The following is a 70,115-nucleotide window of genomic DNA, read 5'->3' on the forward strand; positions in this document are numbered from 1 at the left end:
ATTTAGTTAGGCAAAATTCATACCTGCTGAAATTGAAACATATGCATAATATTTACACATAATAAAATTTTAATTAGATTTTGGTACTCAAGCATTTGTTTTTTTTTCTTTTACGATGTTTTGGAACACTGGTCCCTCCAACAAAATTCATGAACTTGATTTAATAGCGAGAGTATTTGTGGAACGAAATGATAAAAAAGTTTGATAGTAGCATTTGTGGTTTGAATTTTATAAATAAAAAGCAACACTTTTAACAGTTTTGTAGAATTTCAAATTTAATCGAAATACAGTATAATTATAAAAAAAATTGAGAGATTATATATCGAGAAAATTAAGGGTTAAATTATTTTTTGAGTCTGAATTTAGTAGCTCTTTTTATATTGGGATTTGAATTATTTTGTTTGTCCAAGTTAGGTTGTATTCTTCGTCGAACCTTTTTTTATTCAAGTTTGATACTAAACTTGATAATTGTTCTCATATTAAAGCTTAAAATTTTTTTTATCTAAGTTAGTCATTAATATTTTTTTAAAAAATTTAAAGTTTAAGTCTTAAGCAACAATTGTCAAATTCAGACTTCAATATGTCAAGTTCAAGTCAAAATAGTAATTTGCCACGAAAATAATTATTGAATAGCCGCCCACGTGTACTTTTTTTTGTAATAATTGGTCCTTTGGTTAATGAGAATCTGAAAACTGCCAGCGCCACGTTTTGATACTTCTTAAATATATGACAATAACATATCACACATTTTCAATAAGAGTTAAATTGTGATTTTGAATTATTTTACATAAATAAATGACTAAAAATTTTAAATTTATATCAAATTTGACATGCAATAACTTATGGAATATAACGGTTGAATCATTAAAATATTAATCGTATAAATAATTATGAAAACGTGTAAAATTACTTTAATTTTATACCGTGTAAGTGGATTACTCCCGTAATAGTAAAACAAGAATAACAATGAATAGTGCTTATTTAGATATTTGGGTGTTTCTAACTTTATGATTTATGATTTCAGATATTGGAGGTTTGAATACTATTTTATGTATTATTTGTTGTGGATATAAATCTTCGGTTATTCACTACCTAAATTTGCAAATTAAATATTTAAATTTAAATTATGTTGGGTTAACATGTTATTTTGTATCTAAGTTTAGTTTTAATGTTTAAATTGGTATTCAATTTCTTTGTCTTTTTTGTCCCAATCAAGTATTTATATATTTTTAACTAGAGCTTATAAGTCAAATATTCACAAGGTCACATGATGTCATTTTATCTGTAGATCAAATTAGACATTGAAGTCAGACCCATGCACCAAATTAGAATAAATAAACTCAAATACCAATTTGAACATTAAAACTAAATTTAGATATCGAATGGTATGTTAATCCAAATTTTTATGCATACGCATATAATTAATGAACTCAAATATTCGATGAATAATATAACTAATTCGGATTAATATTCAAATAGCAATACTCAAGTTTAATCCTAATAATAAGTATATTTGGATTTAAAATTAAATTTCCTATGTACCTTATGACAAAGAAAAAAGGTTTTGCCACTTCAAATATGGATTATCACAAAAAGGTTTTATCACGAACTGTTTTCTTAAAGATATGGTAGCAGAAAATGGAGCATGGAATCTGGAGGCTTTTAAGGAATGGTTACTGGAAGAAATTGTCAAAAAGATTACGAGCATTCCACCAATGCATTCTGTAGACACTCAATTTTGCCCGGCCCATTTCAGTAGTTAAAATAATAAACCCCCCAAAAAAAATGAAGTCCAAGTTCAATCCAGAATTACAAATATAATTTGGCCCGATCGGAATGGCCCATTACTTGAAAAGATTTAAGGTCTATCTACAAGCTTGACTCATATGGAAATATAATCTTCTATGATATGTAATCTTAGATATGATACAATCTTAAATATGATTGCAATCTTAGATATGATACAATCTTAGATATGATTGCAATCTTAGATATGATACAATCTTAGATATGATTGCAATCTTAGATATGATATACAATCTTAGAAGATATGATTTTATAATCTTGGAGATTTAATTTGTAGATATCCTTTAATCTTAACCGTTGATGTAATTGATCTGTACCGTTGGATTTGGGGAGGCTCAACTATAAATAGAGGTCTTCCCTTCATTGTAAAGAGACTTGAGTTTTGGGAAGCAATAAGAATTCTTGAGAGCATTCACTCAAATTTCTCTCCCTCTTGCGTTCTTACTCTCTGTGGTTTGTTTTTATTTTATTCTTCGTCTATCTTAGTTTTTCAACCCTTTTTTATTTTAATTTCTCCATTTTTCAAACATGTATATTTTTTCTATCTTTTATACATTTGATCATGTATTTTATATATCATAATATTTAACCTTTTATATAGTTTATTTTCAAATATATATTTTCTATGCATGTATATATATTTCATTATAAATATAAATTCTTTTACACATTTGATATTTTATACATTATTTTTCTAAACCAATATATTTTATATTTTTTATATAATTATTATTCTTATGAATATATTTTTATTATATTTTAAATTTATTATTAAATATCACATTTTTATATGCTCATTCTATTTATCAATTGTTTATATTATACATATATTTTTAAAACTTATGTTTTTTATTATTATACAATATTTGTTTTTACTTTAGAATTAATGTATTATTGTTATGTTATGTATTTCATATGTTATGTAATATCTTAGACTTTTATAATTTACTTTCAAATGCATATTTTATATACATTGATATATTGTATTATATGCATCATTTCATTTATTAATACATTCATGCATACATTAAATTATTGGATTGTATATTTTATATTTTATGTAGATTCTATTTATCTATTTGCTATGCATGTCATCTATTTTTACTCATACATATTTTACACATTAATATTTACCATGTTTTTATATTATTTAATGTTTTATTTATGATATATTGTATATAATTAGTGCATTTATTATGCTTTCTTTTGGGTATATTCCTATTTGCTTGGCATGATTATTTGTATTATTCTATTTTACCCTCTTTATAGTGATTGCATTTATATAAAGTGTTATAATACTTTGTAATATAAGCTATTTGAATATCTATGTTTTGTAATATAGAATTGTCACTCTAAAAGGTCATTTAAAACAATATTTAAAAGTTTTATAAAAATAAAAAGGCAATGCTTAGTATTTGAAAGCTTGAGAAAAGTAGTGCCCTAACTTATTGGGTTGCAACTTTTCTCGTTGAGTTCGAATAGTCAAGTACCCTTCTAAGTTTTTAAGATTTTCAAAATACGAGCAACCTGTCTTGGAATTTCAAAGCGTTGTGTCCTAACTTATTGGATGTGGCGATTTGTCGTTTGAGATAGGGATTTCCAAAAGGTTAACTTAGTGTCAATGTTTTGATACGAGTGAACCCAAATTTTCAAAATCAAAGTATTTTAAAGAGGATTACATCTTAAAATTTTTTAAATTTCCGACATTAAAGACATTTTATAATCAATTAGGTACCAATTTTTGGGCGTTACGAGGGTGCTAATCCTTCCTCGTACGTAACCGACTCCCAAACCCATTCTTTTATTTCGTGGACCAAAACTAATGATTTTAAAACAAAATGTTTTAAAGGTGATCCAATCACACCTAAAAAGATTGGTGGCGACTCCCGTTTTCGTTTTTTAAAATCGATTCCCATTTTCCAAAACTCGATTTGAAAATGGTTTCGACACATTCTCTAGCTGAAAGAATATCTAACGAAGATGAATATTAGAAAGACATATTCTACAGAGAAATGTAAATCAGAAACTGTATCTTGAAAATGGAATCTATAACTAAGATTTACGTTTACAATAGCATGTATTTATACAGTGCTTGAATGAGCTAACAATGCTAACCATACTATAACTACATAACAGTTGGATTGTAACAAACTAACAGACTTATGGATGATTTCCTCATACTCTAACATTCTCTTATCTTCTCCAATGGAAAGATCCGAAGAAAATTTCGAAACAGAACAAAGGAGGAAATAGAGAGTGGCTTGTTGAGAACATCCGCAACCTGGTCACATGCCGGAACCTCACCAACCATAAGCAAGCCAGCAGCCACTTTCTTGCGAACAAAAAACAAGTCTAACTCCACATGTTTGAACTTAGAGTGAAGAACAGGATTAGCAGCAACAACAACTGCACTAGAATTATCACACCAGAGAGTGGAAACATCGACAGAACACAGATGTAATTCTTGCAGAAGAGATAACAACCAGGTAATGTCACTGGCAGTAGCAACCAGACTTCTATAATCAACTTCAGCCGTAGACCAAGACACGACTTGTTACTTTTTAGAGGACCAAGAAACAGGGGTTTGACTATAAAGACACAATACCTGTCGTGAACCTACTATCGTCAACATCAAGTCCCCAATTGGCATCGGCATAACCCACTAAAGACAACCGATCAGAGGGTCGAAAAACTAACCCATAACTAAGTGTGCCATATAAGTATCGTAAAATTCACTTTAATGCTACCAGATGTTCAGAAGTAGAAGCATGCATGAACTGACAAACCCAATTCACGGTATAAGCAATATCAGGACGAGTTAAAACTATATATTGTAAGGCTCCAGCCAGACTTCTATACTCAGTGGGATCACAGAGACGTTCGCTATCATTTTTGGAAAGAACAGATGAGCTAATCATAGGTGTGTTCACACTCTTTGCATTTGCCAGTCCACTGCGATCAAGAAGGTCACGAATGTATTTCTGTTGACACAAATGGAGATTACCAATAGACGTTTGTGTGACTTCAATGCCAAGAAAGTAATGAGGGTCACCCATATCTTTCAGAGAAAACTCGTGATGCAACTGCTAAACAAAGATATCAATGTTATCTGGCAGATTACCAGTAACAATAATGTCATCCACATAAACCAAAACATACAAGGTGGAGGTAGTCATAATACGCACAAATAACGAGGCGTCAGATTTAGACAAAGTAAACCCAGCAGACAGAAAAAAACCTTTTAGTTTGTCGAACTAGGCACGTGGAGCTTGGTGTAAGCCATTCAAAGCTTTGGTCAGACGACACACCAAACGTTCGCCATTAGGACCAGACTGAACAAAACCCGGAGGTGCTGCATAAACACCTCGTCCGTAAGGTCCCCATTTAAAAATGCATTGTTCATATCAACCTGACGAAGTCTCTACCCTTTAGACACAACCACTAATAAGATGACTCTAATAGTAGCAGGTTTGACTACAGGACTAAACATCTCCTTAAAGTCACATCCAGGAGCCTATGAGCAACACTTAGCCACCAGACGGGCCTTTCGACGATCAACTGTCCCATCAGGATTTCTCTTAACCTTAAACAACCACTTACACCCAATAACCTTCCGTCCAAGGAATAAGGGAACCAGAGTCCATGTAGAGTTAGCAGAAAGAGCATCAAAATTAGCTTGAATAGCTAACTTCCACTCTGGATGAGCAAGAGCATCCTCAACAGTGTAAGGTTTAAAATCATCAGCTGCAACATGTAGGACCTTGGGTTTAAAAATCCTACCTTAGATCGAGTTACCATGAGATGAGTATTACCAAGAGGAGGAGTAGAAACCTCAGGCATTAAGGTAGAACATCCTCTAGACGACTCATCAACAGAAACAGATTGTGAAGTACTACAGGCAGCATGAGAGTCAACAGGAACGGATTGATCAGGAGTGGAAGATTGCCGAACAGATGGCTGACCAGCAGAAGGTCAAACAATAGGAACATAAGTAGGAATAGAACCACGGAGAATAGAGTCAGAATTGTCAGTGCTCACGGCAGACGACGAGAAGAGAAACTGTTGTTCATCAAAGACCACATGACGAGAGATAACCAGTTAACCATTCGGTGTGAGACAGTAATACCCCTTATGTTGAGAGCTATAGCCTAATAATGTACATGGTTGTGACTGAAACTCCAACTTATGTCTCAAAAAAGGCACAGAAATAGAAAATAGCATCAACCAAACACACTTAGATGATTATACATAGGTTCTGTCTTATACAAAGCCTGATAAGGAGAGTGACCCTTCAGAATAGGTGTGGGTAGATGATTGACAAGATGAACAGCACTACAGAAAGCATAACCCCAATACATCATAGGAAGATTGACTTGAGCTAAAAGGGTAAGCCCAGTCTCCACAATGTGTCTATGCTTACGCTTAGCAACACCGTTCTGTTCGGAGGTATGTGGACAAGAAAAAAGATGCAGAATGCCTTAATGTGCTAAAATCGATATAAATGCCTGAAACTCACTGCCCGAGTCACTCTGAAACTTATTAATGTGTTTACCGAATTGAGTGAGAACCATTTACTGGAACTGAAGAAAACACTCAAGCTCTAGAGACTTACGCTTAAGAAGATAAACCCAAGTAAAACGGCTGCTTATGTCAATAAAAGAAACATAGTACAGATTACCTTCACATGGAACAGAAGCTGGACCCCATAAATCAAAGACAATCAATTCAAATGAATCCAAATATTCAGTAGTAGAAGATACAAATGGCAATTTATGTGCTTTGCCTTTTTGACAAACTACGCAAATATTTTCTAAACATTTCTTAGTAGCAACAATTTTACATTTATTAAGGACATCAGTAATAACAGCAGTAGACGGATGTCCAAATCGTTTATGCCATAGTGCAAAAACAGTGTAATTTTCAGAACAAGGTAAAACCTTAGTATTATGAATGGACGAAACTTTAGTAGATGAGACAGATTGACCAACGGTGAACTGATAGAGACCATCACGAATTTGGCCCCACAGCAAGACCTCCTGTGTCTGGGCATCCTTAATAATACAATGTGAAGAATGAAATTCAAAAAACATATTATTATCATATGCAAACTGAGAAACCGACATAAGATTCTTACGAATACTCGGTACACAGAGAATATTAGACAGATGCAACAATTTATTCGACGTGGGTAAAACCGCACGGCCAATAGAAGAAATTTGACTAGGGGCTCCATTCCCCATTAGGAGAGAAGATTTACCTGAGTAAGGAGTAGATGCATTTAAACCCGAGGTATTCTGACACACATGATGAGTAGCCCGGAGTCAGGACACCAAGACGTGCTCCCAACCAGCAATGGAACATACGAGTCAGTACCATTAAAATTCGAATCATACGCCGTGGCATGAGAAAAATCTGAAGCATGAAACTCAGGAAGCCGAGGAATCCCAACGAACTGAGATGAGTCGTACAAGGAAGAGTTAACATCAAACACTCGTGCCCGCGATTTTGTTCGCCAAGAAATGGGAGGAGCATTATTCTGTAAGGGCCTATCAAGATTAACACAATTAACATTTGGCCCAGAAGAGCTTGGTCCATCATTTAAACGAGGTCTCACCGAGCCAGTAGGCCCAAAACCCCGGCCTGAATCCGCTTGCCCATTCGGCCTAGTGGGCAGACCAGCAGCATCACCATAAAACTCATCCAAAGAGCGGTGTCCATAAGTCGAAGGAAAACCAACATTAGATGGCCTATGTCCAGGTGGCACAATCGAAGTTGGCCCAAGTGACAAATTCACAGTATGTGGCCCATGTGGATCCACATTTGAAGCCCCCATATTCGGCCTGGGATAAACAATTGGTGGCGTAGACCAATTTTGACCAGCCAACCAATTTTGACCATTTCCTTGTTGGAAACGAGAACCACGCCCCCAATCATCGTGAGGCACACCAAACACCGATCCTCATTGCGGTGCTACCGGAGCTTCAGTCTACGGCGGCTCATCACGATAATAATGATAATAACACCTCTGAGTAAGGTGACCAAAACGACTGCAGATTTGGCACTGTACTCGCGGAAGAAAACCCCGACCACTGCCACAAAAGGGAGGACGTCCACCACGAGAAGCACCATCCGCCTCTTGAATAGATCCTTCCGCAAGATTCACAGACAGCAGCACATCGTGAATAAATCGCTCCTGACGAGCTTTACATTCGAGGAGAGCATCAACTACTCGTTGAAACGGCAATGGCGCTGAGAAGAGGGAAACGAATGACACAACAGCATCAAACTCAGACGACAGACCCGCAAGCAACACCGCTGTGCGTTCAGCCTCTGAAATCTGAGATCCGGATGCTGCAAGAAGAGCAGACAATCCTTTTATTTTATCAACATAAGATCAGATGGAGAGGCTACATTTCTTAAGGGAATGGAGCTTGTGGCGAAGGTGCGACTACTTCACAGTCGTGTCAGCCACAAACAGACTGTTTGTAGATAGCAGCCAAGAGGTAAACAGATTGTCTTGTTGCTCAAAAACAGATGCAGAGAGATTGGCAACCAGCGTGCCATCAGACGATTGAACAAACTTGGATGGAATGGATAAAGAGCCATCAAGAAAGCCAAGCAAACCATAACCAGCAAGAATGAAACGCACCTGCTATTGCCATTGAAGAAACGTTCGCTCATCAAGCTTCACCACCTCATGACAAGGAAAAGAGGTGACAACACGATCACTGAAGAACACAGATCCATGTGGCTCAACAGATTCAGAATCAGCTGGATGCGCAGTAGCCATGCCCAAGGGTTACCAGGCGACTAATACCATGAAAGAATATCTAACGAAGATGAATATTAGAAAGACATATTCTATAGAGAAATGTAAATCAGAAACTGAATCTTAAAAATGGAATCTATAACTAAGATTTACGTTTACAATAGCATGTATTTATACAGTTCTTGAATGAGCTACCAATGCTAACCATACTATAACTGCATAACAGCTAGATTATAACAAACTAACAGACTTATGGATGCGTTCCTCATACTCTAACACTAGCCAACCCTGATAAATTTTTTTAGACACATACAGCAAACGAAGGCTATTCAGTTAAAAAGTGCATATCAAATGTTAAAAGTGGCTAGGTAGAACGAGAGAGATAATAAGTGGAAGGCCGTCTGGAATTATCAAGGCCCACATCGCATTCACTTCTTCTTATGACTCGCTTGCAAACAAAGACTGTTTACTAACGAGATGGTTACACCATACATACCACGTGCACCTCATAAAAATAAAAATGAATAAGATATTTTAAATAAAAAAATAAAATACAAGTTAACTCTATGATAATTTTACCCTCCGATCTTCAATAATGAACATCAATTACATTTTGGCATAGATGTTTTGTCCGTAGATATGCTTTTGTTTGTTGTTTAAGAATAACTAAAATATTTGATGTTTGATACTAAAATTACAAACCACATACAAAAGAATTTACATGCAAAAAGTCAAAATTTATTGAATAACGAGCGAAATATTATTAAAAAATAAAAAAATTGGCGGTCCACGTATGTTAGACGTGTCCAACATTTTTGTAATAATTATTGTCCTATGGTGGATAAGAATCCAAAACCAGCCAGCGCCACGTTCTGATATTTATCGAACATTTTCAATAATATTGGGTTAAATTCCGATATTTATCCATCGTCTAAACAAAACTCTATATATATGTGACCCTATCCTCTCGCATTTCATCACAAATCTACGTACATTTGCAATAATGAGATTACATACGTTGTTATTTTCTTCATTGTTTTTATCCTATGCAGTGGTTCTAGCCACAGCTGTGCAATGTGGCGAGGGAGCCGGTGGTGCTTTATGTCCTGGTGGCATATGTTGTAGCAGATGGGGCTATTGTGGCACCACTGACATCTACTGCCTCGTGGAAAATGGTTGTCAACTTAATTGCACTGATGGTGACTCTGGTGGTGGTGGCGGTGGCGGCGGAGGAGGCGGAGGCGGCGGCGGTGATGGTGGTGCTCTTGGTGACATTATATCGAGGGAAATGTTTGAAGAGATGCTGCCATATAGGAACGATCATCGTTGCCCAGCCGCTAACTTCTACACCTACGATGCTTTCATAGCTGCCGCAAAGTTGTATCCGGAGTTTGCGGCGACTGGCGATAACGACACTCGGAAAAGGGAAGTTGCTGCTTTCTTAGGCCAAACTTCCCACGAAACTAACGGTAATTAATTTGTCTCATACCTTTTCCGAAGTACAGAAATATAAACATTCGTGTATCATATATATATATATATATATTTAACGAGTAAAATGATGATCTGCGTCGGTGGATGGGATGGTGCACCCGGTGGTCGATATGCATGGGGATATTGCTTCAATGAGGAAGTAGGTTGCCCTCCAGGTTATTGCGATAATAACCCAAATTATCCATGTTATGCTGGTGTAAACTATTGTGGCCGCGGTCCCATTCAACTTTCTTGGTAAATTCATACTGCCATCTTTCTACTTTTAAGATATCATATTAGTATAAAATATGTTGTTTAAAATATGTTGGGGAATAAAATAGGTTTTGATTAATCATTTATAAATATAAATAGATTTGAACAAAATTTTAAAATTAAATTTAACTTAAATAAATATAAAATATATTAATTTTAAGCTTAAGTTTCGCCATGAACACCTCTTACATGTTGTAGGGTTGTTTTACCATCTATGGTCATTAGACAAAAACTTATTTTGTTGACACTGCGATAAAATAAAAATGGAATTTGATATGGCAGGAACTATAACTATGGCCAATTTGGAGAATCCATAGGACAGAAGGAGGAGCTTTTACAACGCCCTGAGGTGCTGAAAACCAATGTTACAATGTCCTTCATGTCTGCTCTCTGGTTCTGGATGACTGCACAACCCCCGAAGCCATCGTGCCACAGTGTGATCACCGGAGAGTGGACACCTTCCGCTGGCGACATAGCCGCTGGTCGGCTTCCAGGGTACGGTGTGACCACAAATACTATCAATGGCGGCTTGGAATGTGGTCATGGTCCAGACGATAGGGTAAAGCATCGAATTAATTACTATGAAAGGTACTGTAACATGCTTGGAGTTAGCTATGGCCCCAACCTTGATTGCTACAATCAGAGGCCTTTCAACTGGGGTCTCTTACTGGAGTCTATTTATATAGCTTACGGTGTCTGAATAGTAGATAAGCACTTTCCGCATTGAAATAAAAAAGACATAGAACAGTGTTGTTCTTGATGCTATATATATATAGATATATATATGGACAATGTGTTCTATGCTTAATTATGTGAAAAAAGTTGTGTTTTAAATTTTATGTAAGCTTTAGCAGAAGCATAATAAAATCTATGCTTAATCCTTAATTTATTACATTAATAATGTTTTGCATCATTTTAGCTTAATTTTTTTTCCTTTGACTGAATGATTTATTATCTTCGCCTCTATTTAAAGATTTTATTAAAGTAGAATTTTGTGTGATATTTTTTTTAAATCAATGGTTGAAATAAAAAGGGAGAAAAAGAAAAATCAATCCATAGTTGGTTATGGGATGTAGGATTTGTATTAAGAAACGTGAATTTACGTTTTAACTATGTATTCAACTAATTTCAACATTAAAGGAGAGAAGATTTTCAGAGAAAAACAACATATTTGGTAACCAATTTAACAAGTTCCAAGTAACTAGCATAATTTTTTAGTTTCTAACATGACTTGATCAAATGGCTATAGTTTTCTCATTTTTGTCTTTTAACCACACTTATCCTTGTTTACTCACAAATATCATGTAATAGCATGGGTTCAAATCTCACTAAAATTAAATACTCACACTTTCGAGATGAGTGAGGCGCTCTCTCACTTCGTGAACCTCTTGAGGTACTCTGAGTGATTAGGAGACAAAACGCAGGGATAACTTCGAGATAGACACTTCGGACACAACACCGATCATAGTTGAGAGATCCGCTTAAATACTTTAAAGTAGAGGTGATCATAGGTTGGACTGAGTTCAGGTCAGGCCTAACATGGTAATAACACAATTTATGCTTGCCCAAGTTTGGCCCGACTCAAAATATGGGTCTAAAATTTTGTTTAAGTCTATCTATATTTGTAAATGGCAAACCCAAACCTATTTTAGACCCGCCCATTTTACTTTTTAAAAATTTTTAAAATATATTTATATAATTTATTTAATAATTTAATATATATTTTTTATTTATTAAAGTTCTTTTTTAGAATTATTAAATTTTTCTTAATATTTTTTAGTGTAACGATGAGTCGAACCTAGGCTAATACTGGAGAAGATTAACACTGGACAAATATTTGCACTATAAAAATTTTAAAAATAGATTTTATTTTTATGTGTTATAAATTACGTAATATATAAAACATTAAAAACTTAAAAAAATTTATTGGGATGGGCTCAAGCTTTGAATGTTCAAGCACGAACCCAACCCATATTTTAAATAAGCTTAATTTTTTTTATTCAAACTTAATATTTTTACCTAAACTCTCTCTAATTTTAAACGAGCCTTTAGACTTGATCAAATAACCTAACCCATAAATAAATCTACTTTAAAAACTTATCCTAGAGCGAGTATGACTTCCCCTATCCATATGCAATTATACTTCGCAAGAAATTTTGTCAATCATGCACACTTAAAAACTTGAATTGTGGTTTATATGTATACATAAAACTTTGATTTTGATTTAATTGTACACAATTTAAAAAAATGAATACATACATTTATTTTCATATTAGATTAATATAATTGTTTGTGTATGCAATATATTATGGTGCTAATTCGATAATGTTGTTGTGATTTGTGAAAATTGAATCAAATTAAATTTTCATATATAAAATCACACAAAATCAAAGTCTATGTATGACATTGCACATCGGATCAAAATTCATGTATAGTTTTGATATTTATCCATATTTATAATATATGATAATAAAATTATGGTAAACAACAAAAATAGTCACCCATCTATATCTTTTGTTCTATTTTGGTCACCCAACTTTTAATTTTTAGATTTAGTCACTAAACTTTTTGAAATAAAATATTTTACTCACTCTCCGTTAATTATTATTAAATATTTTACAACACTCCTACTCTCTCCCTAGCTTTCCGAACTCAATAAAATATTTAAATATAAGTATTCAATTAGATTAAATCTTAAAGCTTAAATAAAATGATTCCATAAAAAGGTTAAATAGAACATTATTCTGTAGTTTCAGGTGTTATTTTATAGTGGGTTTGATGTGAATTAAATAATTTTTTTCCAAAATTTTGAAAAAAATGAAAAATGAATAGAAAATTTCTATCTTTTAAATTAAATCATTACATCACATATAAATTAAAAATTGATACAATTAAGAGTAATCGATAAATTGATTGGATTAAAACTCATTAGGCAACTTCATATGATGGATTTAGAGACCTAAATATATAATTGTGTACGGTAAATCTTAAATTTGAATACTCAAGACCCAAATTTTTCATATTTAAAATTATTTATCTATATGTTTATTCTCAAATTGATCTTTTAATATATTTATTTGACTTGTTAGTAAAATTTTTAAAAAATTAAAATTTTTAATTATTCTTTTATTTTTAAATTAAAAGTATTTGTTTTATTTTAAAATTTGTTGTTCTAAGGTGGATTTACTTGTAAACTTATATATTGATTTAAGCATCCTACATAATCTGTTTAAAAAGTATTAATATTTGTTATTAAATTAGGGTAAATTGTAAAAATAGTCACTAAACTATGCCTTTGGTTCTATTTTAGGCACTCAAATATTAAATTTTTCAATTTAGTCACTAAAATTTTTGAAAGTAAAATTTTAATTACTCTCACATCAATTGTAACAGAAAAAATGACGTGGGCTTTTTTATTTGTCTAATATCAAATTTAACCCTTCAATATTTACCCATTCTATTAATTTTATCATAAAGATAAAAAAAATCAACAAATTTGACCCTCAATGATTACAAAATTTATCATTTTAGTTTAAAATTTAAAAAGTGAATATTTTTATTTTTATTTGAAATCTTAGAACTAGAACTAAAGTGAAAATTTTTATAAATATTGAGGGCTTAATTTATTGAATTTTTATAATTCGAACTAAAATGACAAATTTTGTAAAAATTAAGGACTAAATTTGTTGAATTTTTTATATTTAGGATCAAATTGATAGAATGAATAAGCATTAAAGGGCTAAAATTGTTATTAGATCAATAAAAAAAGTCCATGTAAGCTTTTTGCCATCATCTAACGGCAACTAATGGAATAGTGACTAAAATATTTAGTTTTGAAAAGTTTAGTGACTAAATCTGAAGAAATAATAGTTAGGTGATATTTTTGTAATTTACCCTTAAAAATTAAGAAGAATCTAGGAAAAAGGGTAGTAATTATAGTTATATTTATACAGTCCCCTAGTCTTGCCCTTTACTCACACAATTGAGAGAAACCCACTTATATTTTACAAAAAAATGAGAGCTCCAGCCTTGTCATTTTGCTCTAATGCACTCCCAGGATCAGCTATGCAGTGTGATTGTAGTGCCACTGCCATGTTTCCAACAGCCCAATGGTGTTGCCGTGGCGCCAATAATGATTATTACCGCCACAAGAAAATTGGTTTCCGAAGTAACTGCAACAAAGGCGACGCCGGTTGTGGTTGCGGTTGCGGCGGCGGAAGTGACGGTGGAGGTGGACTGAGCAGCATTGTAACAAGAGAAGTGTTTGAAGAGATGCTCCCGTATAGAAACGATCCTCGTTGCCCTGCCGCTGGGTTCTATACCTATGAAGCTTTAATGGCAGCTGCAAAGGCTTACCCTGCTTTTGCTGCAACCGGCGATGATGCTACTCGCAAGAGGGAAGTTGCTGCTTTCTTCGGCCAAACATCACATGAAACTGCTGGTTTGTCCCATTTTTCATATTCTTAATTATTTTAAATTTAACTGACCTACCCTCTGACAGATCCAATTAAATCAAATTTTAGTTTGACCAAGTTGGATTTTTGAATTCAAATATTACTTTAACGATTAACTTAATGATTTTTAGCTGGACGAGGGAGGAACCCACCAGGAGGTCCATTTGTATGGGGATACTGCTATAATAAAGAAGTAAAGCCTCTTTCAGAATATTGCGATGGGACAAACCAACAATTCCCATGTGTTCCTGGTCAAAAATACTATGGTCGAGGCCCCATACAACTTACTTGGTAAACTACACGTCACATTCCACTTGGTTTTGATCTGGAAAACTATTCATAAAGTTACTAAATTGTTAATAAATTTATATTTTGATTGTTTTAAATTTAAAATTTATATAATAGTTATTAAATTATTTAAAATTTTTATTTAAATTATTAGACTGTTAAATCTTTAATACATAGTCTTTTCTATTCACACTATTTGTAAAATTTTTTTTCAATATCTGACATTGACTGTTAGATCGACTTAGATTTAAGATATGTTGTTTTATTTATTGATGGATATTGGTCTTCTTTTTTAGATTAACAAGATTCAATTGAGTGATCAAAACTTAAATTTATTAATAGTTTAATGTCATTGAATGTAGTTTATCATTTTGTTTTTATTATTACAATATACGCAAATTTTAAATCGGTATCATTTGAATGCCAAACAAAAGCTTTAATTATTGATGTAACAATTTTATTTTTTGTTGACGTTGAAATAATGAAACAAAATTTGATAATTTAAGGAACTACAACTATGGTCAATTTGGAGCAGCCATTGGGAAGGAAAAGGAGATGTTAGAGAACCCAGATCTGTTATTAACCGATGCCTCATTGGCCTTCCAATCTGCATTATGGTTTTGGATGACTCCACAAAGGTCAATGCCTTCTTGCCACGATGTGATCGTCGGAGCATGGATGCCTTCAGCTAGGGACAAGGCGGCAGGTCGGTTTCCGGGGTATGGAGTGATCACGAATATCATCAATGGAGGTCAATGCGGTCGGGGTAGGAATGCGACAGGTGAGGACCGCATTGGGTTCTTTAAGAGGTATTGTGACATGTTTGGAGTTAATTACGGCGACTATCTTGATTGCTACAATCAGAAGGATTTTAGAAAGGATTCTTTATATTAAATGATGTGTTATTATCTAATTTACGGAAGACGTATAAAAAAAATTTAATATATGGAGTAATTATTTTTAATCATGTGGCCATCACATGAGGTTGGGTTGACACTTTCCTTTAGGTGTATAATAACTAGAAGTTTATGAGGTTGAATGAAGTTTGGGTTTTAAGTTATTTTTGTGTTTTGTTTTTTGTTTTTGCAATTTTGTAGTTTTTTTTTTTTAGATCTGATGTTTTGAGTTTAAATTATTTTGAATTATTTATTTGAATAATTCTCGATTCATGTTTGTATTTTTTTGGTAAAATAAAATAGTTTTGAACGACATTATTAAAAAAACGCATTAGTTCCTTATATAACCAATATAATCTGCATGAACTAAATCCTGCATTGAACAAGGTGGTTCTTCGAACTCTTGGACCTTTGTGAATCTTGTAGCCATAACCTTAGCCATATGATCAGTGAATGCATTATGAGCTTTCGGAATATGGCGTATACAAACCTTCCAATTTAGAGGTATCATTCGATGAATAAAGTGTAATTCCAACATCTTACTATCAGCTGCTCCACCAGCCACAATTGTCTCCAACAAAAGAGCATTATCACACTCAATCTCTAACTGCCAAATCTCCTTCTTCCATGCTAAGTGTAGACCCTCTATAATAGCTCTTGCTTCGATCTTAAAAATTACGTCTTTACTTAGCAACATTAAGAATCCCCATAACCAATTAACATTAGCATCTCTAATCATTCTCCAATGGCAACATAAGATCCATTTAATGACACTGCCCCATTTGTATTAAGCTCACTCCAACCTCTATTCAGAGTTGACCACTGCATAGCAATAACCATAGGATTAACATGTAACACAGATGCTACCATCCTTACGTAACTCCTCGTCCAACTAACACCCATATCCATGATTTCCTGGGTACAACTGTGACTACTAGAAAACACACACATACATATATATATTCTAATTTTTCATAGCAGCGAGCACATTATAGGAAAAAAAAATCACCATTCTATCTCTTAAATATCAATATCTCTAATGTTTTGCATGTTCCATAAAATCCATTAATCTAGTGGCAGAGAAAAAAAAAATCTTACTTGAGAATGAGTTGGCACAATTGACCATCAAACAGTCCTAGAAAAGGTGCAATCCCGAACAACATGGATCCTCGATTCATATACATTGCTACATCTTGGACAATGGCTTTCATTCGCCATATGTCTCCTTTCTCTCCATTAGTCAATATAATCTATTCTTCGACATGATCTAAATGAACAACTTAACCTTTAAAGGCACCTTGATTTTCCAAATCAAATTCCTAGCACTAGAATTATTGATCGAGCCAAGTTGGTGAATACCTCTATAAGTATCTGAAAAATTATCCCTGTTGCCCATCTCCATAATAGCTGATCTGGTACCGCATAAATCGAATGAGGCAACACAGTTGTTATTCTGCTAGCCAAAGAGGCACACCAAGACACATTCCAAGATCCTCAACTCGAACAAATCCCACTTTCCTACATATAAGCGTAATTAAATCATGTTTGTATTATTTTTTAATTTAAATTATTGAGTTTCTTTATGAAAAGGGATTAGATCGAATTAAAATTTAAATTGTCAAGTGGAATTCAAATCAAAATTATAAAGTATCCTACTCCTAATTATTTCATTTTGATTTTTATACCTTATGTAAATAATTAATAATTTATTAATTTCACCCACATGACTAGTAGACCATTTTCCGTTTGTAATTGAAGCTCGATTTTTAGCTTAATTAAAATAAAATTGTTAATACATAAATATATTTTATTCCTATAATCATTTTATTGGGAAATTATTACATGAGTCTTGCAAAAAAATTCTTAGACGAGTGAGTAAAATTCGATTCGATTCAAAAAATTAAAAAAATTAAATTTCGAGTTAAATTTTACAATTTAAATAACTCAAATAATTAAAATAACATATTGATGTAAATACTCTTTTGGTTATTGTCAATTTTGAAAATGAGTAAATTAATCTCTATATTATCAAAAATCACAAAAATAAAAACATTTTTCAAAAATCCAAAAACTATAAAAATTATATTTTTTAAAAATGGAAAAATTAGAATAATAATAATAATTAACGATTCAAGTTTATGAATATTTTTTTTCTTATTTTGCTTTGAAAAAGTTATCAAATATATATGGTTTCAAATTTACGTGCTCTAACATGAAATTATTTATACAATAACAAGATTTTAATTTGATATGTTTAATTTTTTAATTTAACTCGAACAATTTTACTTGATTCGATTCAACTCGGCTTGAATTTTATTTCACTTGACTCTATTAAAAATATTCTGAATCAAATTTAGATAATAAAATAAGACTTAAAAACTTAATTAATTCAAAATTTTTTACTTAATTTAATCGAATACTAACCCTAATTGAACATTCTCTAAAAGGGTCGAGAAAGGGGGCTCCTATCCAAGTTCTATATCATTTTCCACGAAAGAATCCCCATTTTTTTTTTGGGATTTCACTCATCTTTTGATGGAAGCTATAAGCTTTCATAGGTGGAAGAAAATGTATGTAACAAATATAGTAAAAAATTATATAAAAATTAAATGATATTTTGATTAAAATAATAAAATAAAAAATTGAAATACATATATACAAGTTCAAATTTCATCTGAATATTATCGTATTTAAAAATAAAAAAATTCATATGTAGAGAATATCCAGACAAAATTTTAGATATAAAAATAATTAACAACAAATATTTAGATTTAAACAAAAATCTTGAATTAGCGACAGCCTGCCCACGTGTTAACTAGATTTTATCTTGAATTTCTCAATTAGCTTTTATCAGACCAACAAATAAATTAATGTCAATAAATTTTAAAACTTGTATGGAAATTGGAAAAGATTCCTTTCGAGTTTTATAGATATTCTGACAGTTACCAGAAATTATAATCAACCTTATTAAATTATTAATAAATTTATATTTGAATTATTTAATTTTATAAAATTATAAAATAATTATTTAAATTATTGTTGTATGTTAACTATTCACGTTCTAGCATCAATCGAAAGTTTTTTTTAATTTTTCTCTAGAATTTAATTATTTTTATTAAACAGCTTCGAAAATCGAAATAAATTTTTTATCTAATTTTTGATATTGATTATCAAATCGACTTCAATCTAATATATGTTTTACTCATAAATGAGTATTGATCTACAATATTAATTGTCGAATCATCACTCAAAGTTTACTATACAAACTTTAAAAAGAACATAGCGGTCTAATTTTATAAATAAATTTTTTAAATAATTCAATAATGATTTGATAACTTTTTAAAGATATAAATATTAACTTAAATAATTTTTTTTAAAATTTAATAATTATTTAATAATTTTTTAAATTAAATATTAACTTGGATAACTATTATTGCTTTGGTATTCACGGAGAAAAATAGCCGTTCATCTGAGCTAGCACTTTTAATGGATGGGTCCCCAAGGTTGAATCAAAGCGCAAAAAGCCAAAAACTTGAACAGCCATGGCAGACCACATTATTAACCTTGGTAGATGGGAATCTGATATATATATATTTATCATACTGTTGCCCTTTCTTCACTAACACAACTGAGAGAAACCCACTTACATTTTTCACAAATAATGAGAGCTCCAGCCTTATCATTTTGCTCTAATGTATTCCCAGGCTCAACTCCGCAGTGTGAAAAGCAACCTGGCGGTGGCACTGCCATTTTTCCAAGAGCCCAGTGGGGTTGCCGTGGCTCCAATAATTATCAGCGCCTCAAAAAAATTAGTTTCCGAAGCAACTGCAACAAAGGCAACGCCGGTTGTGGTTGCGGCGGCGGAAGCGACTGTAGAGGTGGACTGAGCAGCATTGTAACAAGAGAAGTGTTTGAAGAGATGCTTCCGTATAGAAACGATCCTCGTTGCCCTGCCGCTGGGTTCTACACCTATGATGCTTTAATGGAAGCCGCAAAGGCTTATCCTGCTTTTGCTGCAACCGGCGATGATGCTACTCGCAAGAGGGAAGTTGCTGCTTTCTTCGGCCAAACTTCACATGAAACTTCTGGTTTGTCCCTTTTTCTTATAATCAGTACAAAGTTTGAGCATATTTTTAGGGGATAAATTTCATCCACTTTAATACATAAATTTTAATTTTTAATTTAGTGTAATTAAATGTGGTTAAAATGTATACACAACTAATTTTAGTGATTAATTTAATGATTTTAGGAGGAGTAGGGTGGAATGCACCCGGTGGTCCGTATGTATGGGGATACTGCTTTACTAAGCAAATAAACCCTCCTTCAGATTATTTGGACAAGACATGCAAAGAGTACCCATGTGTTCCTGGTCAAAAATATTATGGTCGAGGCCCCATACAACTTACTTGGTAACTATTTCTATAATTGCTTGTTAAAAATAGAAATATTGACTAGAACATGGTTGTCCGAACGGTAATCCACATTAATTTCATGTCAATTTTATTGAATTTTTATATCTCGACAATTGTGTTTCTTTTATTGACATTGAAATAATGAAACAAAATTTGATAATTAAGGAACTACAACTATGGTCAATTTGGAGCAACCATTGGGATGGAAAAGGAGTTGTTAGAAAACCCAGACCTGATAGTAAGCGATGCCACATTGTGTTTCCAATCTGCATTGTGGTTCTGGATGACTCCGCAAGGGTTAAAGCCTTCTTGCCACGATGTGATCACTGGAGCGTGGACGCCTTCAGATAGGGACGTGGCGGCCGGTAGGCTTCCAGGGTATGGAGTGATCACAAATATCGTCAATGGCGGTTTATGCGGTCGGGGTTGGAACGCAGCGGGAGAGGACCTCATCGGGTTTTATAAAAGGTATTGTGACATGTTCGGAGTTAGTTACGGTGACTGTATTGACTGCTACAACCAGAAAAATTTCGGCCAGCATTAAGTCGATTCGATGATGTTGTGTTTATCATCTAATTTATATAATCAAATATGCATTTTACCCTCGGAATATTAATGTTTGTAGACTTTAGAAACAATAATTGTTAGCTAAAATGATAATGACATTAATATTTATAAATATCATGGTTAGGTTAAATTAAAACTCTACCAAAGAACTTTCTACATGGGACCGAACGAAATTTTAATTTTTTTTATAGTCTACATCCTTATGAATTTTAAACGATTAAATCAATTTTTTATAATTTTAGGGGTTAAAGTATAATTTTATATTTATTAATTTAAAAATTTTAAAAATTTAAAGAACTTAAATGAGATTTTCTTTTTTTCATTTTAGGGGCGCCTGACTATACACTTAATAGATAGCACCACTAGCTGCCTTCAATTTTTGGTTAAAATGTCTAAGAAGTCCTTGAATTATAGGGATTGAATCAAATTAATCTTTCTAAATTGATCAATTTAGTCTCTATATTACTAAAAATAATAAAAAAGTCCATATTTTAGTAGAGTTAACATTCATTGTATAAAAATTATTTTGAAAGTTATTAATTTTTCAATTATAGTTCAATTCTAAACAAAAGATTTTATTTACAGAACCATAAAAATTTAAAAATGTTAACTTTGTTAAACATTAAATAATACTCTTTAAACAATAAATATTAACTCTATTCTAATTTGATCTTATTTAATTTTTTTAATAGTAGAAGGATTAATTTGATTAAATTCCTATAATAGAGGAGCTTTTAAATACATTCAATACCATTTTTCACCAAATTTCAAAATTTTCATTAAAATAAAACTCCAAAGTTACATCAAACAAATTAATCACGTAGTAAACATTTATGAAAAAAATATCATCAACAAAACAAGCAAAGGCTTCCAAAGCTTGTAGCTCTAAAAAAGTTTGGTCATCTTCGAGGCTAGTAGGAAGGAACTAAACTAAACAGTAGGAGATAAGCTTATATACACAACATCAGGGTCTAAACTGATTAATACCAATGAAATAAGATGCCTTGTTGACCTGTTTTACAGTTCACGATTAATCCTATTCGAGCTGAGATGATAATTAATTAAGCTTTTACTTAGAAATTCAAGATGTTGGCATAGGTTGTGAGATTTTGGAACCAAGGGCTGTTCAGTTGAGTCCAAAACTGATCTTGGGTCCAATCACTTAGCACTTTGGGCATTTGAAGCTCTGGTAGTTTTTCACTATCTAATGGTAATTGTAAACATCTTTTCTTTTCCACCATTGTTTCTTGTTCTTGTTCTTCTTCATTTTCTTTCTTAAAGAACATTTGCGGTGCTGGCACTTGAGCCTCTTTTGGGCTGCAAAAGGATACTGTTTCCATAGATGATAGTGGAGATGAAGGAGACGTGTTCTTTATTGCTTTCAACTCTTCCTCCATTGCAGCTCTTTGTTCAAGAACTTTCAGGGAAGTTGCTTTCCTATATACTTTGCACAACACTATGTCCTGCCATTCAATCATACAATGACATTAGCATTGATTACAACTTTCTTTTATATCTTTGTCCCAAAAGTTTGGGACCCATTATAAATCATAATACCAGAGTGTTCACATTAAAAAATGTTCAAGTCATATTAGTTTTGGATTAATTGCACTTAGGGTCCTAAAACTATGGTTCAGATTTTAAATTGGTCCTAAACTTATAAACATTTCAACGAAGATGATTAAGTTCCTTCGCATGTTTAAAACATGTGGTTAAACTGCAAACATGTATGTGCATGAAGAAAGATTAAATACCTTAGGCAAGGAGCAACCGTCCGGGAGACGATACTCGTTCATCACCCAATCGGTCTTGCACCCTCGTGGAGCTCTCCCTTTATAGAAAACAAGAGTCTTTTTCAAGCCGATAATGCGCTTCGGGTCCGATAAGCTCACGATTTTCCGGTCGGAACCGGTGGCTTTCCAGAACCCATTTGCCGTAGTCCTATTAGGCCTCCCACCACTTCCATGCTTCCTATCTCTTGGAACAAAAAAATACCATTCTCTCTCTCCAATCTTCGACAACCCTATTATAAAAAAAAATAAAAATTCCAACCTTATAAATTTGCTTAACATTACTTAAAACCATCATATTAAACCATATATGTGTATATATCCACGTACCAGGCAAGTCCCAAGGATCATGATGATAGATGTTACGGTATCCAATAATGTCATAACGTAACTTCTTGTCGTAGATCATGTTTTTGAGGTAAAATTCGAGCAGTTCTTCCTCGGTGGGATGGAATCGGAAGCCTGGAAGTTCGATCTTCGCGGTAGCATTATCATCCATACTGGATAGGCTACTCATTGTAGCTGTAGGCTGTTGCTGCTTATTTGTGTACGTATATTAAGTGAATATAAGATGCAAGAGAGTGTAAGAAATGTTTGTTGCATTCAAAAGACACAATGTTTGGTAGATTAACACACTTGGTTATTTATAAATGTTTTGAACAAGAGGGAAAAGACCAAGTAAATATCAGCAGCACCAGAAGTTATGTGTGGGGGGAGAGAGAAAAGTCTTGCAATACTTGGAAGCATTTGCTAGAAAAATATGATGGAATGAGACTTTTGGGGTCTTTTTCTTTCATGGTGGAACCCACACGGTTAATCACAATAAAGTCATCATTGATTGATGTATATTGAAAATTAATTTTACTTTTGATTCGAAAATTAAAGTCTGATAGATGTTTTAGTAGTATCAGTGATAATTGAAATCTTAAGATTTTGAATGTTCATAGTCGAATCTTGTTATATACAAGTAATTTATTTGAGTTTTCAGTTAATTGTGCTTTGTATCGAGTTTAATATTAATCTTTTAGTAAGTGAAAAAAATTAAATTTTAAAAATTTATGAGTTCTTTGCTTGACCTCCTTTTTTGTGGACTAGGTTTTGCTTGGAAATTCCAGTGGCATTGCTACCAAACAACATTTTTTTCCAAGAAAATTTCTATCATATAATTTGATCTTTGAAAAATAAGAAACCAAGACTATAGATAAGTTCCCTGGTCTTCAGTCTTAAAACCTTGTAAATTAGATTCCTTTGAATTGGTCATATTGGCTACTATTTTTGCATATATGCTTTTACACATTTTAGCAGTTCCAATTTTATGTCCATATGGTTTTAATATATATGGTACAATCTATTAAGCTAAAAAGTATATATTAACTCAATTGACATGAATATTATTATCTGTTTTCTTTTATTTAAAGGTTGAGAAGGATCTATAATTAATTCTAGAGATTGTGTCAAAAAGAATAAATATGATTAGAATCTATAATAAGAATATTAGAAAAAAAAACTACCCTCCCAAATATAAATAGGAACACTGAAACCTATGTTCTCTAGTATTGACAACAATACCTATATCAATCGAGTTAAAATTAAGTATTAAATAAATCCAAAATAAATTTAACTTCCAACGAAAATCACATTATAATTTTAATCAACAATATGTCAAATATTAAACTATTTTTATATTAGTATTAATATATTCTTGATAATTATTTGATACACAGATGATAGAAAATTTTAACTCTATAAGAGAATTTGAAATTTTGTTTTATTTATTTATTTAAATACAACTTAAAAAAACAGTAAAATCACTCACTATTAAAAAAAAGTCATTTGTATTAAATAATAATTCATATATTTTTGTAAATAATGTTTAATTAACTAAATAGTAATTTTAAATTGATGGATTTAAATTTTAAAATATTTTATTCAATATTTTATGTATTTTAAATGAAAATTTGAAATGGTCAAGCCGTAATTTTAGAGATTGAGGAATAAGATAACATGTGGTGGGAGCATGTTCATCGAATCATGACTAAACTGTTGACTTGACGACTCTACAAATAATATAAAAGTGTTACTAACTTTTAAAGAGGATTGTTGGAATATAATAAACAATTACTTTTATATATATATATATATATATATATAACTATAATTTTATTTGAGTAGTGACAGTATTTTGTTAAAGTCTTTTAATAATGACGATTTAAAATTTTGAATTTAATGTAAATATTTGAGAAAAATCGAATGTCACTTCTTTTTTAATAATAACGTCTTCAAGCTTGAACATCATTTTTTTTGAGATTACACTGTAACCAATCATTATATCAAATATATGTTGATTATTTTATTATATTTTAAATGAAATATCTAAACTATTATTTAAATATTTTATTGGATGTAATCACTTTTAATTAGATCACAAACTTAATTATGAAATTACAGAAAATATTTCTTTTAAATTATAATTCATATTATTATGAAAACATTTTTGTCTTTTAATGCTTTTATATCATCTTTAAATAAAAATAATTATAAATTATAAATTCAAAAACCGAACACATGTTTAATAATATTAAAATACAAATTTGTTGTCGATTGAGTCTTAACTCGATTGACATGCATATTGTTACCAATACAAGAGAACTTGGGTTTGAGTAGGGGCGAAGCTAGAACAAATTTTTAGGGGGATCGAATGAAATTTTAATTTTTTATAGTCTATATCTTTATAATTTTTAAAGGATTAAATCGAATTTTTATAATTTTAAAGGGGTAAAGTGTAATTTTACTTTTACTAATTTAAAATTTTTAAAAAAATTTAAGGGGCTAAATAAAAATTTTACATTTTAAGAGGGCCGAGGCCCCTGCCAACCCCCCAAATCTATAGTAAAGTATATTATATTTTTATTTATGAGTGAGAAAGAAACTATAAATAATTTCAGATATTTTAATAAAAAAATATAACTTTTTTTAATTTTTAAATAGGAAGATATCCTATTTAAATATACATAAATCAAATATACATAAATCATAAAATAAAGACTTGCTACCCAAGTTGCCAATCTAAAATGGAAAAGCAACACCGCGTTTTTAGCATAAATTGTCTCATATATATATATATATATATATATATACATATATACTACTATTTTTCTTTTATAAATTTCTGTAGTCAAGTGTAGTCACGTTTCGTGTTTCATGGATGATATTTGATTGAATTTTAAAATGAGATATCATGCTAAAGTTATACACCACTTTAGGTAATATTATATTTATGAATGTAATCAATCATTATTAATTATAATCATATTTTATTCTCATTTTTATTAAATATATAATATGATATGCAAATTTTAATTCGATGTACTTAAGCATGAAAATTTGATTTTTGTTTAACTGTACGATTAAAATATTAATTTTATTTAATTATAGAAATTTTAAAAAATAACTATTAAATATAATTATTTGTGTATGTAATATGCGACAATAAAATGGTATTACGCTAATAATAATGTCAATGATTTGTGAAATTTAAATCGGAGCAGATCATTTGCAAAATTTCACAAATTGGTCTTGAACTTTGATTTCGTTATGGTACGATAATGTAGCAGTTTAAAATTATGTCGCATCATCATTGTTTAAAAGAAAATTCAAAAATTTATTTATAATTTTGATAAATTTTTTTGTATTTTTAGAATTTACATAATTTTTTAAATTTTTTAAGAGATGACGTTACATAATTTTAAAAAGCCACATAATCATAGCTGAACGAAATTTAAGTTTAGGGTTAAGTAGGAAAAAAGTTTTTAAGTTACATAGTAGTCCCGAGAAGTCTCTTGCTTTTTCTAGTGTAAACAATAATTATATAATCAGTGACGTATTCAAAGGGCTATCGGGGCCTCGACCCCTAAAATGGAATATTGTCCATTTAGATTTTTAAAAATTTAAAATTTTAAAATAATAAAGATAAAATTATACTTTGATACTTCTAAAAATAATAAAAATTTAATTTAATTATTTAAAAATTATAAAAATATAAATTATTAAAAATTACAATTTAATTTCGACTCTAAAAAAATTTTTTAAATTCGCTCTAATATATAATTAGCCGTATTATACATAGTAATTAATTGATATTTGCCCAAAAGCTTAATTTTGAATTGGTCATCAGTTAATGCAAGTAGTTAAAAGCAATCAATTTAATGTCTTGTTCACATTTCTTCTAGTTTTGGTAAGTAAACTGTTACAGCAAACAAAGGTAGCTTTCGCTGCAATTTCCAAGAAATTTACTTGCTAACTATTGTGACGATTAAATCTAATTTTTCTGTTAAATAGTTTACTCATTTGTACGGAATACACGGTTTCACTTTTATTACTATAATAATAATTGGGTTAACTAGATTAATCCACCAAATTTCAAATTGATAAAATAATATTTAGTCCTTTAACTTGGAACTTTTTTTTTAATTTGGTCCTTAAACTTTTCTTGGCCCACATTAGTGTTGTAACTTCACACCTTTCCCCAGTTTGGTCCATGAGCTTAGATTGACATGACATTCTTAGATTGTACCATGACATCACTTAAAAATTTATATAAAAAACTAAAAAAAATAAATTTAAGTGGTGTGACACTATTTTAAAATATCATGTAATCATACCTTAATAAAATTTAAGTTTAAGGATCAAATTAAAAAAAATTGTCAATTACTGCGATTAGTGTGGACAAAAAAAGGTTTAAGAACTAAAGTGAGAAAATTTCAAGTTCAAAGAGTAGAATTACTTTATCCCTTTGAATCTTGATGTGCTAAGAAAGAGCATATCAAAAGTTGCCTCCATTGAAGAGGTCAATTTCAAATTGTTTTTCAAATTTTAAAACATGCGAATGAAATGTTCTAAGTATCAATATTGCTTCAATCATATCCTCTCATTTGCAAATTCTAGCTCATATCTTTGAAAAAGCATATAACTATTGCAAGCATGGACAATTTACATTTAATGTGTTAAAAATAACAAACATTGTCATTAAAATTTAGGAGGATGTTTTTAATATGTAGATCCAAATTACCTATTTGACAGGTACACGTGTTTAAATTTTGATCCGTGTTTTAAATATTATTCATGTCAAATTCAAGTTAGCATTTAATATCTAAGTTGCTAGTTAAGATGATGAAATGATCGGATTGTTACAATATTAATGATATTTTGATCACTAAGTTAGAATGTATTAAAATTTGAGAACCAATTTAGAATTCATATCATAGTTTGAAATTTATGATGCAGTTAACCCTTATTATTAAAAAACAAAAAGATTATCAATTTCATTTCGACCTATCAATTAGATGGGTTGAGTCACTTTGAATCGAGTTAATTTAGACTTAAAAATTTTCAAGTTATTTTGGGTTTGATCTAATTTCGAGCTTGAATCATTTTATGTTTGAGTTGTTTCAGGTTCGAATCATTTCATTACAAGTTCGAATCATTTTTGGTTCGAGTTATTTTACATTCTAGTCATTTCATATTCGAATCGCTTTGGGTTTGAGTCAATTTAGATCTAGATCAATTTAGATTTATGTTGGACGAGTTCCAATAATTAACTTTTTATGAACAAATTGAGTTTGATCGAGTTAGGGCTTGAATTGATTGAGTCGAATTTTTGGATTCGAATAAAAAGTAACATATTTTCATTTTAGTATATATATATTTAAAAATTATATTTTAAATAAAATATTTTTATTATTTAAATAAAAATTGGAATTGAATATAACTAATTTGAACCAGATTTGAATGGAATTATCAAAGATTTATTTCAAACTCAGTCCTAATTTGGACCGAATTTGTTAAACTGACGGACCAAAATGTGAACAAAACTATGTCACATACATATATAAGAACGACTATATGAATCCAAAACATAATTACAATATGTAATTTCCTTCTAATACAATAATCAATTGAATATACAAGTGACCAATTAACTTAATCGGGGTGAACGGTCTTTACATAAGGACTTTGAACAAGGACTTGCTGAACAACGACGATGACCCTTGAAAATTGACCACCTACATCCACAAGGATTAATTCATTATATAAGATTACACTTAAAAGAAAAAAAAATAGATTTTCAATGGCCTAAAATTTACATGTTAATGTGAATACAATGACCATTTGCATGCTTAAATTTGAATAGACGAAACATTTTTATGTTTCAAACTTTGGGTTTTAAATTTGAATGGGCATGTCGATTGAATATTCGCTCAATTGGTATTAGTATTGTTGTCAGTGTAGGAGGACGTAAGTTCGAGCGCACTGAAGCATATTATCCTCCTATTTAAGGGTTGGAGAGAAGCTATAGATAGTTTTAGACATTATATCAAAAAAAGAATAAATATAATAAGAACCTATAATGAAATTAATGTTCAATAAAAAAATTTTGAATGGGCAAAGTTTAAATATTTAAAAGAAAACCTCTAAATTATTATGTTTTTTTTTTTGGGTATATTTTTATCCTTTTCATTTGTAGTCTTATATTCAATTGAGATTGTACGTTAAATGAGAGACTGAGTTTATCTTTTTAAGAGTTAATTACAACAGATGTCCTCAAACTTCAAACCATTTTAATTACATCCTTAAACTGTCGATGTTATAAAAATAAGTTTATTTTGTTACTAAAATCGTTAATTTAGACGTTAAATTAGATGTTATCTTTCATCTGACAGAATTTAAAATGAAAATAAGAAAAATAAATATTGTGAAAATGGATGTTGTTAAAATGTTGGTTTGAGGTTTTCAATGCCTTGACAGAAGCTTTATCATCTAATCTCTCTTTTTTTGGTTTTATTTTATTTTTGGTTTTTACTTTTAAAAGTTATGTATTAATGTTTTACTTTTTTAAAAAAAATTTATTTTAAATTATGCCACGTAAGATCTGTTGTTTCATTTAACATTTAAACTAATGATTTTAATAATGAAAAGACTTAAGTGACAAAACATCAATAGTTTAGAGACGTAATTAGAATTTTTTGAAGTTTAGAGATCAATTTATAATGAGGGTCATAATTTGGAGATGTCTAGTGCAATTAACTCTTTATTTAAAAAGTTATATGTCAATGAGATTTTGGTTTAATAGTGAGATTGAGGTCTTGAGAATTTTGTGATCCAAAACTCGAGTCTTACATTGTGTAAATCATGAGTAGACCATGTCTAGAATTATTTTAATGTAGGTCCAAATGTATTTTGATTATCAGTTTGATTAGGTTTTCTAACTAATGGAAGCTCAGGAAATTTTTTTTGGACAAAAATCTAGGATGACATTTTTTTTTTCTAGATAAGGAAGCTAACCCTAGTTTTCAATTCAGCCATGGTAGTTTCAATGCCAAAGAATTGTAATGCAAGTAGCGCTAAAGAATATTGACCCATAACTTTTGTTCATTCATTTACAAGTGCATCACTAGAGTGCTAGTAAAGAAGCTGGCCAAACATCTACCTAACATCATAGCAAGGAATTAGAGTCCATTTGTTAATGGACACAATATTATAGATACTATTGGCTCAAGAATTGGTAAAATGATACAATAGAACACCTCCCTCAGCTAGGGTAGCTTCGAAAATTGAAGAGTATTACTCGTTTGATTATTCACGTAATAATATTAGGAAAAATATTATTTATTACACATATATATTATATATATCATGATATAGTTTGGCATAAAATAAAGACTATTTAATGCACTTTTAAACTTGAAATAGTGAAAAAGTTTCCTCCTCTTTTTCCAAAACATACCATGTGAATAGCTAAATATTATTGATTGAAATTAGTTTATTGCTAATTCATATACTAAAACATGATGAAAAATAATTCTTTTGCCAAATGTAGTGATAACTTGTGATAAGTCGTAATTTATATATATTTTTATCCCATGCTTAGCACATTTATGGATGAATTATCATTAGATTTGTGGAATTTGATGCTCCTAATCCTTTAATTTCATGTTTTATACTTAGGTGAGCATAGGAGAGTAAAAAGCTAGAAACGGGCCAAAAACGGAGAAAATGGGTCAATGTAGGAAATCAACACAGCCTGGACTTCCTCACACGGGTAGACCACACGCCCGCGTCTATTTAGCAGATTTTAACACGGCCTAAGCCACCCCACACGGGCGTGGCACACGGCCGTGTTCCTGTCTAGCCCAAGTCTAGTTCTACTCGGAAAAGGCCACTATTGAGGTTTTTGAAGCATTTTAAAGCCTATATAAACACCCGATGAGGCACCTAGAGGAGCATACGGAGTGGGAGGCAAGAAATTACTCGAAGAAAGCCGATTGATCCGTCTCAGAAGCCGGAATCTCCTTCAAGACTAAAGATCTCCCTTTAATTTCCTTCAAGGGTTTTTGGGTTTCTTTATGTTTTGTTATTATTATTATTCTGAGATGTTTTCTTTTACACATATGAACTAAATCCCCTAAATACTTAAAGGGGATGAAACCTAAAACGGATCTTGTTACTATTTTCTGAATTATATGATAAATACTTGATTTGTTCTTAATTATGTGTTCTTAATTCTTGCTTTAATATTCCAAGATATTGATTCAAGTATTGATGTGCTTATTCAAAGAAGCAAAAGTCCCTGTTTAAGAGTAGATCTAGCATAATTAAACGGAGTTGATTGCACCCTTAGACATAGGGCGACATAAATCTTCCGGATTAGGGTCAAACCTAATAATGGAATCCATAGATCGAGTTAATGCAACACTAGGGGTTTTAATTAGAAAGAGATTTCAATTAATCAACCTAGGGTTAGAATTTGTTAGTCTCGAGAGAGATAATAATATAAATTAGAGATTTCTACGGATCGAGTCAAGTGAATAAATCGTCTAGTTCAGAGTCAAATAACAAGTGAAGTCTAGGTAGATTCTTCCTTGAGTATTGTCTAAATCAATTAGTTTTCCCAAAAGTATTTCCCCAATTTACTTCATGTGCATTCTTAGTTTAGTTAATTAGTTTAGATAAAGCAAATCCCCTTATTTTTAGGCTCGATAATAAAAAGAAGGTTAATACTAGTACTTTTAGTTCCTGTGGGTTCGACATTCCGGTTTTGCTATAAGCTATACTACTGTTTGATAAGTGCGCTTGCCTTTATCGTGATAATAGTTAGTTTTTAAATACGATCAATCATAAATATAAAACTTATCACGCACATCAACTTGGATGGCAATTCCTAACAAATGACAAGAAGTTGGCTAGATCGGAGTATGCAAATTGATAGTACTCTTCATATTTGGAGAGAAGAGATCACTTTTTTTTTTTGAATTTACTCAAAGGCATTCAAAGAGGGTTTTGAGACTTTGCTCAATAAAATGGTTTGCAAGGCATTGGACATATGAAATGTAATGGGTAATAACTAAAATCAAAGGTAAAACTTTGAGTTCCATTGTCTCAAGGCTTGCTTGGCATGTTGTGATTTACTAGAATTGGAAAGAAAGGAATTGCAAGTAGTTTCAAGAATTGAATAGGAATGTTTATCAAGAATAAGGAATGTAATCACGTTGAGGCTAATTGGAGAGAAAATTAGAAAGGACCATGGTGATATTAGAATTTGTGCGACTTAGGGAAGGTCTAAATTTAGTATAGATGATTTTTCACATTGTCAACCACTAATTTGTTGTATTGCATTGTAGGATAAATAAAATATATTAATTTATTTTAAAAAACTATAACTTGACAAAATTAAAAAAAAATCAAATTGCAATCCAACTCAATTGATGAGTAAATTTAATAGTTCTTTTTATGATACAACTAAGCTTAATGATAATAACTATAAAGTTTTATTTTTTTTAAATTGCAAATATTTATAAAATATATAGCTCTTTTGTTGATTGGATCTTAACTCGATTGATATCGATATTGTTGTTAGTGTAGGAGGACGTGGGTTTGAGTGCGTTGAAGCGCATTATCCTCCTATTTAAGGGTTGAGGAGGGGCTATGCGTAATTCTAAGTATTGTATCAAAAGAGGAGATATGATAAGAACCTTTAACAAGACTAATGTTAAAAAAGAAAATATATTGCCCTTTTATCTAGTGTAACTATAACTCCATACATTAAAAAAATGCCATATACTTAACTTTAATTCCTTGATCCATTCCTCTTCAAATTCCATTTTCCTATTGCTTTGCTTTGATTCCACTCTCATGCTTTTTGCATAACATAGAAACATGTAAATATTTCCTTTTATTTGGTAAAATTTCAAGTTTTAAATCAATAAAACACTCCCACTCCCTTATAACTTAGTTTTTCCACAGTACAATAAATCTTTTACTGGGAAACATCTTTTTCTCTTCTTCCTCCAAGAATATAATAAAGAACATTTTCAGTGTTATGGTGAAAATTCTTTTCTTGGGCTATGGGACTTTGCCCTACAATATTCATGAATCATGCCCACATTTTACACGTTCTTTGCCCTTTTTATATTTCAATTCCATGAAATTATTTTCCAAGAAAGTTTCCTAAAAGAATGTATGTTTCTCTAAATTTACAGTCAAGATATGGGGTGGATGGTATTGGATTAGATATTTGTTGAAGTTTACTGGAAAATAGCAGTTGAGCGATGCTATTTGCAAGTAAGTATATATTGCTGTGATGATTAGTGGTAAAATTTGTTCATTTTAATTTCTCACTTAGCATTCATTAATTTATTAACATCCTCAATGTATGTATTTTATTTTCTTTGCTGTCTATAAAGGGTATTTTATGATTCAGCTGCTTGTTTTAAACCAGGTGTTTATAATATTGGTTGGGTTACGCATAGTACATATATGATTAGGTTTTTCATTCAAACTCGAATGTTTGTTTCTATAGAAATTAAATCTATTCTATTAAATATATATAGATGCTTATGCTTAGAAAATTAATAAAAGAGTCGATTGAGTCTTAGCTCGATTGGTATGAGCATTGTTGTCAATAGAGGAGGGCTTAGATTTAAATACATTGAAACGTATTATACTTCTATTTATGTGTTAGGAGATTTTGGTCATAGCCTGTGTGGCTCCTATAGCTTGTTCCGACATTAATTTTAGCAAGTGCTCCGTTCAGCATAAAAATAAAATTAAAACATATTCCTTTTAGCACTCATCATACATCATAATTATGATTTATGCATATAGAATAAACTAATATGACTTATTTTGATAACTGGAAAAAAGAATTTGTTTAACTATTAAATTGAATATCTTTTCAATGAACTTTTTTTTCCTTATTTTATCTAAGCTAATTGAGATTTTTAATTTTCAGTTGCCATCTCTCTACTTTTTGTAGAGGTTAAGGACTCAGTCTTGAGGAGGGTGTTCTCTGAAATTGTCAAAAAATTTTGGAGTAAATGGGAGCTTCGTTCTATGGTTACGTTGAGTCTTGTTCTTCAATTTCTTCTTGTTTATTTCGGGAGGAAACGAAAGAAGTATACTGGAAACTGGGTGCCATTGATAGCAGTAATTGCCTGGCTAATATATCTCTCATCAGATTGGATGGCGACCCTTGTGCTTAGTACCCTTCTTCGAGGCAGCTACGAATTAAAAGAAGGACTAATTGTCTTTTGGACCCCTTTTCTTCTATGGCATCTCGGCAGCCCTTACAATATCACTGCTTACTCTTTGGAAGACAATGAGCTTTGGTTGCGCCACTTTCTTGGAATGTTCTTTCAAATCGGCGAGGCGATTTATATTTATGTGAAGTTTCAATCGAACACCGCGCTAAATGCTATGGCTATTCCGTTGTTCATTGGGGGAGTTTTAAAGTATCTGGAAAGGATATGGGCTCTTAGATGTGCAAATCCGAAGCAGCTCATGAAGTACTTTTACTCTGCCCCGAAAACGGAAAATCTGAGCAGTAGCGACAGTGTTAGAAGTGAAATGAGAGAAATGATCCGAACCGGCCTTTTTGATCCTTCGAAAAAGAGAGACTTTATAGGAAATTCAATGATTACTTCGGAAGTAAGGTTTCTTCGGAAGGTAGATTCAGCGTGTGATGTTTTCAAGCCTTTGTTTACTGATCTCCCGTTTCAGATCTCGAAAGAATTTCACGATGAAATGGTCTACCTCAATCCTGGTACAAGGACAGCAGCCGAGGCCTTCAATTTTGTCAAGATCGAACTCGAATTCCTTTACGACTTGCTCTACACCAAGAACCCCATACAACACAGACACCATATAGTGAGCTTAGCTCTTCGTTGCTTTTGTTTTTTCTCTCTTCTTTCAGTACTGGTAGCTTTTTCAGTTCTCTATCCCGAGAACGAAGATTCGACCGTTGATGTTGTCGTCACCTACATGCTGCTGTTAGGAGCGGTTTGGCTCGAGAGCTATTCGTTTTACATGCACATTCGTTCCAAGTGGACGATTCTCCGGTACGATGTTAGAGAAGACAAAATGCGTAAGCTGTACCATCGGCTTGTTCAAAACAGGTTACATGTGATCAAGTCGAAGGAGGGAATACGAAAAATGGCACAACATGATCTTTTAGAGTATTGCGTGAAGGCCAAGGCAAGCCAATTTGCTCAGATCTTAAAGTTTATTGACCCCGGTGACCTTTTGCAGAAGTTTTGGTACACGACGTGGAAGGAAGTCGATATCGAGTTAAAGAAGTTCATCTATAATCACCTGAACGAGAAGCGTTCCAAGTTCGAAAAAGGTCGGTTTAAGCTTGAGTGCCTGGAGAAGATATTGGCGGAGAGAGGTGACAATGTGCTCCAAGAGAAAGGCTTTGATCTAGATGATAAGGATGAGTATTGGAAATTGAAAACCACAGATTTCCCCCGTCAAATCTTCGTGTGGCACATCGCTACCTCCCTCGTTTATTACAACGATCTCTCGAAGCATCGGAGGAGCATGTTGATCAATCCGGCTTGTAAAAGCAGCAAATCTTTGTCCGATTACATGATGTATCTGGTATTGGTTCGACCTACAATGCTGCCGAAAGGGTTCAGTGACATAGTGAACAAAGAAACTTACCAACAAACCAAGAGAATATCTCCGAAGAAAAATATGAAAGTTTCCATGGAGAAATTCAGTGATGCATTACTGTCCTTTGAGTTTAATGAATTTTCTGAAATTGGGGCATTATGGGATGGAGTCAAATTTGCGAGGCAATTACAAAGCTTGGTTCGTGAAGAGAGGTGGGATCATGAGGAGAAGTGGAAAATGATAAGCGAAGTGTGGATGGAGATGATGATTTATGGTGCAAGTCGATGCACATGGGAGGAACATGCACAACAATTGAGGCATGGTGGTGAGCTACTCACTCATGTTGCTCTTATTATGGCTCATCTTGGTTTAACTACTCAAGTCCAAAGGTTTGAAAAACCAGCTGATCAAGCTAGTGCTTCTGCATTTCCCACACCTTTTTAAACTTTATTTCTTTAATGATTTTAATTATTAGTCAATTTTTTATTTAATTATTGATCTTAATTGTAGTTATACAAATTTATTGATTATAATTATGATTTCGTTTGAGTATTATATTAATTAAGTCTAATTGTAGTTATACAAATTACTTGTAATTGTGAAATATACTTCACCTAAACAAAATGCAATTGATTCAAGGTCATAATACTATGTTTGATGCTTTTTATTTTCAAGGTTGACTCGGGTAATAAATTCACTATTCAAGTTTTATTTTCAAGTCCAATAGTTAACATAATTAAAATTTTTTATTAAATTCAACGATCATCATTTTGAAATAAATAAATACTCATTTAATAGATAAGAAAAATAATGGTATAATGCAGTGAAGCTAGAATAAATTTTAAGGGGCGGATAAAATTTTAATTTTTATAGTTTATATATTTATAATTTGTAAAAGATTAAATCTAATTATAGGGGCCAAAGTGTAATTTTATCTTTATTAATTTAAAATTTTTAAAAAATTTTAAAGGCTTAAAGAATAAATTTTCATTTTAGGGGGGCTAGGGCCCATGCTAGTCCCCCTAGCTTTGCCCCTGATGTAATGGACTTAAATTTGCCGGATAATTTTAATGGTATTAACAATTGGACTTATATTTTTAAATTTGAAAAATAGAGAGACTAAATTCTTTGAAAAGAAAGTAGGGGATTAAATTCCATATGTATGAAGAGTAGAAAGATTTGGAGCATTTTTTTAAAGAAAATACTTCCATTAATAGGAACTGTGAACAATAAGAATACAAAGACATGATACATTGTACAAATAATAAATAAAAACACTACAAATTGATACCCAAATGCTATGTTTGCAAAAGAATCACCAAAGTGGTGAAAGACAAACCAACAATAACCACAACACTAGAAGAATTCAGAAAAGAACAGGAGATGTTTCACTTTGATAAAATTGCTAAAATTTGCATCCTAGCCTTGTTGTAACCAGGCCTACTTGACGATGAATTTTGGTCAATCAAGAAATCATTATTAAGAACCTCAAGAGATCTACCGCATCAGTGATGCAAAAAATGTTCAGTCTCAAATGGCCCATCTTCCTCATCTCAGATTCCAATTTTACAAGTATCATCATTGTGCTATATCATGATAAGGTCCTCCAAGGATTGTTCTCAAGAGATCTAGAGGCACTTTTACCTTGAAAAGTAGCATATATATGCAAAAAAAACATGATTAGAAATTAAAAATTAAAATTAAAACCACCATTGTTTTCAGAAAAAAATAGAGTGACCAAAAAAATTGAAAATTTAATAACGTATAACCAAAATAAGAACGAATTCAAACGTTAGTGTTGAAATTAAAAAAATTTTAAATCTGGGTGACCTAAACAAGAACACGGACAAAATTAGGTGGCGCAAGAAATAAAATTAAAAAAAATCAAAATACAACAAAGCCAAACGTTGAAATACATAATGCTAATATATAAAAGCCTAAGTACCAATCTTTTTGATAATAAATTCTTAAATAATGCTACCATTAAATTAAAAAAGGGTTTCATTGAAAAATGACATATGCTTAATTTTTATGCCTTGATCCATTGCTTTACGAAAAATTGATGTAGTTATTTACTCTTCTTCAAAAGGTAAGTCCCTACTGCTTTGCTTGATGCCCCTCTCATGCATTTTACCCAACAGCAAAAAAAAAAAAAAACAATAACACACTTTGTCTTCTACAGCATAAAGAATTTTAAGGAAATTTTCAGCATTTAAGATTGCCAGTTAAAATTCTTTTCTTTGTCTGTGGGAATTTAATATTCATGTCAACATTAGACACCTTCTTTGCCCTTTGTATGCTTCAATATAAAGGAGCAAAGCATGACTTTTCCCTTTCATCTATCTTCAATTGCATGAAATTATTTTCCAAGAATGTTTCCTAAAATGCAAAGTCAAGATTTGGGGTTGATCATTTGGGATTTACGTATTTCTTAAGTTCACTGAAAAGCAGCTGTGATCGATGCTAGTCACGAGTAAGTATTAGTAGTAAAACTTTTTATTTTTAATTGGGTAAATTATAATAGAGGTCACCCATGTACTATAGTTTTGTTTTTCTTATTATGGAAAATTATAAAAATTGTCACTCAATTATCAATAAATTTCTTCTATGAAAAATTACAAAATGGTGATCACTCAACTATTCAATTTTATTTTATTTTATCACCAATCGGCTAATGTAAAAATAAAAACACCAAAAAATCTAAGATAGTTGGACAACCAAAATAGTTGAGTGACAATTTTATTTACTATGATGACCTCTCGAAGCATTGAAGAGCCGCAAATCATTGCCGCGAGATAGGCAAATCTTTGTCCGATTAAATGTACCTGGTTTTGGTCTGTCGAACCATGCTGCCAAAGGGGTTCAGTGATAAGGTAAACGATGAGACCTACAGCCAAACCAAGAGAATAGTTTTTCAACAAAAAACAAAACAGACCGCGATGAACGTATTCGTTGAAACACTAGGGTCATTGTACTCTCAATCTGTGGTTCCTACAAGTTTTTCTGAATTTGGGGCGTTTTGGGATGGGATCAAGTTTGGGGGGCAAATACAAATGTTGGTAAGCGAAGAGAGATGGGATAATGAGGATAAATGGAAAATGATAAGCGAAAGGTGGATGCTGATGATGGTTCATGCTGCAAGGCGATGCACATGGGAGGAGAATGCACAGCAATTGAGGCATGGTATCAACACACTTTGCCTAATCATATCAATTAAAGCTCTAATCATTATTTAAAAATAATAAAATATTAAAAAAATCTTTTATTAATATTTTATAGATTTTATAATTAAAATTAAAATTAAATTTTTTATTATTATTTAAATTGAATTCGGGCTAACCCAAGGTGCAAAATTTCTTGTCTAAGCTTGGTCCAAGGTGCAAGACGATCTAACGGTCAGTGTTAGAAACGAAAAAAATTATTTGAATTTTGATTTATATATTCTTAACATTCAAAGTTGTTTCATAAAAAAAATTTGAACAATAAAAGAGAGATTTCTGGCATAGATATGAAAACACCAACCCACAATTTAAACATCAACCATTCAAATACTTGAATTCAATTTTGCAATTGTTAAATAAAGTCTGATGAATACTTAGCTTGCGAGTTTTCTCTTCCTTAATGTTAACTTTCTTCCTAACATTGCCTTGAGATTTCTGGCACAGATCTGGAAATAATAATCGGTTAGTTAATCATAGTTATTGTTGGGGATCTACTCGTATAAGCAATGAATTAGAAAGAGTAGAGAAGATCAAACACACAAATATTTACGTAGAAAAACTCCTCAAATCAAGAGAATAAAAAACTACGGGTAAAACAAGACTTCACTAATGAGAAAGTAATATGAAAAGTACAAGATGAAGATAATAAAAAACAAATTCTGAATCCCGAATACAAAACTCTCCGATTAAAACACAAAATTCTCTTAAAGCTCTGTTAAAGCTATTTCTTAATTGTGTTATGTTGTGTCCTTTACGCTAGAGTTGCTAAAGAGCTTTTATAGGCCAAATTCATAGGTCAAATATGACTAAAATATCCTAGATTAATCATACTTTGACTAGGAAAAATAATTAGAGTTTAATTAGAAGAAAAATCAGATTGATGTGGGAACATGTCGTGATGTCGTATGTCGCCTCATCGGGACATCGAGTGTCATGTCATTGGGACGTTGACTTTTCCTCGTAACGACATTGACTCTGTTTTGTCAGAAAATACGAGGTACAATCCACAATCACACATATGGATAAATCTAAAATGGTAAATTATGCCACGTAAGATCTGTTGTTTCATTTAATATTTAAACTAATGATTTTTATAATGAAAAGACATAAGTTATAAAACATCAATAGTTTAGGGATGTAATTAGAATATTTTAAACTTTAGAGACCAATTTATAATGAGGGTCATAATTTGGAGATGTCTAGTGCAATTAACTTTCTATTTAAAAGTTATATGTCAATGAGATTTTGGTTTAATAGTGAGGTTGAGGTCTTGAGAATTTTGTGATCCAAGACTCGAGTCTCACATTGTGTAAATCATGAGTAGATTATGTCTATAATTATTTTAATGTAGGTCTAAATATATTTTGATTATCAGTTTGATTGAGTTTTCTAACTAATAGAAGCTGAGGAAATTCTCTTTGGACAAAAATCTAGGATCATATGTTTTTTATAGATAAGGAAGCTAACCCTAGCTTTCAATTCAACCATGGTAGTTTCAATGCCAAAAGAATTCTAATGCAAGTAGTGCTAAAGAATATTTGACCCATATCTTTTGCTCATTCATTTGGAAGTGCATCACTAGAATGCTAGTAAAGAGGCTTGGCCAAACATCTACCTAACATCATGGCAAGGAATTAGAGTCCATTTGTTAGTGGACACAATATTATAGATACTATTGGCTCAAGAATTGGTAAAAGGATACAATAGGACACCTCCCTCAGCTGGGGTAGCTTTGAAAATTGAAGAGTACTACTCGTTCGGTTATTCACCGAAAAATCTTTTTTATTACATATATATATTATATCATGATAGTTTGGCATAAAATAAAGACTAGTTAATGCACTTTTAAACTTGAAAAAGTCAAAAAGTTTCCTCCTCTTTTTCCAAAACAAGCCACGTGAGTGGCTAAAAATTATTGATTGAAATTAGTTTATTGCTATGGCTAAAAATTATTGATTGAAATTAGTTTATTGCTAACTCATATACTAAAACATGATGAAAAATAATATTTTTGCCAAACGTAGTGATAACTTGGATGGCAATTCCTAACAAATGACAAGAAGTTGGCTAGGCCGGAGTATGCAAATTTATAGTACTCTTCAAATTTGGAGAGAAGAAATCACTTTTTTTTTTCTTTTGAATTTCCTCAAAGGCATTCAAAGGGGGTTTTGAGACTTTGGTCAATAAAATGGTTTGCAAGGCATTGGACATATGAGATGTAATGGGTAGTAACTAAAATCAAAGGTAAAACTTTGAGTTCCATTGTCTCAAGGCTTGCTTGGCATGTTGTGATTTACTAGAATTGGAAAGAAAGGAATTGCAAGTACTTTAAGAATTGAATAGGAATGTTTATCAAGAATAAGGGATGTAATCACGTTGAGGCTAATTGGAGAGAAAATTAGAAAGGACCATGGTGATATTAGAATTTGTGCAACTTAGGGAAGGTCGAAATTTTGTATAGATGATTTTTCGCATTGTCAACCACTAATTTGTTATAGTGCATCGTAGGATAAATAAAATATATTAATTTATTTAAAAAAACACTTTAACTCGACAAAAAAAAATTTCAAACTGCAATCCAACTCGATTGATGAGTAAGTTTAATAGTTCTTTTTATGATACAACTAAGCTTAATGATAATAACTATAAAGTTTTATTTTTTTTTAAATTGCAAATATTTATAAAATATATAGCTCTTTTGCTGATTGAGTCTTTGCTCGATTGATATCGATATTGTTTTCAGTATAGGAAGACGTGAGTTTGAGTGCGCTGAAGCGCATTATCCTCCTTTTTAAGGGTTAGGGAGGGGCTATGGGTACTTTTAAGTATTGTATCAAAAGAGCATATATGATAATAACCTTTAATAAGATTAATGTTTCAAAAAATATATATAGCCCTTTTATCTAGTATAACTATAAATCCATACATTAAAAAAATGCCATATACTTAACTTTAATTCCTTGATCCATTCCTCTTCAAATGTCATTTTCCTATTGCTTTGCTTTGATTCCACTCTCATGCTTTTTGCATAACATAGAAACATGTAAATATTTCCTTTTATTTGGTAAAATTTCAAGTTTTAAATCAATAAAACACTCCCACTCCCTTATAACTTAGTTTTTCCACAGTACAATAAATCTTTTACGGGAAAACATCTTTTTCTCTTCTTCCTCCAAGAATATAATAAAGAACATTTTTAGTGTTATGGTGAAAATTCTTTTCTTGGGCTATGGGACTTTGCCATACAATATTCATGAATCATACCCACATTTTACACGTTCTTTGCCCTTTGTATGTTTCAATATAAAGGATCAATGCATAGTTTTCTTTCCTTATATATAATTCCCCTCTTTCAACTATCTTCAATTCCATGAAATTATTTTCCAAGAAAGTTTCCTAAAAGAATGTATGTTTCTCTAAATTTACAGTCAAGATATGGGGTAGATGGTATTGGGTTAGATATTTGTTGAAGTTTACTGGAAAATAGCAGTTGAGCGATGCTATTTGCAAGTAAGTACATATTGCTGTGATGACTAGTAGTAAAATTTGTTCATTTTAATTTCTCACTTAGCATTCATTAATTTATTAACATCCTCAACGTATGTATTTTATTTTCTTTGCTGTCTATAAAGGGTATTTTATGATCCAGCTGCTTGTTTTAAACTAGATGTTTATAATATTGGTTGTGTTACGCATAGTACATATATGGTTAGGTTTTTCATTCAAACTCCAATGTTTGTTTCTATAGAAATTAAATCTATTCTATTAAATACATATAGATGCTTATGCTTAGAAAATTAATAAAAGAGTCGATTGAGTCTTAGCTCGATTGGTATGAGCATTGTTATCAATACAGGAGGCTTGGGTTTGAGTGCGTTGAAATGCATTATACTTCCACTTATGTGTTGGGGGATTTTGATCACAGCCTGTGTTCGTTTTTTTTTGCTCCCAAGTGCTCCGTTAAGCATAAAAATGAAATTAAAACACATTATTTTTAGCCCTTACCGTACATCATAATTATGATTTATGCATATAGAATCAACTAATGACTTATTTCTATAATTGGAAAAAATAATTTGTTTTACTATTAAACTGAATATCTTTTCAATGAACTTTTTTTTTTCCTTATTTTATCTAAGCTAATTGAGATTTTTAATTTTCAGTTGCCATCACTCTACTGTATGTAGAGGTTAAGGACTCAGTCTTGAAGAGGGTGTTCTCTGAAATTGTCAAAAAATTTTGGAGTAAATGGGAGCTTCGTTCTATGGTTATGTTGAGTCTTTTTCTTCAATTTCTTCTTGTTTATTTCGGGAGAAAACGAAAGAAATATACTGGAAACTGGGTGCCAGTGATAGCAATAATTGCTTGGCTAATATATCTCTCAGCAGATTGGATGGCGACCCTTGTGCTTAGTACCCTTCTTCGAGGCAGCTACGAATTAAAAGAAGGACTAATTGTCTTTTGGACCCCTTTTCTTCTATGGCATCTCGGCAGCCCTAACAATATCACTGCTTACTCTTTGGAAGACAATGAGCTTTGGTTGCGCCACTTTCTTGGAATGTTCTTTCAAATCGGCGAGGCGATTTATATTTATGTGAAGTTTCAATCGAATACCGCGCTAAATGCTATGGCTATTCCGTTGTTCATTGGGGGAGTTTTAAAGTATCTGGAAAGGATATGGGCTCTTAGATGTGCAAATCCGAAGCAGCTCATGAAGTACTTTTACTCTGCCCCGAAAACGGAAAATCTGAGCAGTAGCGACAGTGTTAGAAGCGAAATGAGAGAAATGATCCGAACCGGCCTTTTTGATCCTTCGCAAAAGAGAGATTTTATAGGAAATTCAATGATTACTTCGGATGTACGGTTTCTTCGGGAGGTAGATTCAGCGTGTGATGTTTTCAAGCCTCTGTTTACTGATCTTCCGTTTCAGATCTCGAAAGAATTTCACGATCAAATGGTCTACCTCAATCCTAGTACAAGGACAGCAGCCGAGGCCTTCAATTTTGTCAAGATCGAACTCGAATTCCTTTACGATTTGCTCTACACCAAGAACCCCATACAACACAGGCACCATATTGTGAGCTTAGCTCTTCGTTGCTTCTGTTTTTTCTCTCTTCTTTCAGTACTGGTAGCTTTTTCAGTTCTCTATCCCGAGAACGAAGATTCTACCGTTGATGTTATCGTCACCTACATGCTGCTGTTAGGAGCGGTTTGGCTCGAGAGCTATTCGTTCTACACGCACATTCGTTCCAAGTGGACGATTCTCAGGCACGCTGTTAGAGAAGACAAAATGCGTAAGCTATACCATCGGCTTGTTCAAAACAGGTTACATTTGATGAAGTCGAAGAACGGTATAAAAAAAATGGCACAACATGATCTTTTAGAGTATTTCGTGAAGGCCAAGGCAAGCCGATTTGCTCAGATCTTAAAGTTTATTGACCCCGGTGACCTTTTGCAGAAGTTTTGGTACACGAAGTGGAAGGAAGTCGATATCGAGTTAAAGAAGTTCATCTATAATCACCTGAACGAGAAGCGTTCCAAGTTCGAAAAAGGTCGGTTTAAGCTTGAGTGCCTGGAGAAGATATTGACGGAGAGAGGTGACAATGTGCTCCAAGAGAAAGGCTTTGATCTAGATGATAAGGATGAGTATTGGAAATTGAAAACCACAGATTTCCCCCGTCAAATCTTCGTGTGGCACATCGCTACCTCCTTCGTTTATTACAACGATCTCTCGAAGCATCGGAGGAGCACGTTGTTCAATCCGGCTTGTGAAATCAGCAAATCTTTGTCCGATTACATGATGTATCTGGTATTGGTTCGACCTACAATGCTGCCGAAAGGGTTCAGTGACATAGTGAACAAAGAAACTTACCAACAAACCAAGAGAATATCTCCGAAGAAAAATATGAAAGTTTCCATGGAGGAATTCAGTGAAGCATTACTGTCCTTAGAGTTTAATAAATTTTCTGAAATTGGGGCATTATGGGACGGAATCAAATTTGGGAAGCAATTACAAAGCTTGGTTCGTGAAGAGAGGTGGGATCATGAGGAGAAGTGGAAAATGATAAGCGAAGTGTGGATGGAGATGATGGTTTATGGTGCAAGTCGATGCACATGGGTGGAACATGCACAACAATTGAGGCATGGTGGTGAGCTGCTCACTCATGTTGCTCTTATTATGGCTCATCTTGGTTTAACTACTCAAGTCCAAAGGCTTGAAGAATCAGCTGATCAAGCTAGTGCTTCTGCATTTCCCACCCCTTTTTAAACTTTTTCTTTTATGATTTTAATTATTAGTCAATTTTTATTTAATAATTTGATCTTAATTATAGTTATACAAATGTATTGATTTGTAATTATGATTTCGTTTGAGTATTATATTAATTAAGTCTAATTGTAGTTATACAAATTACTTGTAATTGCGAAATATACTTCACCTAAAAAAAAATGCAATTGATTCAAGGTTATAATACTATGTTTGATGCTTTTTATTTTCCAGGTTGACTTGGGTAATATATTCACTATTCAAGTTTTATCTTCAAGTCTAATAGTTAACCCCATTAATTTTTTTTTTATAAAGTTCACTGGTGTGTCATTTTGAATTAATAAAATAAATACTCATTTGATAGATAAGAAAAATAATGAGGTAATGGACTTAAAATTGCCGGATAATTTTAATCGTATTAACAATTGGACTTATATTTTTAAATTTGAAAAAGTAGAAAGACTAAATTCTTTGAAAAGAAAGTAGGGAATTAAATTCCATATGTATGAAGAGTAGAAAGATTTGGAGCGTTTTTTTTTTAAAGAAAATACTTCCACTAATAGGAATTGTGAACAATAAGGATACAAAGACATGATACATAGTACAAACACTACAAACTGATAAATGCTATGTTTGGAAAATAATCACCAAAGTGGTGAAAGACAAACCAACAATAACCACAACACTAGAAGAATTCAGAAACGAACAGGAGATGTTTCACCTTGATAAAATTGCTAAAATTTGTATCCTAGCCTTGTCGTAACCAGGCCTACCTGACGATGAATTTTGGTCAATCAAGAAATCACTATTAAGAACCTCAAGAGATCCACCGCATCAGTGATGTAAAAAAGGTTCAGTCTCAGATGGCCCATCCTCCTCATCTCGGATTCCAATTTTACAAGTATCATCATTGTGCTCTATCATGATAAGGTTCTCCAAGGACTGTTCTCAAGAGATCTAGAGGCATCTTTACCTTGAAAAATAGCATATATATGCAAAAAAAAAAAAGACTAGAAATTAAAAATTAAAATTAAAACTAAAACCACCATTGTTTTCAGAAAAAAAATAGAGTAACCAAAACAATTGAAAATTTAATAACGCATAACCAAAATAAGAACAAATTCAAATATTAGTGTTTAAGTTAAAAAATTTTAAATTTGGGTAACCTAAACAGTAATACGGAAAAATTAGGTGGCGCAAGAAATAAAATTAAAAAGAAAATCAAAATACAACAAAGCCAAACACATAATGCTAATATATAAAAGCCTAAGTGCCAATCTTTTTGATAACAATTCTTAAATAATGCTACCATTAAGTTAAAAAAGGGTTTCATTGGAAAATGACATATGCTTAATTTTTATGCCTTGATCCATAGCTTTACGAAAAATTGATGTAGTTATTTACTCTTCTTCAAAAGCCAAGTCCCTACTGCTTTGCTTGATGCCCCTCTCATGCATTTTACCCAACAGCAAAAGGGAAAAACAATAACACACTTTGTCTTCTACAGCACAAAGAAATTTAAGGAAATTTTTAGCATTTAAGATTGTCAGTGAAAATTCTTTTCTTTGTCTGTGGGAATTTAATATTCATGTAAACATTATACACCTTCTTTGCCCTTTGTATGTTTCAATATAAAGGAGCAAGGCATGAGTTTTCCCTTTCATCTATCTTCAATTGCATGAAATTATTTTCCAAGAATGTTTCCTAAAATCTAAAGTCAAGATTTGGGTTGATCATTTGGGATTTACGTATTTCTTAAGTTCACTGAAAAGCAGCTGTGCTCCATGCTAGTCACGAGTAACTATTAGTAGTAAAACTTTTTATTTTTAATTGGGTAAATTATAATAGAGGTCACCCATTTGTTATAGTTTTGTTTTTCTTATTATGGAAAATTACAAAATTGTCACTCAATTGTCAATAAATTTCTTCTATGAAAAGTTACAAAATAGTAACACTCAACTATTCAATTTTATTTTTTTTATCACAAATCGGTTAATGTAAAAATAAAAACACCAAAAAGTCTAAGATAATTAAACGACCAAAATAGTGACCTCTCGAAGCATTGAAGAGCCGCAATGGATCATTACTGCGAGATAGGCAAATCTTTGTCCGATTACATGATGTACCTAGTTTCGGTCCGTCCAACCATGCTGCCAAAGGGGTTCAGTGATAAGGTAAACGATGAGACCTACAGCTAAACCAAGAGAATAGTTTTTCAACCAAAAACAAAACAGACCGCGACGAAGGTATTCGTTGAAACACTAGGGTCATTGTACTCTCACTCTGTGGTTCCTACAAGTTTTTCTGAATTTGGGGCGTTTTGGGATGGGATCAAGTTTGGGGGGCAAATACAAATGTTGGTAACCTCTGAAACTTTGATATGAAAGACATCCATCATCTTGTCATTATCATCATCAATTTGATGTAGAATTTGTGCAATACGTAAGATTTTAGGAAACAGATGTGGGTGACAATCAACATTCTTAAATATCAATTTTTTCTTAAGGATTATTGGACATGTACTCATTCTTAAGAAATTTTGAAAAACTTTAAAAACTTTGCTTGACATTTGTTGGATATTATGTCTAAAATTATTCATAGCCCTTCTCCAACATATAAATAAGAGGATAATGTATTTCAACGCATTTGAACCTACATCTTCCTGCATTAACAATAATGCGCGTATTCTTACAAAATTTTTGAAATTTTAAGAAAAAATGGAAAATATATTCGCTCACAATGCATCTATGTGAAAAGTGAAAAATGCAAAAAACCTATTTTATAGTCATACTAGCAATGTCAAATCTTTCTTTGTTACTAGTAGGTGTCCATCGAGCATCACAAACTTGCCCCACTTATTACCCAACCCTTTTGAAAACATTTTCAAGCCAAGCATTTAAAGGGTTCTTCTAGCACAACATCTATAGGGCATTGTTTCCAAGCCCCCATCCATCAACTACAATTTAATCTTTCGGCAATATAATACAAAAGTTAAAAATTAAGCTTTGTACATTATTTTTATTAAAAAAAAAACAAAAGAAGAAATAACGACATCAGAAGAAAAATATTCATCAATGAGAGAGAAAGTAAGAAAGTGAAAAACTCACTTGTCGCAATTTAAATTAAGGATTTGAGTTTTTTTATATAAACTTGAAATCTGATAAGTGTCAAAAGTAATATATTTTAGCCTCATTTTTTGTGCATATTTTGGGTGATTATGTGGTGTTAATTGTGAATTATATACTCTTAATTATTTATATTCATGTTTTGATGCTTAATTAAGCACTTGAGAGCAATATGAGTGAAAAATGAGTAAAAATTAGAACATTAAAACAGTTCAGAGACTAAACACATACAACAGAATTCCTGTTGTGCGGAAGCGTGTGAAAGAGTAAAAATATTGTACTGAAAAATCACACTAAGTTCAATTCCCAGGAAAGAGAGGTAGATCACGAAGATCATTTAAATACCAAGTCTTTCCTAGCCAGAATATCCCTCTATCATAATTTAATAGCACAATAAATCACTACAATCACATTCACAAAATATGCAAAATAAATAATAAAGAACACCAGAATTTTAACGAGGTTCAGCAAATTTTGCCTACGTCCTCGGGCACTACCAAATATATTTCACTCTAAAAATTACAAGTGAAATTTACAAATAGGGAGAGAGAATAATGCCTTAAGTAGAGAATGGCAATTATGGGATGAAGAAAGTAAGAAATGGTTAGGCCTATTTATAGTTGAGGTTCAAGGATCAACTTGCAATGTCCCTATACAATTAGGGACCAAAATTGCAATTATCCCATGCCAACTTTTGATTGGGCAAGGAATTTTGGGCTGAGGCAGTTACATATGCATGCCATCTAATTAACCGTTTGCCATCAGCTGCAATAAATGGAAAAACTCCTATGGAGATGTGGACTGGTAAATCTGCTACTGATTATGATTCTTTACATGTATTTGGTTCCATTGCATATTATCATGTAAAAGAATCTAAGTTAGACCCAAGAGCAAAGAAAGCATTATTCTTGGGTATAACTGATGGAGTAAAAGGATACCGTCTCTGGTGTTCTGATACAAGGAAGATTGTTTTCAGTAGAGATGTGACTTTTGATGAATCAACCATGTTAAAGTACAAGGATTCACAAAAGGATGACAAAACCAGTAGTACTTTGCAGCAGGTGGAGCTTGAAAAGGTTAATGATGATCCAACTAATATTGAAGGGACAAATGATGAAGAGGTTCCTACCCAAGAACCTCTACAGCAACAAGATTCAATTGCATATAGGAGGCCAAGAAGAGAGATTCGTAAGCCTGCTCGCTTTGATGATATAGTGGCCTAGGCACTTCCAATTGCAGATGATGATATTCCTTCCACTTACACAGAAGCAATAAGTAACCCTGATGGTGTAAAGTGGAAGCAAGCAATGAATGAAGAAATGCAATCTCTTCATAAAAATAGGACCTGGGAGTTGGTGACACTACCCAAGGGAAAGAAGGCAATTGGATGCAAATAGGTATATGCAAAGAAGGAAGGATTTCCTGGTAAAAATGAAATTCGATACAAGGCTAGATTGGTAGCAAAGGGTTACGCTCAGAAAGAAGGAATAGACTATAATGAAGTGTTTTCTCCAGTTGTGAAGCATTCATCTATACGAATTTTGCTAGCCTTGGTTGCGCAATATGATCTCGAACTAGTTCAACTTGATGTGAAGACTGCATTTTTACGGTAATTTGGAAGAGAAATCTATATGACTCACCGGATGGATTCAATGTTCTTGGAAAAGAAAATTGGGTTTGCAAACTGACAAAGTCGTTTTATGGATTGAAGCAATCTCTGAGGCAGTGGTACAAGCGATTTGATCAGTTCATGAAAGGGCAAAGGTATACAAGAAGTAAATTTTATCATTGCGTATATTTTCAGAAGCTACAAGAAGGAACTTTCATATACTTGCTCTTATATGTTGATGATATGCTAATAGCATCTAAGAGCAAAATTGAGATTGAAAGATTGAAGACTCAACTCAATCTCGAGTTTGAGATGAAAGATCTAGAAGAAGCTAAAAAGATTCTCGGCATGGAAATATGGAGAGATAGAGCTCATGATAGAGTTAGCTTGTCTCAGAAACAGTATTTGAAAAAGGTACTATGTAATATCCCGAATTAACGCCTAATTGGAATAGTGGTTTCGTGACCACAAATCCAAGATAAAAATAATTATTTTAAAATTATTTTGAGGTTTATGATATGATTGCATAATTGTGTGAAAATTTCGTGATGAAATTCTATGCATAAAGTGCTTAAGTTGAGATTAGGGACTAAATCGAATAAATTGCAAAACTTGCATTCTAGAAGTTTTTAGTATGAAATTGCTTTGAAATATTAATTAGGAGGTCTTAAATGGTAATTTGACCAATTTTAAGTTCATGGACAAAATTAGGACATGGAAGGAATTTTTGGAAAGTTTAGTAGTAAGGCCATTTTGGTCATTTGGATATTAAATGAAATAAAAATAGGAAAAATGACCCAAAATGATCATCTTCTCCATATTGTTCTGCCGATTTTTGCTCTCCTCCATAGCTGGGGTTTCTTCAACTTTCAAACTTCATAGTAAGTGATTTCAAGCCCCGTTTTTAATGATTTTTATGTTTTTGAAATCCCGGTAGCTCAATTTAGCTTATGTTAACAATAATTCAACCTATGGTTCATATTTGGAAAAATACCCATAGGTGAAATTTGTGTATTTTGGTGTTTTATGACAGAATATAAGGTTTTAAATTTTGTTAGACAACTTGTGCTACTCGGTTTTGAGTAAAAGCAGTAAAAAGGCTTAATCGGTAAAAATATTTATTAGTCATAAATACATGTTAGAGTGAGAATTTGATGTTGCCATAGAAGGAAAAATGATCAGAATGTCATAAAACATAATAATAAGGGATGAAGTTTAATTCCGAGCCTAGGGGCAAAAGTGTAATTATGCAAAGTTTAGGGCAAAATGGTAATTTTGCGAAGTTCGTATTAAGGACTGTTTTAATGAATGTATGTATTAAATAAGATTAATTTGGTATTATAGATCAAGAGAAACGAGATTCAAGTCGTGATCGGGGGAAAAACAAAGTTTACGAGGAATAGGCTCGATTGTTAAAAATTTTGTACCGAGGTAAGTTCATGTGTAAATAAGGTAGCATAATTGTTATTTTTAAGTTATTGATGTTAAATATATGATATGCTGATTTTTATCATGAAATATATGCTTTGTGGTTATTTTCGAATAAAATGCAAATTAAGTGTATTATTTGTTAAATATAAAGTGCTACCGAGTATTGGTTTCGGTATTTTACGGAATATGGCAAAGAGACGTGTTCGAGGAAAATCCCGTTTGAACCTTAGGAATAGATTAGGATACAAGTGACATGTCACTAGGATGGTTGAACATCCGAACTCGTTGAGTTGAGTCCGAGTTCACTTATGGATGTGGAATGTCAGAACTCATTGAGTTGAGTCTGAGTTCGTGAGATGTAACTAGGCATCCGAACTCGTTGAGTTGAGTCCGAGTTCACTTATGGATGCGAACGCCCGAGCTCGTTGAGTTGAGTTCGAGTTCACTTATGGGTGGGTTACATGGTAGCTTGGCTACAAATATGGCACTTATGTGCAAATTATCCATGTATTCGAGTTATATTCCGATGTGTTCAACGGGTAAAATTTCTAGTGAAATGGAAGAACACTTAAGATGCAAGTGATGTATTGGTAAGTATTGTGAAATGGACACTTTGGACAGGTATGTACTTAACCCTCGGGTTGAAAATAGATACAACAACGATAAGGTGGTAAGATGATGAATGATGTTTAAAAATGTGATATATGTTTTGGTGATACCATGCTAAGATTGTTTGGTATAATTGTATGGTTATGTTACTTGTTATTTGCATATGAACTTACTAAGCATTTATGCTTACTCCTCCTTTTGTTCATTGTAGTTTTAACAAGCCGACTTGAGAATTGGGATAGGTCAAGACTCGTTCACACTATCCGAAGGCCTAAATTGGTAAAATGGCTTGTGTGTTTTGAATGTGGCATGTATGGCAAAATACTCACTTATGTAAATGATCTTATGATATGGCTATGGTTTGGAAAGAAAAGGGTTTGTAAATGATTAGCCATTGGAATGGCCAATCTAAGTCATATTTGATGTTATGTATGTTTAAAATGCTATTTAGTCCATGAAAATCCTTAGTAAAGTGAAATCTGCCATAAAACAGAATCTGACAGCAGCAGTAATGTAAATTTGAAAATCACTAAAATGGTAGAAATGGAATTAAAACATGAGTAAGTTATGAAATTTAATCTTAATGAGTCTATTTTCATATGGATTGAACAAAACAGGTATATGAATTATATTTTATGAGATATTTGAATTTTTGTGAAACAGGGCCAGAGTGATTTCTGGATCCCCTATTCTGACTTTATAAATTCACCATAAATTGTACCAAAATAGTTAGGTGGTGTATTTTATATTCTTAGAATCCTTATTGAGTCTAGTTTTAGGAGAAATAAACGGCATAGTTATTGAAACTCTGTAAAGGGAGATATATGATTTGTAATACACAGAGGTCAGAGCAGTTGAACCCTGAAATAGGGGAGACTTTAACTAATAAACTGTACTAATTGGCCCGACCAAAAATCCTAGAAAAAAATTAGTAGATAGATATATGAGTCTAGTTTAAGGAAAAATTTACGGAATTGGATTTTGAGTTTCAGAACTCGAGATATGAATTTTTAAGTAACTGTGACGCAGTTGGACAGCTTGTCCGAATTTGTTTAAGTGCTCAAATAAGTTTACTAATGCCTCGTGCTTGACTCCGGCGACGGTCTCGGGCGTGGGGGTGTTACATACTACAGCAGTTTGGTATGAACGAACAGACAAAACCTGTAAGTACCCTGTTGGCTTCTCATTTCAAGCTTTCTACACAACTATCTTCTTCGACGAATACAGAACGAGAATACATGTTGCAAGTTTCGTATTCTAATGCAGTGGGTAGCTTGATGTATGCAATGGTGTGTACAAGACCCGACATTTCACAGGCAGTTAGTATAGTGAGCAGGTATATGCATAATCCTGGAAAAGGACATTGGCAAGCTGTGAAATGGATTCTACGGTATATTCAGAAGACCGTGGATGTTGGATTACTGTTCAAGTAGGATAATACACTTGGTAAAGGTGTTATTGGGTACGTTGATTCTGACTATGCCGGTGATTTGGACAAGCGAAGATCAACCACCGGTTATGTGTTTACACTTGCTGGAGGACCAATAAGTTGGAAGTCTACACTACGGTCTCTGATTCGTTGTCAACCACGAAGCCGAGTACATGGCGTAACGGAGAGGTCGTAAAGGAGGCTATTTGGTTACAAGGTATGACTAAAACCTTGGGATTGGTCCAGGAGCATATTAACGTGTATTGTGATAGTCAAAGTGCTATTCATTTAGCAAAGAATCAAGTTTATCATGCACGTACAAAGCATATTGACGTACGTTTCCACTTTGTGCGGGAAATTATTGATGAGGGGAAAATTTGTCTTCAGAAGATCAAGACTGCAGATAATCCCGCAGATATGATGACCAAGGTGGTAACAGTAACCAAGTTTGAACATTGTTTGAACTTGATTAATATCCTGCAAGTTTAACAGTTGAAGAATGCACTATCAAGTATTGTTGTCAAAGGCAGAAAGAATTGTGTGAAGATAAGATTATCCTAATCAAATCTTCAAGGTGGAGATTATTGGAACCCACCCATTGTTTGAAAAGTCAAAAAGGGTGGGCACCGAAAGTAGAAAGTAAGATTGGTTGGCAAGTTGGGTTAAAAGTTGGCATGGGATAATTGTAATTTTGGTCCCTAATTGTATAGGGACATTGCAAGTTAATCCTTGAACCTCAACTATAAATAGGCCTAACCATTTCTTACTTTCTACTTTCGGTGCCCACCCTTTTTGACTTTTCAAACAATGGGTGGATTCCAATAATTCCATATGGACAGAATACATGACTAAAACCTCTTGTAATTTGGGATAATGTGAGATTTCTTTTAAAATACTCCTTATTTCCAACCCAATTACCTTCTTCAAGTCTTTCTCAGTTCTAAATCAAACGAAAACAAAAGTAGCCTTAACAAGTCTCCTTCATTGATTCAAATAAGCCACGTACACATTGTAAGCACTCCTCAAAGCTTCATTTGTGGATGTGTTTACTCACATTGTTAATGAAAGCAATGAAGAAACTCTAATCATCAGACTTACATTCCATTCTCTTTTTCTCCACGTAAACCTTTATATGTTAAACGAAATGTAGTAATTTAAGATTTTTTTGGATATGTTAGCTTAATGTTATCATGTGCATGATGCCTATATGATCAACAAAAAAATGTACATATAAAAAAATTATATACTTCTTATTAGAGTTGTGTGACTTGAATCCCGTTTGATCCGGTCTGAAAAGTTCGAAGTACAACTCAATTGTTAAATAAATAAAATAGAGAGACAAAATTGAAAATTTGTGCGAGTGAAGGACAGAAGGCTGAACAAGTTGAATTTGTATAGGATTATACTTCTTCCATTATACGGACTGTTTAACTCTTAAAAACTGTATATGCAAACTTCTTGTATTGTTGTTTTCAACATTAATAAATTTCTCCTCCTTTGCGACGTATTCTTATTTTTCTTTCTTATTGCTTTGCGATCATTATTACTGTTATTTTCGACGTATATTACACTTTTGACACAATCAATCATGCATCTTAATGCATAATCACTCGCATGATGATAAATTGAAAATGGCAAACATTCATATAATTTATATATTAATGTACCTCTTTATCTAGTAACCAATAGGTATAAATCCATTGAAAAAAGCCATATGCTCAACTTTTATGCTTTGATCCTTTGCTTTACTAATAATTAATGTACTTATTACTCTTCTTCAAATGCCAATTCCCCACTGCTTTGCTTGATTCCCCTCTCATGCATTTTACCCAACAGGACCAAGAATTTTAATTGGAAACATCTTTTTGTCTTTGTTTCTCCAAGAATATATGAATAATTTTTTTCACTGTTAGGGTTTTCAGTGAAAGTTCTTTTCTTGGCATACAATATTCATGTCAACGTACTACACGTTCTTTGCCTCCTTTATATGTTTCAATATAAAGGAGCCAAGCATGATTTTTCCTTGTACAGTTTGCCTTTCAATCTATCTTCAATTCCATGAAATTTCTTTCCAATAATATTTACAGTCAAGATCTGGAAAACAGCGCAGTGATACATGCTATTTGCAAGTAAGTATAAATTATTATTATGATTAATAGTGAAATTTTGTTCATTTTAATTTCTCTCTTAGCATTGATTAATTTATCAATCTCCTCTCTTCAATATGTATTTAGTGATGAAAGGTGTATTTAGATTGATGATAGGATTTCGAACCATGTAGTTAAAATATGCTTCAAATTCTCATACTACTATTTGTATATTTGGAATTTAGTTTCTACATTTACTTTTTAGATTTCAAATTTTATATTCAACTGTTAAAATTCTTCATTAGATTTATTAATGTAAAATTTTAAAATAAAAATACTGACTTGGTAACCATGTAACAAAAAAAAAGTTGTAATGAATCTCAATTAAATAGAAGAATTACTACGGTGTTGATAATCAGACTTATAATTTTAAAATTTAAAAGTAGAATGATTAAATTCTCAAATATACAAAGAGTACAAGAATTTGAATTCCAAATATCTGAAAAGTAGGACTTATAGCATATTGTAACCAATAATCCATTACCCTTAAAATTTGATATTAACTCAACATATTTGGTCATCTTTTGGTTAATCAATTAACCATTGGTGATAAAAAAATAAACCCAATAAATTGAGTAATTATTTTATAATTTTTATAATTGAATGACTAAAAAAAAACTTACTAATAAATTATCTATATTTAAAATCTTACTCAAGCTATATATATACAAATAGTAGAAGATATATAATTCCTAAATTTTACATAAAAATGATTATATTTGAATAACTATCCATAGTATTAACACAATGCATGATAATCACCTCTAGCTATAAGTATTGGGCATAAGTTTCTCAATTAGGATATCGATTATCTTCTCGATGATTATCCATAAAGTTTGTTAAGATATTTCTTTTGGCATTATGGTACATTTAATTTTCAACGTTTATATCTTTTGTCAATCTGATATTTATTATTATTTTTAGATAAATTTAGACATTAAAGTTTTAAAAATAATCAAATAGTTTTTAAATTATTTGGTGGCCATTCACACTTCACATACATTTTGTACTAGTACGACTCTATTTATCTTATATATCAAGTCAACAAATAATTTAGCGTTATAAAAATACTCAAAATTTAATACATAAAGTACACATTGATTATCGTACGAGCTGTAATGTCTAAAATTTTAACATTTTAGTCTGTATTCCTGTAAAAAATGACAATTCAATTCTTTTCGAAATGTTGTATAAGTGTTTTTTTCCTTCTTATTTTACCTAATTATTCAACCTCATATAGATTCAAACCCTGTTATGTGAACCTTTTGTAACAATGAAAAAGAAATAATAATGGATGGTTTTGAATTTTCAGTTGCCGTCTCTCTACTTTATGTAGAGATAAAGGGCACAGTGTTGAGGAGGGTATTCTCACAAATAGTGAATAACTTTTGGAACGAATGGGAGCTTCGATTGATGGTTCTCCTCAGTCTTGTTCTCCAGTTTTTCCTCATTCATTTCGGGAAGAGGCGAAAGAAATATACCGGAGCTCGGGTTCCGTTGATTGCAATCTGTGCCTGGATAATATATCTTTCTGCAGATTGGATGGCAACCCTTGTGCTTAGTACCCTTCTTCGAGGCAGTGTTGGATTGGAAAAAGGACTCGTTGTCTTCTGGACCCCTTTTCTTCTATGGCATCTCGGCGGTCCTTACAATATCACCGCTTACTCTTTGGAAGATAATGAGCTTTGGTTGCGCCACTTTCTTGGGATGTTCTTCCAGATCGGAGAGGCGATTTATATCTCCGTCCGGTTTCAATCGGACACCGAACTAAACGCTATGGCTGTCCCGTTGTTTATTGCTGGAGTTCTCAAGTATTTCGAAAGGATATGGGCTCTTAGATGTGCGAGTCCGAAACAGCTCATGAAGTCCTTTTATGTACCCCTGAGATCGAAAAATCCGAGTGATAGCAGCAGTGATGGGGACGAAAAGGAAAAAATGATCCGAACAGGACTTTACGATCTTTCGAGAAGTAAAAGGTTTATAGAAGATCCGACCATTACTGAGGAAGTAAGGTTTCTTCGGCTAGTGCATTCATCTTTCGAAGTTCTCAAGCCTCTCTTCACCGATCTGCCGTTCCAGATTTCGAAGGAGCTTCACGGTGAATTGGTGTACCTCAACCGTTGTACCAAGAATGCAGCAGAGGCCTTCAATTTCGTTAAGATCGAACTCGAATTCCTTTACGATTTGCTCTTCACCAAGAACCCCCTACATCATCAACACCATATTTGCAACCTAGCGCTTCGCTTAATATGCTTTTACTCTGCTTTTTCTGTGCTGATAGCTTTCTCGGCTCTTTATTACAAGTTCCAGGATCACACGGTTGACTTTGTCGTCACCTACGTGCTGCTGTTCAGCGCAGTTTTCCTTGAGAGCTCTTCGTTCCATATGTACATTCGGTCCAAGTGGACGCTGATGTGGCATGCAAATAAAAAAAACAAACTCAAGAGCCTGTACCTTTGGTTCGCGGAGAAAAAGTTACGTTCGATTAAATCGAAGGAGGGATTACGGAGAATGGCACAACATGATCTTTTGGGGTATTACTTGAAGGCCAAGACAAGCCAAATTACTCGGGCGTTGAAGTCCATCGATTTCATTAACCTTTTGCAGAGGTTTTGGTATTCAGAGTGGAAGGACGTGGATAACGAGTTGAAAAAATTCATCTTTGAACACCTCAAAAACATGCGTACCGAGCTTAGTAACAAACAGTTTAATCCAAAGCATCTCGAGAAGATGTTGGGGGAGAAAGGTGATGCCATCCTCGAGAGGAAAGGTTTGGATCCGATTGTGAACGAGGACTGGAAAATGGAATCCACGGATTTCACCCGTCGGATCTTTATTTGGCACATCGCTACCTCGATCGTTTACTACGACGATCTCTTGAAGCATCGAAAGTGCAGCTGCGGTTCGATATGCAAGATCGGCAAATCCTTGTCCGATTACATGATGTACCTCATTTTGGTCCGTCCTACAATGCTGCCGAAGGGGTTCAGTGATAGGGTAAACGATGACACTTACAACCAAACTCAAAGGATACCTCTTCAACCGAAATCGAAACAGACCGCAATGATGGAATTCATCGAAACACTATGGTTACCGTCCCCGGACGTTATGATTACTCAATTACCAGAACTCGAATTTGGAGCGTTATGGGAAGGAGTGGAGTTTGCCAAGAAAATACAAGCCTTAATACCAGAGAGGTGGGATCATGAAGAGAAATGGAAAATGATAAGTGATGTATGGATGGAGATGATGGTTTATGGTGCAAGTCGATGCACATGGGAGCAACATGCACAACAATTGAGGCATGGTGGCGAGCTGCTCACTCATGTTGCTCTCATTATGGCACATCTTGGTTTAAGTACTCAAGTCCATAAGCAAGAAAAATCGACTGATGATACTAACCATATATAAACTTTTTTTTTTTTTTTTTGCATTCTAAGGTATTTCTTTTTTTCCCCAAAAAATTTAAATAAGATGTTTGCAAATATGTATAGATTAGTTTTTATTTTTATTTTTTGTAGTAATTTATTTCTATTTGTAGTAATTAAAAATATTGCATGTGAAATGATTTTGTATAATTTATTTATTTTTATTTTAATATTATTTCTAATAAAATTTAGATTATATCACTATATATAATTTGATATACTGATAATTAAAATATGACATAAAAATGTAATTTTTTTTGGATGAATGATGAAATTCATTAATCTAATAATGCAATCAAACTGTTACAAAAGAACAAAAAACATTACATAGCAACTTTAAGCTATACAATTAAATTAACTAATGATACCCAAAAAGCATAAAGTGAAGCATTGACAATATCAGTTCTATTGATTAGATCTACCTCCTAAACTAGCCCCCACAATAAATCAAGAAAGATGCACCAAAATGCCTCTTGTTTCTCTGTCTCCATATCACATACAAATATGCACCCCAAACAAGCTTGAATATAGCAATAAGTAAGGATTTTCCTTTTAAGTTTCAAAATCGCCCAAGCTAAATCCTGCCTTCAGGTTCCTGCAGCCCTATGAATGGAGTAAAGGCACAAAACTGATTGCCACACATTCCTTGAGGAACCGCTCTCGGAAAAATTATGATCACCTCTCTCTGTAGCATCCATACAAAGAAAGCAACAAGTATCAACCGAAATCCCAAAAGCAACCAAAAACAAGCAAACGATCCTGGATATGTAATAAAAATGCAATTTTATATAATCAATCCAAACATAAAATTTTATGAAGAGAGTTAATCAATTTTATTTAATTTCATATAATTTTAAAAGAAAAATTATGAGTTAAAAGTAAAATCTTTAATTATGATATATCAGTAATATAACACTAAAAGAAAATATATTTTTCTTTAATAGAATTATTTAATAAGTAATAAAACTTGAAGATTAATTCATATGGTTAATAAATTAATATACTTGCATGCATAATTATTATTATTATTATTATATATATATCAAATTTTAATCCTTGAATTTATAATATTTTATTTTTTAAATAGAGATAAAATCACTTCAATTTGAAGTGATTCAAAAATTATAAATTATAATAAGTTTTTATTAAATATTTTCAATCTTTTTGCTAAGAAATATTTTCAAAATTAAATATATATTTAATATTTTTATTTTTTGTTGATTATGTTTTTAAAAAATTATTATATCCTTCTAATTTATATATAAAATGTACTGCATGATGCACATATGATATGTATATTCCTTTTATCAAATGCTCAACTTTTATGGACTAGATAATTTATGTAGTTATTACTTTTCTTCAAATGCCAATTCCATGGTGCTTTGCTTGATTCCATCTATTGCATTTTTGCAGCACAGAGAATTTCTGAAACCCCTTTCCCAGGCCAAATTAGGACCATACTTCAGCTTGAAGAGCAGAATATACCACTGCCTGTAGTAACCTTTTATCCAATTGCTATGCCGATCACGGATGACTCCACCAGCAAAGGCCCTTTGTTCAACTCCTTTGACAGCACCCATCGAATGCCCATCATGGCTCTTCCTAGGAATAAGTCTTGTCCAAATAACTCAAACAAAGCGACAGTTTCTAATAATATGGATGATAGTCTCATTGTAGTGTCCACAACGTAAGCAAGTAGGATTGAAGTCCAAACCTCTTCGACACCTCTCACTATTAGTGAGAAGTCTACCTATCAAAAACCGGCCACAAGTGTTTGATTCTTTGCGGGCATTTAAGCTTCCAAATTTTCTGCCATAAATCATTAGATGGTGACCAACTATCTTTCACAATTGCTTTATAAGCTTCAGTCATAGAGAATTTATCCATACAAATATCCCTCCCTGCAACCTTATTAGGAGGTCTAATAGCCGTAACTTTTAAGATGGTAGAATGGTCTAATTGATGATCTGCAAATAATTCCCATATCCAACAACCATCCTCACTGGCCATATCTCTTACTTGAGTATCTTTCGGAATCTCGCGCAAAGGGCCAACATCTGGGACCCAAACATCTCCCAAAAACGAGTGTCTTTACCATCACCAATAGACCAGCAAACATTTTGTAAAAGGAAGCTCCAAACATGAGTTAGAGATTTCCAAACAAAAGAAGTCGAGCTCCTCTTGATAGTGTCCTGTACTCATAGAGCATCAAATTTAGTCGATAAATTAAAACCAATTTTAAGAAGGAAGGACTTATTATGTTTTTCAAGTTTTCGTATCCCAATGCCTCCATTAGCAAGCGGTTGGCAGCAAGAAGATCAAATGACAAGCCTCGTTTTTCTCTTATTAATGCTAGAACCCCAAATAAATCCCCTAACAATCTTCTCAATTTCATTGCAAACCTCCGAGGGAATTCTGACAGTTTGCATAAAATAGTTAAGGATCGCTAAGAGGATCGATTTAGCAAGAGTCACTTTTCCTGCCATCGAAAGTAAGCTCGTATTTCAACCGCAAACTAAAAAGTGCTTGTAGTAATCTTTTCTGGAATAAAAAATATATATTATACATCTTCATAGAAACTAAAGGATAAAAAACACTTATATATTCTTTTACTAAATCTTATAAAATATTATTCAAACTATATTTAAGAACTTGAAATGTTAATTTTATTTCTTTGTTTATTTATTTATTTACAGAAACCAGGGATCAGAGTTTAGCCCCAATAAAAATGCTTTGTTCTTGGTCTTGTTCATCACCAATTCCCATCATCACAAGGAGAGCAACCTTCTTGTGCAATGTCAGTGATTTGAACCCCAGAATCATAAGTAACCCCAATTTTCCAATCAGCTGGAAGCACATTTTTGGCCCAAACCCACTTCCCATCGTACCCAGATGTCACCACAAATCGGAATTGTAAGGCACCATTTGGGACCCTACTGGCATCCCAAACTGCCCCATAGTTCCTAGTCATGAAACTCCAGTTTGATGATCCAACTTGAGCTACATCAATGGCTACTATTTCTGTCTGGCCACCTTGGTATAGCAGTTTAATAGCCAAGTAATATGGTTTATGGCTTGACTCTTCAACTCTAATTGCCAAGTTCTGGTTTTTGTATTCACAAGGTATCCTGTTAATTTCACATCACCAAAATCAATAGCAAGTTCAACATGCATGGAAAAGGAATAGGGTAAACTAACACAGATAGTAATCCAATTATGAAAAGTTACAAAATGATTATTAAACTATTCAATATTATGTTAGATTTTTTGGTGTTTCTATTTTTTTTTATACTTTCAATCAAATTTAGCTGATAAATTTATTTTTTTTTAACTTTTTTAGGTGAAAGGTTCACAAACAAAAGTAGAAATGCAAAAAAAAAAAGACTAAATTGCATAATGTGTATGGATTAGATTTTTTAGAATCAAGACTAAATTGACTCAATATATAAATGTTAAGAATTAAAGTTGTTACCGATTTTAAAAGCTGCCATAATTAGCCAATGAGTGACCAAAAAAGACAAAATTAAATAGTTGAGTTATTATTATGTAACATTGCATAATTGGGTGACCAAATAATAAGTTTACTAATAATTAGGTGACCATTTCATAACATTGCATAATTAAGTGACCGAAAAAGAAATTTATTAATACTTGGGTGCTAATAGTGTAGTTTACCCAAAGGATTATAATGAAGATATTGGACCGTTTGCCATTAGTGTGCCCCATTATATGTTAAGTTGGGTCAAGCAGGGCCTGACCTTTTTCATTATTTTATTTTTGAATCAAGCTCACCTTTTATATTCCACGTCCACAATCCCAAGTTTCAAAACGTCTTGACCCTTGCCCTTGTTAGCCATGGCCATGAAAGCTCTGCTAGTAAGGACAAAGTCTGTTTGGTTATTGTGATTAAGATCAGTTAGTGTCACCTTTGTTCCTTTACTGCTACACAGTTTTGAATCCTTACACCTTATCTGCCAATGTTAAAAACTCAAACCTCAATTTTCCATTATAAGAATTAAAAAGAAAACAATAATAAATGTGTACAAAACCTGAAAGCAAGCGCCACAACCAGCTCCTTGTTTGTAAAGCGAAGAAACACCAGCTGCAAGGTGGCCACCGCTAATGGTTAATGCTAAGGAACCATATCCACAAGCTCCAGCTACAAATATCAAAGCCATAAAACAAATGTTACCCACAATTTTTTTCGCAAAAATATGATCTGGGTCTTTGTCAAATTCCATTTTCATGTAAGAAAAAAAGTCTGGGTATTAATCAAGGAGAAGGAACTTGGCAGCAAGTTACATGATGCAGCGGCGTCGGAGAAATAAGAAGCCTTGGATTGGTGCACGCATCGATCACAAGCATTAGCTGAAGACAAGACAAGGAACAATAACATGCAAAGAAATTGAGGCTGAGCCATTTTTTTTGTTGAATTGAGAAATGTAAGTGACAAGTAAAGAAAGATAGGGTTGACGAGTTTTATTTATAGTGTGGTGGACTACAGGTAAGCATTTCCGGATAACCATGGATTGATTTTCTATACTTTAAAGAAAACCCTTTTTTCGGATTTGAATACAAGGAAAAGGACTTGTATTTGCTCAAACGCGGAAACTAAAAAAGGATGAAAACAATAATGAATTTTGTCACCGACTCTTTGTCTATGTCTAAACAGCTGTGCCTTGTAGCTGTAAGAAGTATGAACTTGAAGATTTGTGTAGTTTTAAATGGGACATAACTTTGTTGAGTTTTCAGACAGTGGGATTGATGGATATGTAAGTGAAAGTTTTGGTAAATTGCTTTTTTAAATTAATTTATGTAAATTAAATTAAAGAGTAAATTAATTTTTTCATTTGTATTGTATATTTTATGTTGATGTAAAAGAATTAATTTTTAACAATAAAATAAAATAGATGAATATTTTAATCAAATAATTCATTTATTCTTTAACTTAATATATATGTATTAATTTACTCATTTTATTGAATAAATTAGACAAAATATAATTAGATACTCTTATCAAATTTTGACCATTTTTTTATTTTGATGAGATAAAATCAATCAATCAATTTTTCTCAGCTTAGTGCCCCAAAATTCTCCCTTCTTCTTCCCTGTTTTTCAAAGCTATAAAATTCAAGGACCATTGTTCCACTATAGAAATAATGAAGTGTATTCACTGCCTGCTGACTTTTAGTCATCCAATATGTTAACAAAACGTATGCCTGTGGCATCATAACGTGGATCAATGGATTCTGACGTGGACTTACCATCATGCTTTATCCAGCTACCTGAAACTTGATGCTTTTATCCCTTTGTACCATTCAATGTTTCACTTAAATTATGTAACAATGAAAATGGGATTTGACCACAGCAGCCGGTAGTTTATTGCTACATGCGTCATAAAATAAAAACCATTGGGTGTGGGTAAGTTGGCTGGTGCTTTGGGGTCCCTTTTGGTGGAACTCAGCTGACCAAGCAAGATAATATGGCTACTTAATCATAAGATCATTGAAAACCATCAATGGCTATTGTCTTCTCCTTCTTTCATTTTTCTTCATTTTGCTTTTTTTTTTTTATGACATGATTATTACCATCCAAAACATGGTGAAAATATCATGAAAGCACCTGTAGTAAGAGTTAGATTGCATTTTTATCTTTACAAAAAATGAGTAAATTAATCCATATATGTTAAATTAAAGCGTAAACTGATCTTTCTATTAAAATTTCATCCATTTTTACTGATAAAAATTGATTCATATAAGTCAAAATGAGGTACATGTGGCCATATCAGTTTTAAACAGTAAAATTAGATAAAAATTTTAACAAAAATGACCAGTTTATTTTTTAAAGTTACTTATAGGGGTTAATTTATCTTTTTTTAAGTAGATGGGACAAAATGTAATTTGACCCTAGTAAAAGACCTCCATGATACTTTTACCTCCAAAACATGTAGATACCAATATCAATACAAAACAAATTTACAAGTACACATTGCAAGACATAGTGCTTGATGATAGTGCAAAGACAGCTACACGTAGAAAACTATATGATTGTGGGTGCCTATATACATACAGTATTCAATTGTAACTTCGCTTGAAAAATTTGTATTAGGCAGAGCCTACCTTAACCAGAAAAAGAATGCAGAAATAAAGCATGAAAGTGGAATGCCAAAGATAGTATAAAAACAAAAATAGGGCTGACAGCCTATTAACATCAATGATTGTGCAATTTATCAGTTACCCTAGCATTAGCTAAACTATTCAAGTAATTTAATAGAGGAAACCAATATTCTCCTATGAAACACTTAATTTTGGCTATGGTATTCATCTTTAAAAAGAATGTAAAATTACCTGTACAGTCTTTTCCTTCCAGTCCATTGATCATATACAAGGGCATTCTCATTGGCCTCTGAAATATTTAAGCACTTATCGACACAGAATCCTAGCATTTGATCTTTTTGAAGGTAATTTGACCATGTAAAAAGTTAGTATTTCAGCTTGTTTTTTGGGATAGAATTGAGATGATATCTTCCCGTGCCTTTTCAAGGGCACTCGGAAGATTCTCTGGTTTCCTCCCACCAGCTTGAGCAAAATTTGGTCTGCCACCACCTCCTCCACCACACAGTTTAGCTATGGGGCCTATAAACTTCCCCGCCTGTATACCAAGATCAACCACGGCTGGTGTGAAGGCAGCAACTAAACTAACTTTCCCTTCATCTGGACAGGAGCCTAAGATTACAGCTGCAGGATCTTGCAGTGTATCGATTAAATTCTCGGCAGCAGCTTTTAGTGAATCAGCATCCACATCATCCAATGACTCAACTAGCACCCTGGAGTTAAATGTTCAGAAGCCAAAGAACAAAAGTCAGAAATGAGTTCCATTAAATAGCAAAATTTGATATCTTTGAGACAATATTACACATTACCTTATCTTTTGTGAAGTTCCTACTTCAAATGCCTTGTTTGAAATCATTAGTGCTTTATATTCAGCTGCTTTTGTACGCAAATTAGCAACTTCAGTTCTTGACATTCGTAACTCCTCTAAGAGTTTTTCTACCCTGGTAGTCACTTCTTCAGCTTTCACCTGCAAAGATGAAGTTAAATAACATTAAAATCAGAGGTTCAGCCGAGTCAGGCATTTTCCAAAACAGAGAAGCTCTACATGATACGAGAGAAGATCAGAATAGCCAAGCTATACCCAAGCTTCTTGTTGTTGTTTCAAGATCAGATCAGTTTTTTGCATGGGCTTTAATCTTTTACGATGAAGTACATTGGGAGAAGGTTTCAAGTTAAAAGCACAAAAAGAGAACTCACCTTGAGCATGGAGCATAGATTCTTCATTTGTGATTCCCTGACATTGATATATTCAATAAATGCTTCACCAGCAACAGCTTCTATACGCCTGACTCCAGATGCAATCCCTTGCTCGGAGATTATTTTGAAGACCCGTATTTCAGAAGTATTGCTGACATGGGTCCCACCACAAAGTTCCATGGAAACACCAGGAACTTCCACAACTCTTACCTGCAATGCATTATAAAATTAGAAAGAACTATTTATATAAGCAAGTACAGACACAGAGCACGTAAACATTCAAGTTCTAGCTCAGACATCATAGTGAGAAAGAGAATGCTAGGATATAGTAGCAAGCAATTGTCTAAAGAATGAACCGAAAATGATTCAAAGTTTAATTTGTTTTGCTAGTTTAACAAAAAGTACAATGAACCCAAACACAAGACAAGCTAAACAAAGCATGGATAATGTCAGTTGGTATAATGAAGAACAAATACATACCTGCTCGCCATATTTTTCTCCAAACATTGCGATGGCACCAGCTTCTTTCGCATCGTTAAGGGGCATTACTTTTGTTTTAAGAGATGTTGAAGCCTCAATCCAACCATTGATCAGTTGCTCAATGTCTTCAAGCTGAGCGTCAGTAAGGGCATGACCATAGTTGAAATCAAACCTGAGACGATCAAAAGCCACTAAGGAACCAGCTTGTGATATTTCCTGGCTAATTAATTTCTTAAGTGCGGCTTGTAACAAATGAGTAGCCGTATGATGGACCTGAAGGAAGAAGAACGAACAACATCTTAAGATAGTTTATGTTAGATGAAACGACCAATTCAATTAACACAAAAATAAAGCCACAATTAAGCATTAAGCTAGTACCTTTGCCCGCTGTCTCAGTTTTGCATCCACGGCAGCTTCCACTTCTCTGCCAACTTCCAGAACCCCCTCTTTGATAGTCCCTTTATGAATAAATAAGTCACCTAAGGATTTTTGAACATCCTTGATCTCGACAACAGCTGTTTGTTGCTTTTCACCTCCAGTAACATATAGAAAACCATGATCTCCAATTTGACCACCGGATTCAGCATAAAATGGTGTTTTGTTCAACAAAACCTCTATATCATTTCCTTCAGAAACCTGTATCACAGGACTCCCATTCACCATTAGGCTTTCTACTACTGCTTGAGTAGAAAGGGTATCATATCCTACAAATTCAGTTTTGTTTATATTATTCATAAGATTAGTACCATCTTCAACTGCAAGTTTAACAACATTGTGTGCAACTCGAGACAGGCGCCTTTGTTTTTCCATCTCTATATCAAAACCATTCATATCTACAGTAACGCCTTGTTCTTCAGCAATTTCTGTGGTTAACTCCACTGGAAATCCAAAAGTGTCATACAAAAGAAATGCATCTTTTCCAGACAAGCAAGGCACAGTCCCACTTTTCTCGGCATTTGATGATGCATCCACTAACATTTTTTCAAGTAAAGTTTCTCCTCTCTCTAGAGTTTGCACAAAATTAAGCTCTTCCTTCTTCAGTTCCTCAAGAATACGGGGCGCTTTAATCTTGACATCCGGATCAATATGGGTGCTTAATTCTATTACTTTTTCTGCAATTATAGGTAAAACTGCTCCTTCAAGATTATCTCTTCTTTCTCCCTTTATACCGAGGGACCTGCCAGCTCGAACAACCCTTCTAATAAGCCGTCGAACCACATAACCTCTACCAATATTTGACGGCAAAACACCATCCGATATGAGATACACTATTGCCCTTAGATGATCTCCTACAACCTAAAAGCAATAGAAAATTTCGAACACTAAGGCTATGAAACAAATTAAGAAACTTTATTTGCCAAAATATCTTAAATCTAACAAAAATTATTGCAAGAAAACTGAAACTTTTACCTTTAATTTCAATTTTGTTTGCTCATCTGCCAAAGGATATGAGATATTAGCCAGTGCTGATGCCTTTTCTATAATGGGGTAAATCAAATCAGTCTCATAGTTGTTTGGAACCTGCAAAAAAGGGGAAAAAATATCATCTTTAATTTCAAAGCATATAACCTTGCAAATGAGGGACACCTTCAGTAAAATATAATTTTAGTTTGACATGAAAAAAAAGTCATAAATACCTTTTGAAGAATACGGGCCATACGCTCCAAGCCAAGACCAGTATCTATGTTCTTTTGCTTTAAGGGCTCAAGTGTTCCATCATCTTTTTTATTGTATTCCATGAATACAAGATTGTAGAACTCTATAAATCTTGTATCATCCCCGAGATCCTGCATATTACTCACCCAGGTTAAGCGAAAAAGAAAACTGGAATGAGAAACCTATGAGTAACCTGACCAATGCCCGGACAGAACCTGAATAACCCCCTACCCAACTGAAAGACATAAAAGAATTGTTTGAAGCGAGTAAGTACCAACCACATCAGCAGTTCCCCTCTCTGGATGAAAATCATAATAAATCTCAGAACATGGACCGCAGGGACCAGTAGCACCACTCATCCAAAAGTTGTCGTCTGCACCCATTCTTTTTATATGGTCAACAGGAACACCCACCTGATGAGAACTTGTATCATCAAAATCATTTAACATAACATGAAAAATATTGTCTAAATCATTCAAAAATAAAAATGTAGCTTCTCGAACACTAGGCACGATGGAAAAGACACACTAACCTATCAAGGGAACTTATATAGAGAGAAAGCACATCTAAAAGCAGAACATTCATGAAAGCAAAACTCTAACAAGTGCTAAAGTGCATCTTGGATTACCTCCTTGTGCCATATTTCAAAAGCTTCGTCATCATCCTCATACACACTTATCCATAATCTTTCAGGTGCCAACTGAAATCTGTAAGCACAAACAACTTTCATTTTCATATGGAAGAAAATGAATGTGTGACAAGGAACCACCATGCTAGAGAAAAATAATACTAAAATTTGGCATTCAGAAAACAAAACTAAATTCATGCTTACTCCTTGGTGGAAAGCTCCCATGACCATTGAATTGCTTCCTTCTTAAAGTAATCACCAAAGGAGAAATTGCCTAGCATTTCAAAAAATGTATGATGCCTTGCTGTTCTGCCAACATTCTCCACATCGTTTGTGCGTATACACCTTTGTGCAGTAGTAGCACGAGGTACTTGTCTAGGAATCTAAATATAAAGAGCTAGTTACATCACATCAAAGTCTAACAATCAAAATAATGTCAACTTACTTTTAACACACTAATTTAAGTGCTATCTTACCATTTAGCAAGCTTATAATTGACAATGATGTCATGATGCTTTTCTAAAGATGATCAATTAGCTACAAACATATAATTAAAGCTTTTCACAATAAGTGAAGAACCATTTAAAAAAATTTTAAAATAATAGTTCCATATACCATGTAACTAATAATACATAAAAGCAGCGTAATCTTAACAATTACTAGGAAAAGGAAAAGATAATTCTCATGATTTTCAATGCTTGAGTAAAGGTGCAGTCAGTAGATTCATTAAGAATCTCATATATTACCTTCCCAAGGAATATTGGCTTGAAAGGAAGCATTCCTGCAATTGTTAGTAGGACTGTTGGGTCATCTGGCACAAGAGAAGCACTAGGAAGAATCTTGTGACCACGAGAAGCATAAAAATCAAGAAATCGCTGGCGAATAGAGTCCCCACTGACAAGAGAATACTTTGATTGATCCTCCACCAATTCCTCAGCTACGCGCTGTACCGATGCTGAAAATTCACATGGTAACTACTATATCCACTGAAAAAGAAAGCTAAAGCATGACTGAAAGAATAGATAATTAAGTATAGTAACCTGATCTAATTCTCGACTGATTGCCCCGAACTCCTCTCAAAGAATTATTTTTACACACCAC

General features: G+C 32.6%; 11 protein-coding genes and 1 long non-coding RNA gene across 14 annotated transcripts in view; 7 read left to right on the forward strand and 5 right to left on the reverse strand.

Moving 5' to 3' along the window:
* Positions 1–6,723: 6,723 nt before the first annotated feature.
* On the reverse strand, positions 6,724–8,929 carry LOC128290574 (uncharacterized). The gene is made up of 2 exons (XM_053026281.1): positions 7,064–8,929; positions 6,724–6,857 (listed from the first exon to the last, which is right to left on the reverse strand). The coding sequence occupies exon 1, from the start codon at positions 7,637–7,639 to the stop codon at positions 7,085–7,087; it is 555 nt and encodes a 184-aa protein (XP_052882241.1). The 5' UTR covers positions 7,640–8,929; the 3' UTR covers positions 6,724–6,857; positions 7,064–7,084.
* A 578-nt stretch (positions 8,930–9,507) lies between these two features.
* LOC108476167 (chitinase 9-like) lies at positions 9,508–11,222 on the forward strand. The gene is made up of 3 exons (XM_017778288.2): positions 9,508–10,044; positions 10,213–10,303; positions 10,604–11,222. The coding sequence occupies exons 1-3, from the start codon at positions 9,579–9,581 to the stop codon at positions 11,019–11,021; spliced, it is 975 nt and encodes a 324-aa protein (XP_017633777.1). The 5' UTR covers positions 9,508–9,578; the 3' UTR covers positions 11,022–11,222.
* Positions 11,223–14,276: 3,054 nt separating this feature from the next.
* On the forward strand, positions 14,277–16,123 carry LOC108476168 (endochitinase-like). The gene is made up of 3 exons (XM_017778289.2): positions 14,277–14,762; positions 14,907–15,066; positions 15,570–16,123. Exons 1-3 carry the CDS (start codon positions 14,336–14,338, stop codon positions 15,955–15,957), a joined length of 975 nt encoding a protein of 324 aa, XP_017633778.1. The 5' UTR covers positions 14,277–14,335; the 3' UTR covers positions 15,958–16,123.
* Positions 16,124–16,290: 167 nt separating this feature from the next.
* LOC108474958 (uncharacterized) lies at positions 16,291–16,698 on the reverse strand. Its single transcript, XM_017776985.1, has one exon. It carries the CDS (start codon positions 16,696–16,698, stop codon positions 16,291–16,293), a length of 408 nt encoding a protein of 135 aa, XP_017632474.1.
* A 2,854-nt stretch (positions 16,699–19,552) lies between these two features.
* On the forward strand, positions 19,553–21,074 carry LOC108476169 (endochitinase-like). The gene is made up of 3 exons (XM_017778290.2): positions 19,553–20,047; positions 20,209–20,368; positions 20,537–21,074. Exons 1-3 carry the CDS (start codon positions 19,621–19,623, stop codon positions 20,913–20,915), a joined length of 966 nt encoding a protein of 321 aa, XP_017633779.1. The 5' UTR covers positions 19,553–19,620; the 3' UTR covers positions 20,916–21,074.
* Positions 21,075–21,691: 617 nt separating this feature from the next.
* On the reverse strand, positions 21,692–23,446 carry LOC108475636 (NAC domain-containing protein 6-like). Its single transcript, XM_017777620.2, has 3 exons — positions 23,059–23,446; positions 22,693–22,961; positions 21,692–22,401 (listed from the first exon to the last, which is right to left on the reverse strand). The coding sequence occupies exons 1-3, from the start codon at positions 23,243–23,245 to the stop codon at positions 22,012–22,014; spliced, it is 846 nt and encodes a 281-aa protein (XP_017633109.1). The 5' UTR covers positions 23,246–23,446; the 3' UTR covers positions 21,692–22,011.
* A 9,743-nt stretch (positions 23,447–33,189) lies between these two features.
* LOC108474957 (uncharacterized) lies at positions 33,190–36,262 on the forward strand. Of its 2 annotated transcripts, none has more exons than XM_053026198.1 (2): positions 33,190–33,345; positions 34,016–36,262. In XM_053026198.1, the coding sequence occupies exons 1-2, from the start codon at positions 33,333–33,335 to the stop codon at positions 36,118–36,120; spliced, it is 2,118 nt and encodes a 705-aa protein (XP_052882158.1). In that variant the 5' UTR covers positions 33,190–33,332; the 3' UTR covers positions 36,121–36,262. The 2 variants fall into 2 exon arrangements, with proteins under 2 accessions (XP_052882158.1, XP_017632473.2); XM_017776984.2 differs by having other exon boundaries at positions 34,040–36,262.
* A 2,353-nt stretch (positions 36,263–38,615) lies between these two features.
* On the forward strand, positions 38,616–45,361 carry LOC108474956 (uncharacterized). Its single transcript, XM_017776983.2, has 2 exons — positions 38,616–38,859; positions 43,061–45,361. The coding sequence occupies exons 1-2, from the start codon at positions 38,616–38,618 to the stop codon at positions 45,163–45,165; spliced, it is 2,349 nt and encodes a 782-aa protein (XP_017632472.1). The 3' UTR covers positions 45,166–45,361.
* A 5,333-nt stretch (positions 45,362–50,694) lies between these two features.
* LOC128290179 (uncharacterized) lies at positions 50,695–52,408 on the forward strand. Its single transcript, XR_008279820.1, has 3 exons — positions 50,695–50,777; positions 51,241–51,327; positions 52,148–52,408. It is a non-coding gene; the product is annotated as an uncharacterized LOC128290179 (long non-coding RNA).
* Positions 52,409–55,377: 2,969 nt separating this feature from the next.
* LOC108474955 (uncharacterized) lies at positions 55,378–59,124 on the forward strand. The gene is made up of 2 exons (XM_017776982.2): positions 55,378–55,494; positions 56,825–59,124. Exons 1-2 carry the CDS (start codon positions 55,482–55,484, stop codon positions 58,921–58,923), a joined length of 2,112 nt encoding a protein of 703 aa, XP_017632471.1. The 5' UTR covers positions 55,378–55,481; the 3' UTR covers positions 58,924–59,124.
* A 2,459-nt stretch (positions 59,125–61,583) lies between these two features.
* LOC108475464 (expansin-like A2) lies at positions 61,584–63,441 on the reverse strand. Its single transcript, XM_017777430.2, has 4 exons — positions 63,243–63,441; positions 62,990–63,099; positions 62,733–62,911; positions 61,584–62,068 (listed from the first exon to the last, which is right to left on the reverse strand). The coding sequence occupies exons 1-4, from the start codon at positions 63,358–63,360 to the stop codon at positions 61,693–61,695; spliced, it is 783 nt and encodes a 260-aa protein (XP_017632919.1). The 5' UTR covers positions 63,361–63,441; the 3' UTR covers positions 61,584–61,692.
* Positions 63,442–65,225: 1,784 nt separating this feature from the next.
* LOC108476339 (alanine--tRNA ligase, chloroplastic/mitochondrial) overlaps positions 65,226–70,115 on the reverse strand; it is a 5,830-nt gene continuing 940 nt past the window's right edge. Inside the window, exons 2-13 of one of the 2 annotated variants that reach the window (XM_017778524.2) lie at positions 70,055–70,115; positions 69,761–69,969; positions 69,219–69,397; positions 69,015–69,093; positions 68,665–68,799; positions 68,368–68,517; positions 68,141–68,251; positions 67,109–68,026; positions 66,731–67,003; positions 66,251–66,460; positions 65,863–66,020; positions 65,226–65,766 (exon numbers count right to left, since the gene is read on the reverse strand). The exon at positions 70,055–70,115 is cut by the window's right edge and continues 41 nt beyond it. In XM_017778524.2, coding sequence (XP_017634013.2) covers positions 65,430–65,766; positions 65,863–66,020; positions 66,251–66,460; positions 66,731–67,003; positions 67,109–68,026; positions 68,141–68,251; positions 68,368–68,517; positions 68,665–68,799; positions 69,015–69,093; positions 69,219–69,397; positions 69,761–69,969; positions 70,055–70,115 — 2,820 coding nt within the window. In that variant the 3' untranslated portion in view covers positions 65,226–65,429. The remainder of the gene's footprint in view (positions 65,767–65,862; positions 66,021–66,250; positions 66,461–66,730; positions 67,004–67,108; positions 68,027–68,140; positions 68,252–68,367; positions 68,518–68,664; positions 68,800–69,014; positions 69,094–69,218; positions 69,398–69,760; positions 69,970–70,054) is intronic. The other variant, XM_053025349.1, reaches the window with a different exon arrangement.

Source organism: Gossypium arboreum, chromosome 3 (genome assembly GCF_025698485.1).
Source record: "Gossypium arboreum isolate Shixiya-1 chromosome 3, ASM2569848v2, whole genome shotgun sequence".
Taxonomy (NCBI): Eukaryota; Viridiplantae; Streptophyta; class Magnoliopsida; order Malvales; family Malvaceae; genus Gossypium; species Gossypium arboreum.

What these genes read in the sequence shown, in the direction of transcription:
- LOC128290574 (XM_053026281.1), bottom strand. Translation starts at nt 7,639, where the DNA reads ATGGGGGCTTCAAATGTGGATCCACATGGGCCACATACTGTGAATTTG.
- LOC108476167 (XM_017778288.2), top strand. Translation starts at nt 9,579, where the DNA reads ATGAGATTACATACGTTGTTATTTTCTTCATTGTTTTTATCCTATGCA. An exon ending in AACTTCCCACGAAACTAACG is followed by an intron (nt 10,045 to 10,212) that starts GTAATTAATTTG and finishes ATGAGGAAGTAG; the next exon opens with GTTGCCCTCCAGGTTATTGC. An exon ending in GGTCCCATTCAACTTTCTTG is followed by an intron (nt 10,304 to 10,603) that starts GTAAATTCATAC and finishes TTGATATGGCAG; the next exon opens with GAACTATAACTATGGCCAAT.
- LOC108476168 (XM_017778289.2), top strand. Translation starts at nt 14,336, where the DNA reads ATGAGAGCTCCAGCCTTGTCATTTTGCTCTAATGCACTCCCAGGATCA. An exon ending in AACATCACATGAAACTGCTG is followed by an intron (nt 14,763 to 14,906) that starts GTTTGTCCCATT and finishes AATGATTTTTAG; the next exon opens with CTGGACGAGGGAGGAACCCA. An exon ending in GGCCCCATACAACTTACTTG is followed by an intron (nt 15,067 to 15,569) that starts GTAAACTACACG and finishes TGATAATTTAAG; the next exon opens with GAACTACAACTATGGTCAAT.
- LOC108474958 (XM_017776985.1), bottom strand. Translation starts at nt 16,698, where the DNA reads ATGATTAGAGATGCTAATGTTAATTGGTTATGGGGATTCTTAATGTTG.
- LOC108476169 (XM_017778290.2), top strand. Translation starts at nt 19,621, where the DNA reads ATGAGAGCTCCAGCCTTATCATTTTGCTCTAATGTATTCCCAGGCTCA. An exon ending in AACTTCACATGAAACTTCTG is followed by an intron (nt 20,048 to 20,208) that starts GTTTGTCCCTTT and finishes TAATGATTTTAG; the next exon opens with GAGGAGTAGGGTGGAATGCA. An exon ending in GGCCCCATACAACTTACTTG is followed by an intron (nt 20,369 to 20,536) that starts GTAACTATTTCT and finishes TTGATAATTAAG; the next exon opens with GAACTACAACTATGGTCAAT.
- LOC108475636 (XM_017777620.2), bottom strand. Translation starts at nt 23,245, where the DNA reads ATGAGTAGCCTATCCAGTATGGATGATAATGCTACCGCGAAGATCGAA. An exon ending in TGATCCTTGGGACTTGCCTG is followed by an intron (nt 22,962 to 23,058) that starts GTACGTGGATAT and finishes TTTTTATAATAG; the next exon opens with GGTTGTCGAAGATTGGAGAG. An exon ending in ACGGTTGCTCCTTGCCTAAG is followed by an intron (nt 22,402 to 22,692) that starts GTATTTAATCTT and finishes ATTGAATGGCAG; the next exon opens with GACATAGTGTTGTGCAAAGT.
- LOC108474956 (XM_017776983.2), top strand. Translation starts at nt 38,616, where the DNA reads ATGAACGTATTCGTTGAAACACTAGGGTCATTGTACTCTCAATCTGTG. An exon ending in TGCACAGCAATTGAGGCATG is followed by an intron (nt 38,860 to 43,060) that starts GTATCAACACAC and finishes TTTAATTTTCAG; the next exon opens with TTGCCATCACTCTACTGTAT.
- LOC108475464 (XM_017777430.2), bottom strand. Translation starts at nt 63,360, where the DNA reads ATGGCTCAGCCTCAATTTCTTTGCATGTTATTGTTCCTTGTCTTGTCT. An exon ending in CTCCGACGCCGCTGCATCAT is followed by an intron (nt 63,100 to 63,242) that starts GTAACTTGCTGC and finishes TGATATTTGTAG; the next exon opens with CTGGAGCTTGTGGATATGGT. An exon ending in GTTGTGGCGCTTGCTTTCAG is followed by an intron (nt 62,912 to 62,989) that starts GTTTTGTACACA and finishes TAACATTGGCAG; the next exon opens with ATAAGGTGTAAGGATTCAAA.